Here is a 67,446-nt window from a genome sequence, read left to right as displayed (position 1 = left end):
CTTTATTACATTAATGGTTTTATGGGGTGTAGTCTGTTGGTTAAGAAACAATTACACGAGCAGTTTGTTGTTTATTAACTACAGTATAGACCCACATTTCATTACCTGCTTTTGCTACTCTGCTGCCCCACTTTATTTCAGTTCAATATTGTTATCTTCTTTTTTTCAATTTCTCATAGGAAAGTGGTTAAGAAGTTAGATAGGATCGGCCTGACCGGTTTAATCTGAAATCGAAAGGTGATTCAGTTCGAAAGTAAAAAAGACGTAAAAATCAATCAGACCGAATTTAATCGATCTTTTGACTAGTCCGATTAGTGGTTCGGCCACTGATGCGTATGAAACAAAACTCGAACCTTGATTTTTAAAATAAAATTATAAACCTATGTTTTGAGAGTGAATAAGACAGATGAGGGCACATGCAAAGAAAGTTAGCATGCATCACTAAAATGTGGTAACTAGAGTCATTGTTTGGCTTTTAATGGATAGATATTGTATTATAGTTATTTATGAGCTCATTTTAGGGTTTTTATTTGTTTCTTTTTCCTTGCCTTTCATGTTCAATAACTGCCTACATCACATAATTTAACTACTTTCTGCACCTTTTATTATTATTATCAATACTCAATAGTCTATGAACTATATCAAGTGTCACCGGGTACATTCAACTAGCAAATTAATTCAGCAATTATTTTAAACTCATCCTAGTGGTAATCAAATCAATTGTTGAGTTTAAATTCGAACTACTCAAATCAATTAGCGAGTCAAATTTGAGTATAAAGTTACTTGAGTCGATTGTTGAGTCGAGTTCAAGCATCCCAACATGCTCGCAAGTCGAATGAAATTATAATTAATTTACTTTTGTTACTCTTTCTAACTATATATTTATATATATTGAATACTACTTTTACTTTTATATTAAAATATAATTTTTAAATATTTATACATTTATTTGACTCGAGTTAAACTTGATTCTTAATTATTTTACCGAATTCAAACTCCTACAAAAAAAATAATCATTCAAATTGCGGTCAATTTTCGAATTGTATACTTGAGCCAAGTTTAAATTCGATAATTTTTCCACTTGATACACTCTTAAAATACGCAATAAAAATGGGTCAGTTTGTTATATTTATAATAAAGAAATATAAATCCTATCTAAATATACGATCGTGTGAAAGATCGAACTTGAAATCTTCATATATTTGCATAAGACTAATCCTCCACTCTCTCAATTGACAATTTCTATCTTATAAATTTGTTTAATTGCAGTTGCTAATGGATGCAAAGCACAAGGAGCATACTCAAATACTAAAACAATACCAATCAAAAGCTGAATACTACATTTGTTCATGCCTTAACAAAAACAATGGTACCAATAATGTGGACCGTACTCCGGCCGGACTTTTACACATCCGGCAATGGAATAACATGCAGTACGTATCAACCGCCGCGTTTCTTCTTACTATATACTCCGATTTCCTCCGTGGCTCGAATCAAAAGCTCGAGTGTCATGGAGGATCAGTTGATCATGAAGAAATGCTCAACTTTGCGAAGTCACAAGTTGATTACATCTTAGGTGCAAATCCAATGAACATGAGTTATTTAGTGGGTTATGGTCCAAAATACCCTTCAAAAGTGCACCATAGAGGAGCATCAATTGTGTCATATAGGGAGAATAAAGGGTTTATTGGGTGCACACAAGGGTATGATAATTGGTATAGTAAGGAAGAGCAAAACCCAAATGTTTTAGTTGGGGCATTGGTAGGAGGACCAGATTGTCATGATAACTTCAGGGACCAAAGAGATAATTATATGCAGACTGAGGCTTGTACTTATAATACAGCACCATTAGTGGGGATTTTTGCAAAGTTTTCGGAAATGGAGGACCAAAAAGAAAGAAGTAAGACTTTGGTTGCTTCTTATTAGAAGAAGTAAATAGCATATGAAAATTGGAATACAGAAGAAGAAATTTGTTATACATGATGGTTTGGGTGACTGAATAGGTACACTAAGGGTGTTCAAAGTTACCTAAATTTCTATATTTTTTCTTTTTTGGTATAATGTAATATAAAGTATAAAAGTCCAATTTAATTGTCCTAATTAGCAACAATTGGAAATTACTACATTTTTAATGGTTTTTTTTCTTGTAAATTGTGATATAAGGTAAAATTGTAGTGTTTGGTTGAAACGAATTTCACCAAATTTTGTAGAATTTATTAGTAAATGAATATAATTGTATTTAAATAGTTAGTAACTCTGTATATTTTATTTGTACAAAATTTATGATATATCTATATCAAATGAATTTATTTACAAATAAGATGAATTATAGAGTAGAAGTGAATTGAACCAAGGTGTAAGAGTATAAATGTTGTATTTCTTTAGGGTTAATGTAAAAATAAAACACAAATTTTACATGTTTTTTCATTTTAATCATGCAGTTTAAATTTCGTTATTTTCATACACAAACTATCATTTTTTTCTAAATTTATATACGGCGCTGAGTTGACACTAATTCATAGGTTTAAAGTAACCTCCACCTCAGGGACTAATAGAATCGTGACACCTCAGCACCGTGTATGAATTTGAAAGAAGGTGATAGTTTGTACATGAAAATGACAAAATTAAAATTACAGAATTAAAATGGAAAGATATATAAAATTTGTAATTTTATTTTAATATTATCTCTTCTTTTTAAAATAGACATGCAAAACAATTTAAAGTGAGTGATTCACTAAACTATAAGAGATAATGAGAATGTGATTATTATTTTCAGTGAGGCTCGTTCCTCTTATTCTCCTGAATTGTTTATGTCAATCAAACTTTAGTCAAACATATTTAAAAGATAAATGAAATTAAAATAAATAATGAATAATATAATAATAATTAACTAATATAATATGTATTTGTATTAAAAAAAATGAAGTTCTTATATTATTTTTATAGTTTTTCTACTATTATATCTATTAAATCATCAAAGAATTATTTAGTCACACTTTCTTTAAATATATCTAATATTATATATTAATAGTAAATATAATAGTTAAATTGATTCTTACTATCATTATCCACTATTTTATTAAACTAAATAATATATAAATAGTTAGTCAAGTTCATTTTTTTTCATTCTGACTTTTATATTTACTTTCATTTGTAATTTTGAACGAAACACGCGCATCACTAAAAAATACAACATTTTGTATAATCAATTTTACTCTACTAGATCACACTGCATCAAAATGTAAAAATGGCTTGACACCGTTAAATTTTACGAAAACAATATTTTATAAAAAAAAAATATATTTTATACGTAATCTTTATTTATTTTTTACCTAAAAATTTTCACTTAATATGCTTCATGTCATAGGTGTATCTTATACATAAATCTCCGCTATATTGTTTATAAGTAGAAATAAAAATATTTATATTTTTGAAGGAAAAATAAATTCTTAGACTTAAATATATTTTCTGAAATTAAATGTTTTTTTTTGGAATAGTTTTCTAAGTTTTTCATGAGTTAATTAAAAAATAACAGTAATTACTTAAAATATTTAGTTAAATACGCTGCTATGTTTCTGTTTAGCTATTTACGTTTTTTTTTTATGTTTTTGATAAATACGATCCTCGTCTCTAACCCTAATTTAATTCAGTTGATTATTGTTGGCATCGTTATTAAATTTCAGATGGCATCACTTCATTGCCAACAGAATTTAAATTTATTCGCCGAAAATCGCCCTCCGCCACCACTGAATTAGCCAAGCGGCAGCGGCAACCACTGAAGCAGCCACCTTTAAGGTCGCCTTCTCCCTGCAATTGCTTCACCGGAAATTGCAGTGATAACTCTGACGAAGAGTTCGACTGTTGCGGTGATTCTCCTATACCCATTATTCAGAGAATTCGAATTCCAATAACAATAAAAAGAACTTTCTAATTCAGCCTCTAAATTTGTTCTAGTGAAGCAATGGAAATTCTGAAGGTATTAGTGATTATAATTACATTTGATCAATTTTTGTTTTGAACTGTAGTGTTAATTGATTAAATGATTTACATTGAGCAGAGTTTGGTCCCGTGTTCAAGTGTTTTCGAGAGAAATTTGCTAGCCGACACTGCAAGAATCATCGATAAGAACAAGATCTGTAAGCATAAAGACGATTTTTGCAGAAACAATGTTATTGAAGGATTAATAAGTCTAGAAAACATCTCCGTTTGTTGATGGTTATCCAATAGTTAACTAATGGTCAACCAATAATTTTAGATTTAAAAAAAGAAGACGATTTAGGTTTATTTATGACGGTGGCAGTTGAGTGGTAAAGGCGGAGGTGTTTGTAATAGAATTTTCAACTAGTTTAATAGAAATGAAAGTTTGAATTTGTAATGGTTTGTTGTTGGTTAGCCAATGGTGTACTAATGGTACACTAATAACCTTGTTTTTAGTATATTGTTAGTAGACGATGTGTTAACCGTTGGTAAACTTATGCTAATTTTTATTTTGAATATATGGTCAATAAATTGGTGGTAAACCGTTTGATAAACTTGTATTGTGCATTTTAAACAAACTATACTTTTAAAAATTAATAATTTTGTTTTCATAATATCATGAGTAAACCGCTGATAAATTTATAATTAATTAATTTTTAGTATATCGTTAATAAATTTTTAATAAACTTGAATTGTCCATATAAAACATAAATTATTTTCTAGTATACCGTTAGTAATCTGTTAGTATACTGCTGGTTAACTATAATTATATTTTTCAGATTGAAAAAATATTTTTAAAAATAATAAAAATCATTTTTGTAAAGCAAGATATAAATTATATTTTTCAAAGACAAATTTTGAGGTAGTATTTTTGAGATTTTTGTTTTTAGTATTTATCTAAATATGCCTTTTTTCATCACACTTAGCTAACCTAAAGTCGTGGACGTAGATAAGGGGCTGGGATTGAACGTGGACATCTTCAACAGCCCAACAGGCGGAGTTTGAGATCAATTTGGCCCAATTCCAGGATTACCAGCTTGGCTTTTTTTTTTTTGTGAAAAGAAACAAAATAAATAAAAGATTCACAAAACACCCTAAAATATTACTTGCTTTACAAATATATCAACCAAGCTTATATAATACACTCCTACCAAAAAAAAAATGACATATTATATCCTACCAATTAAATAAGAAAAAAGGTCATTTATGCTCCTAAAATTTGACTCGAAGATCAAGTAAACTCTTAACGTCTGAAAAGGTTCAAATATGCCTCTATCGTCTCCGATTCTGACAACCAAGCGCCTAACGTCTCATTTATAAGTTAAAATCGGGCATGATTATTCATTTTTTAAGACGATTGGAACATATTTGAACCTTTCAGGATGTTAATGGCTCACTTACTCTGAGCCTCAGAGACTCCCCATATATTTTCTAATTTTGCAGGTAGGTCGTTTGACTCAGTTGACTAACATAAACAATGAACGGAAGGAATAAATCGTTGATAGAAATAAAAATGAATGACTAAATTGTTTGATTTTCAATCAGAGAATGTGAAAGTATGAATTATGATATATATAAAAGACCTCGGAATAATTTGCTCTTTATCATGACTAGCTATTTCATCCCTGTGAGAGCTATCATTAATAGAGTGAGTGTTTTATGTAATAAATGATACATTGATTGCCTTATTTACATGTTATTTGATCATTTTTGTGAGCGAAGAAAAACTGTTCTATTCTTCTCTACGTCTTAACACCTCTCCATGTTTAGGAGGTGATTTTTGATCATTTGTTAGCTAACAATTACTTCTCACCTCTCAAATTTCTTAATTTAAGTAAACAATAATGATTTTATGAGCAACAAATTTTTGTCATGTGTCATTAGTTTTAGTGTTATTTTTTTTTTCATTCTATAGGAATTTCCTCTCCTCTAAACTTGAAACTTCTACAAAAATAAATTTAAACAGTTGATAGGTTGTTGAATCTGAATTATTTTTGTATTTCTTTGAAAGATTAATTTACACATTGTTTTTGGATAAATGATGATCATTGAATTAGCTTAACCACAAAACAGTGAAAGGTAAAAGACTAAACATGAAAGAGAAGTCTAGATGTAATTACAAAAAAAAAAGATCAAATTCCTATAAACATCATTAGGCGAATAATCGAAACCTTTGTTAATATTCTTGTAAAAGATGACAGATTTGCAAATAATAGAATAGATCAAAGAATCGGTATCTACCAATTCTTGACTGAAAACTCTCTTATTTCTCGCTTTCCACAACTCCCAAACAAGAAGAACCAAATAATTTGCCAAAAAGAACGAAACCACCTATTTGATAAATTACTCCAGAAGTCAAATAAAAGATGAGAAGTATTCAGGGCAACTCATTTGATATTTTGACAACTTGATTCATATCCCTCTGATTTGTTATAGATCTGAAATTTTTTTAGATATGTAAATTATTAATACTCATTTGTCTACATGTAATTTTTATTTAGTTTTTTCGAATTTTATATAAATAGACAATTTTGGATGTCACCTTAACTAGTTAAAATGCCTACTTCGTTGTATTATCTAGTCCGATGTTAGGTTGAATTCGAGATTTTTATAGTCGATTTATCATCAATAATATATTAGCTTTTGAAAAAAAAAATTAATCATCTCTATCTCATGGTACTAGAGTCTATCTTTTTATGTCCACATTTTGATCTTAAGAATGACTGGTGCAGGGGGCAGATTCCCTCTTCAACCAACAACCCTTTCATTTTTTTGTTACCCCATCTTTTTTATTGTTTGCATTTATTAAGTAACACATGCACGGTCATAAATTTATGTATATAAAATCATATGGAACATGTGCATCAAGATCAGTAGATTTGAGACAAAATTTGAAGAGTTATGAGAATTTTGGACAGTTGCTGCAATTATTAAAGAGATGAGTTGGTTTCATTTAAAGTTCACACAAATAATATCTGCAAATATTTCTAAATATAATAATGATAATATCTACAAAATGTTATCTGTAAACTGCAGAAAGAATGAAAAAGGGCAAACTAAAAAGATTTGGCTCATGTTATTGCCGACCATAGTGATAAAAACATAGTGGGGGTGGTTATAGATGCTCCTACATGGTGGTAAGAAATTTCAATCCTATCTTGGTATAATACTTTTTTTTTAAAAATAAAATAAACCGAAAAAAATAAAAAAAATCTAATCGGTTCATTTTATTTTCGTTAAATATGTAAAACTAAGATTTTAAGTTCAATTTTAAAAGAAAAAAGCTGCACGATGTTGTTGGCTTGATTTATTTGCAATTGATGTTAGAGATTATAAACACATTTTTAAATTTTTTTTGAATCGGATGTTTAATTTTTTAAAACGAATTTTCCAAATATACTTTTTACAAAAGATGTACTTATCTATTCTTTTAAATAGTACTTCTCAAAATTTTAATAATAATTATTTCTTGATTAAGTATGATTATCTTATAATTTGATAATATTATAGTCAATTTTTAGAGGAATATTAAAGTTTTTAATCAAATTTGCAAATGCTTAATTATTATGGATCAATATTAGACCATATCAAACATTATTTTTCCTATGGCTATTTTCTTTTTAGGTGTTTTTTAATTAAACTAAAAGTTAAGTGTTGAATATAATAATTATTGAATTTCTTGAGTATCAAGTTAAATACATTTTTTTTTGAAAATCATAAAAAATAATTTATTTATTAAAATTATGAACATGAATTATTTTGAATTTAGATAATTAAATACATACAATAAATTATTTTAAGCCTCAAATTATAAATAAATAATATTTGAGAAAAAATTATCATAAATAAAATATTTATTACAATTATAAATAAACATAACAAACTTTAATTGCATATGATCGAGAGTTAGAACCTTACAAAATCTCCCGCGATCTATCTAATTGTTAAGAAATACCTTCCATAGTATTAGTTAATTTTATGAAAATAGTTGTATATAGAAACACAAACAATACCAATAATTCTTTGCATAGTAAATAAATACGGCGATATTGTTTTCAAAATATTATAATAACAACTTGAATAGCTAAAAAAAATCGCTCGGTGATATTTTTAATTTATCACACGTATGATTAAAATTGATTGAACTTGATAAATTACATTCAGTCAATCTAGACTACTACTCCTTATACAGCAAATACATAAATTAAGTCAGTTTAATTTAGAACATATCAATTTACATTATTATTTTACAAGAAAGAATTTGGATTAATTGAACATGATCTATTTGCTCAATCAAATCGAGCACTCATCCACATCCACTGGTATTTGATTCTATTCAAAAAGTTGAACTTATTGAATTCAATAATTGTACATAATCATTTCAATAGATATTTTGGCCAACAAATGTTGGAAAGCTTCTCATTGCAAAGCAAATAAGTACCAAATTGAAAAGATTTTTAAGTTTGACCTAACAAAAAACAGGGGAAATTCATATAATACCTACCTCTTAAAGTTTTGAGGGACTACAAATTAGTTAATTAAAGGTATTAGCAATTTGACTTGCAATTATTGATATGATTTGACACCCATAACAAAAAGAAATTTTAGATCCACTCTCTTTTGTGCATGATTATCTTCTACTATTTGATTACTATCACTTACAATCTACAAATAACATAGTTTCTCTTAATATAAATTGATTTGAAACCACTATTTAAGCATAGTATTTGTTTGCCTATCCTTGTCAAGATCCATGTTATTTACGTTTATGCATAATTATTAAACATAAAAAGAATGTTTTATTAGAAATCGTTATATATAATCTGAAATTATTTATACATTGCATATTAAAATTAACAAATTTAACTATAACTATATAAAAAAGGTTGTATAACATCACAAGTTTGGATGAACTCCTCTCTTCTTTATTTAACTCCTACACCACTTTATTCCATCACACTCTCTAACTATATTTTTCTAGTTAATATTTTATTTTATTTAAGCCCTAAATTTTAATAATTTTGTCCAGTGTGATGAAACGTTTGTATTTAAACGCTTTTAAAGCACGTGAAGGATAATAAACAATGTATAACTTGACCCCTAAACTATACTATTTTGACTTATAATATCCATAGACTATTTTTTTTCTATTTCAACTTTTAATGTTGTCCATTTAACCTCTAAAAAAATGCAATTATTTAATTTCCAACCATACTATGTTTTGTGTGAATATTCAAAAGCATGTAACTTATACACGATGACATGAATTTTTTAAAAAATATTTATTTCAAATTTTGAATTTTTTTTATAATTTATTCGCGATGATAGAAATTTAAAAAAAATAGTAGAAATAAATAAAACAGATTTACAGATAATAAAGTAAATGAATTGCTTTTTGTATATGCAATTTTTTTTATTTCAACAATAATAAAAGGAGTTTGTCTCTTTTTTAACAATGTCTAAAAAATATATAAATATACTTTGATGATATTAAATCAATTCTCAAGTTAAATAAGATAAAAGACATTGCTCTCAAGTTTATATATGAGAGTAATATTTATACATTTTCTAAAATTAATATATTATGTGAGAAGTTAAATAGGCAAAAAATAGAATTTTAGATATGCAATAGAAAAAAAAGTTAAATAATAAAATAGAAGAAAATAGTACAATTTAGAGGTCAAATTTTGATATATATTTTCATGTCAGTGCGCGTGTTATTCACGAACGGTTTTAAAAAATTAAGTAGATAAAAATCAGAAGTTAAAATGTTCAATAGAAATAAATAATAATTAATCAAAAAGTAAAATAGAACAAAATGGTATAATTTAAAAGTTAAGTATACATTAAGCCATCTTAAGAACATAACACACATTTAGACAAAGTACAAACAAAAATTGTTAATAGATTTACAAAATTACTAGTGTACGTTCTAATATTCGGTGGTAGGGCACGAATTTTGTGTGATTTTAAAGAATATTTTGATTCGCACTTTATACGTTTTACATAATATGCACACGTCTTGAGTTCTTTTTTCTTGTCACAACACAATTGGGATATCCACCTACTCCTAGATTGTGGGGTTAAAAGTTGAGCTATAAATCTATGTAATTAAGCTTATATTGGCTTCTATTTAATCAATCACAATTTTATGCTTTTTTTTTATATGTTATAACAAGAAAGGTGGTGAATCGATTCTATGGATTTTCATACTTCACTAATAAGTAATACACCTGTAACTCAAATGTTATAAACGTTATGCAGCACTTTGCTAGATCATGATTCATGAGTTCGATTCCTTTCACAAATGCCCCCCCTCCGTCTCTCCAATTCATCAAAAAAGAATAATATGTACTTATCATTATAATGCGACATTATAACTAAAAAACATGCAGAAATAATTTAAAACGATATTGCTAAAAGCAATAGAAAAATAGTCGATTACTAATGGCCAAAGAAGCCACCGTTCAATTTACCAATTATACCTCTTTATGTAGTTGTATGACGGTCTTTTAAAATTTGTAAATACATACGCCAATTATATTAGCTATTTGGTATACCAATTGTAGCTTCAATGACTATATACTGACGTGGAAGGCGAAACTGCATTTTATTGGCCATATCACTCACCTAAAACACAAGTAAAAGCCACATCAAAACTCATCGTTTTAGTGCTACAAATAGATAAAGAAATGGTTTTTTGCCATGACTTCACCAGCCCTCTCTCTCATATCCTCATCCATCTCTCACCAAAATCAAAATCAGTAAAATATGTCTTCTCATTTTAAAAAAAATTCAGCGTACAAGTTGCATTATATGTAAGATTATTTAGTGGCGGAACCAGAATTTTATTCATCTAGCGACTAATAGGGCTACTTTAATCCAACGTCGGCTCAATTTTTACAAAAATATAACGAGCCTGTCAAATTGCCAATAAATGTCATATAGTCATAAAAGATGATATAGTTAGTAATTTATAAGAAAAAAACCCTTATACATATTAGGTTATTCCTGTGAAAACAACTTTAGGTTTTTTATATGCCACAAAAATTGGAAAAAAATGGAGAGGAGATTAAAGACAAACATTCCACGTATATTTAGCCTAAAAATTGTACCAAATTCTAGTTTTGATTTTTCTTGCTAATTAACGAATTGGTTTCTCCTAGAATTTAATGACCTGCCAAATAAAAAGAAAGTTAAGCATATGGCTCACAATTTAGCATCTGTTTCAATCATTGCACTAACTATACAATATTGCAAATAATTGTTCAAATATTTTCAGTTTATAATTATGACAATAATAATGAAGATAAGAACCAAAAATAGAAGGAATGATTGTCATTTTCAATTGGTTGCTTGCTTGATTGATTAAGGCAGTGTGAACCAAAACCACAAACTTTTATAATAGACAAAACTCATCTCAAGGTTCCCGAACTACGCATTTTTTGTTTATCTAATCCTTAGAAATCAATTGAAATTCATCAAGTCCCTTTATTTATATTTTTTACTATTTTAATGTCCTTATCTTAACATTCATAGTATCAACTGCAAAAAAATAAATATACTTGATTATCTTAAAAATTGTGAACTTTAGTGTGTTCTGCAATTTTGACACGAACTTTCAATTTTGAAAATTTAATACATGAATTATCATTTTTTTACAATTCAAAATAATGTGCCCACGTCATTATTTTTTTATGGAATATTACTTGGTATTTTGAATGCAAAAATTCGAAAGTTGATCTCCAACATTACCAAAATTGAAAACTCGTATTAAAATTGTAAATTACGCTAAAATTTGTGATTTTTAAAACAATCAAGCCAATAATTAATAATTCATCGAAGATCAAGTCAAAGTATAATTTCTTAGAACCAAATAAACAAAAAAAAACATATAATATAAGGATTTTAAATGAATTTTGCCTTTATAATAATTCCAAAAGGTCACACCCACATGGTTATAGTAAGCAACAAAATGCAAACCAAGTGACTCCATACCACTCGTACTAGTTTGTGGTTAACTATTCTTACTCTACCCATTGCCCAACCCTTATCATATTTCCCTCCTAATCATGCACTTTTTCCCTATTTCTTCTTCTTCTGGTTCTCTTTTATAGACTCTTTCTATATATACCTAACTTATTGTGTTTCAGACCTGCACATTGTTATCTTTCTCTCTCTCAAAAGATGGTACCTACTTCTCTAACTAGCTCCGATACTAATTATCGCATTGTTTGTCGATTGAGTTACGGTTTTAACGGTTTTCGATTGTAACAGGTTTTAGTGACCAGTCATGATGATGCACATCAGGACACTGCGGTAGATTTTCGTGGAAATCCGGTGGACAAGTCAAAAACTGGAGGATGGCTTGGTGCAGGACTAATTCTAGGTGATTGTTTTCTTCTTTACAGAACTTATGTTAGTTTATTTCGGAGATGAAGCTCTATTGAACGGAGATTTTTCTGCAGGAACCGAGCTGTCGGAGAGGATATGTGTGATGGGTATATCGATGAATCTAGTGACATATTTAGTTGGAGATCTGCATATTCCAGCTGCAAAATCTGCAACCATAGTTACCAACTTCATGGGTACTCTCAACCTTCTTGGACTTCTTGGTGGTTTCTTGGCAGATGCTAAACTCGGTCGGTATTTGACAGTTGTAATCTTTGCATCCATAACCGCTGTGGTAAGCTCTCAAATTTCAGAATTTCAAAATTTTGGAACCTTTTGATAAAATAACACCCTTACGCTTAAGCACATTCCGTTCATCATGTTATCAGGGCGTAACTATGTTAACATTCGCTACAACCATCTCTGGCATGAGACCTCCATCGTGCGATGACTACAGAAAACAACATCATCAGTGCATTGAAGCCACTGGCCAGCAACTAGCGCTGCTCTATGCAGCACTGTACACCATAGCACTTGGTGGTGGTGGAATCAAGTCAAATGTATCAGGTTTCGGATCTGACCAATTCGACTCGGGAGATCCTAAAGAAGAGAAAGCTATGATTTTCTTCTTCAATAGATTTTACTTCTGCATTAGTCTCGGGTCATTGTTTGCGGTAATAGTGCTGGTATACATGCAAGATAACATAGGAAGAGGGTGGGGATATGGAATTTCAGCAGGGACAATGGTAATTGCCGTAGCTGTATTACTTTGTGGGACACCATGGTACCGTTTTAAGAAGCCTCAAGGAAGCCCTTTAACTGTGATGTGGAGGGTTTTGTTCTTGGCATGGAAGAAGAGGAGCCTTCCTTATCCTTCTCATCCCAGCTTTTTGAATGATTACCAAAATCCTAAGGTCCCTCACACAGACAAGTTTAAGTAAGTCTTTGTCTTAGCTATGCAATTATTAGTATTTTCAGGTGAAATCTACAAGATTTTCTAACTCTAACGCGTATGATGTCTCAGATGTATCGACAAGGCTGCAATTGTGGATGATCACGCCCCAGCTGGCGGTAATAAGAACAACCCTTGGATAGTTTCAACAGTAATGGAGGTTGAAGAAGTGAAGATGGTGCTTAAGTTAATGCCTATTTGGTCTACATGTATCCTATTTTGGACAGTTTACTCTCAAATGACTACTTTCACTATTGAGCAAGCAACCTTCATGGACCGAAAGGTCGGCTCCTTTGAAATTCCTGCAGGTTCAATGTCTACTTTTCTATTCATTTCTATTCTCCTCTTCACATCCCTCAATGAAAGACTCTTTGTCCCGTTGGGTCGAAAGATCACCCACAACCCCCAAGGACTAACAAGCCTTCAGAGGGTCGGTACGGGACTTATCTTCTCCATAATTGCCATGGTTGCTGCGGCTCTTGTAGAGAAAGAAAGGAGGGACATTGCGGTTCAAAATGGTACTAAGATGAGCGCTTTCTGGCTTGTACCACAGTACTTCCTAGTGGGTGCAGGCGAAGCGTTTGCTTATGTTGGACAACTTGAGTTTTTCATCAGAGAGGCACCAGCGAGGATGAAATCAATGAGCACAGGGCTGTTCCTAAGTACGCTCTCGATGGGTTTCTTTGTCAGTAGTTTGTTAGTGTCTTTAGTTGACAAAGTGACTAAGAAAATCTGGCTCAGAAGCAACTTGAACAAGGGAAAGTTAGCTAACTTCTACTGGGTGCTTGCTATCCTAGGAGTCTTGAATTTTTTTGCTTTTCTCGCAATTGCAACACGACATCAGTACAAAGTTCAGCAGTCTGCTGAACCCGAGGACTGTGATGAAAAAGAGCTTAAAACTACCAACGATTTGATGATTAAAGAAGTGGATAAGGAGGGAGCCCTAGTATAATGTTCGCAAGTGCATTTCTGTTATAACAGTCCAATATATTTGTATTTTCATTTGCAGCCAGTAGAAATAGAAAAACTATAGTTGTATTCTCATGTTAATTATTCAATTTTGAGGCTCATTGAAGTTAGTGAATATTAAGATAGAATGTTGTGTGAATATATTCAAACAATATATTAAAGTGTTATCAGGCTTGTATCTTGTGTATCGATTCTTTATCAAATAAAAATTCTAAGACTTTATTTAGTGCCAATCACTTATTTGAGATAAAATTAGACCAAAAAGTAGGATACGCGACTAAATCCATTGCATGAACTGAAAAATAACGTTCCAATAAACTCTATTCCCTTCCCTATATCAGTCATACTTTGAACAGATGTGATACTTGAAAATAGATTTTAGGAACAGTAGATGCAAATATAAGACCAGAAAGCAGAACATTGAAGAAGTACATAACACAACAACATAGTCTAAGAAGAACTGCTTGCCTGCGAAGGCAAGTGGTTTATGACCAAAGGAGGACGAAGAGCGCGGTGCTTTAACTCATTTTCTTTTCGAGCCTTGTACATCTCTTCTGTCTCAATTACAATTAACCTCTTAACCTAAAGAAGAACATAAAATATTATATTTATTTGAGCGACAAACTGGTATAAGCTACATGAAACTAAAGAATTGTACTGAGTTCCCAATCAAACCTGCTGGAGCATTCCCCTGAGAGACGGAGTATTCCGTTTTGTGACAGTCCGATTGCATTTTCCAAGATGCAACGCCTCTAAAGTACGTCTGTGAAGTTTCCGGGTTCCAGGCATGCCTCTCACCAAGGTTATGTATAAGTTAGGACTCCATGCAATTGGTACTTGAGCTTTGAAAGCCTTGAATGCATTCATTTTTTCACTTACGTAACTGCATTACCCACCAACACCTTTAGCTGTGTGACTTTCATTTGTAAAATCAAATCTCAAGTAAAAATGGAAGTGATAAAGAATGAAGAATTAAAAAAAAAGTGGAATTTGGAGGGTAACATTATCAGCTATCAACTTGAACAATAATGAAGACATTATAGGCCAATGATAACCGACCATAAACCTGGGAATTGGACTGCCAAAATACTTAGGAGACTGGGGAAAGTTTAGCATTGGCTGCATTATGGGCTTGCAAATTAAAATATAGTATCAGAAATCAATTCCTTCAACTCATAGACAGCAATGCATGTTGATAGAAGACAAAATGACATGTTACACAATAAAGTACATGAATTTAAGAATTTAATTCAAATACATTCTTGCACATGATTAATCCCAAGTGATGCCTAAAAGATATGCTATTCAATAATTGAAACGCTCATTGTTACAAACATCCAATTATTTTCCAAAAAAAAAAGGAGATGCAATTCATAAAATAAACACAGAATCTTGTGAAGAAAGTGGCATAATTGGGGTAAAATTCCAGTTAATTGAAGCTCTACAAATTCATAACAATTTTAATTTGAGCCACAAAAACATAAGAAAATGAAGTTGCTAGAGCATACAATTTTAATTATCATCGTCAATCTAAACACAGTTAGATACTCAAAACAGTAATTGAAAAGAGAAAAGGAAGTCCTAATCTCCCGACGACAGGCGGCGCCGCTGGGATAAGTATTGAGCCGACCGTCGAGGGTTTAAGGTTAGATTTTCTTATACTGATTTCTAGGGTTCGATAATAAATACGAATTCACGGTGATTGATTTAGAGATAAAAAAAAGAGAGAGAGACAGTGTTCACTGACCTCGATTTCAAGCTGCAGCCGCAAGCTCCTTTTTCACCGCTGAGAACGGCCGCGAGAACCAAACCAGTTGCGTGCTGCTAACTTCCGATCAAAGGGCAGGTTTAAGAGATATATGGGCCAACAGGCCCAACTCAGTAGGTTTTTTTTTCATATATTGCATTACAACCTATAAAATAAAATTATTTTCAAATACTAATTCACCAAAAATATTAATTTTTCTCTGGTTAATTAACTGCATAGTTAATAAATTAACAATGAACAGAGCTGTAATCTCTGTAGCTAAAAGAGTTGCTGCTGCTACGTCAACAACGCTTCACAACTCAGCTCCTTCAACTCCAAACAGTAAACTTTTTGTTGCAGGTTATATTTTTTCTTTCTCGCAGTCGCTTTGTAATTGAATTATTTGTCTACTTATATGTATCTTTTTTTGGTTTGTGATTGGGTTGATTGTCTCTGTGTTTCAGGTTTGTCATGGTCGGTTGACGAGAAGTCCCTGAAAGATGCCTTCTCTTCCTTTGGAGAGGTTAGTGAAGGTAGTAATATCATTTACAATGTACTTATTCAGTTGTTCAGCTACCTGTTCGACGAATTGCCTCAGAGAACATAAACTGTGGATTTTTCGTCTTTTTTTCACTCGGTGTGAAGTTTTATGGATTTGTATGTCAGTGAGGATTGCGTATGATAAGGAGACTGGTAGATCAAGAGGCTTCGGATTTATTAGTTTTTCAAATGAAAATGAGGCTGAATGTGCAAAAGATGCCATGGATGGCAAGGTGATGTTCATTCTCTTAGTTTATCTTTGTCAAAATTTATTTCTTCCGTTTTGGTCAAATAGGTTTAAACAGGTTTAATTTGCAGGCATTGTTAGGCCGACCATTGAGAGTAAATTTTGCTCTTGAAAAGGTTCGTGGTGGACCGGTTGTCGTCCCACGCATTTCTAATGCAGCAGATGACTTTAGTCGCAATGCTTGAACTCGCCGTCTTTAGAGTTGAGAGCTGCTGCTGTCTTGCTTACTCTAGTCTCTCTTAAACAAGTTAGAACTCGAGTTAAGTAGTAGCAGAATGTTAGGTTTGTAGTAGCAGAATTGAAGACATTTATGTGTTCGTTGCATCCCCGTTGGCGGATGGACTCGAAGCTCATAATGTTGCTGCCTGGTTGTATAATTCATGTACTTCCAAAGTGTTGAGCAAATAGTGTACTAAATGCATTTGGTTCAGTTTCTGTTTTAATGTGCTTCCAAATTTTGACTACAGTAATATTTCACGAATGTTATAATAGAATGTTTTATTTTGGAAACTCATCTAGTTTATTCTTCATTAGTTGTAACTATTTCTATCATATTTTCTTGATTGTCATGAATAGTCACTTTATTCAATAATATGAAAAAAATTGTAATAAGTGATTGGTTTTTTAAATATACAATTATAATGTTGAGAATATCTAAATATTTAAATTAAGGATATACCTAAAAGTTAACAAAAAAACAACAAATTTAGCAATTTATTTTTTAATTCTTGTGCAAAATAGTAATTTTTCTTTATCTTTCAACATAGTAGTAATTTTCATTTATCTTTATTTTTGACTTTTACTTTTTGTAATTTATGTTTCATCAATAAATCTATCTTAAATAAAGAAACAAAGAAAAAACCTGAGGTATATGTTTTCATTAACAATTTGGTGCTATTTTTAACATGATTCAGATACAGTTATAATAGAATTTCAATAGTATTTTGATGAAACTTAATTGAATGTTAATTACAAATAATATAATATTTATTAAAAGTTAGTATTTTTTTTGTATAATTTGCGTTATTTTATATTTATTTTATGGCTTAAATGCACAAAACCAACCACAAACTTTTGTGTGTGTTTAATATTTAATATAATTTTTTAATTTAAATATATATAACATGGAATTTTTAAAATTTTACAATTAAGACATGAAGTACCAGATTTAGAACTTATATGAAACTTTATTTGTAAGATTAGCTAAAATTAAGAATTAAAATCGGGTTTAGTCAAATAAAAGGTCAATAGTAGAACCCCAATTTCCACCTCTACTCAGACATCCAACCGGAGACGGCACCGTCGTCTCTCAAAACATATATAAATACGCCAACCAATCACCAACGAACAAAATAAAAAGAAAAAAACTCAACAATGGAGAGCACTACAGAAGCAGAAGCAAACTCAGCAGCCCTAATTAATTCATTCACCGAAATTACCTCTTCATCCAAAGAAGAAGCTCTCTTCTACCTCGAGAGTCACCAATGGAATCTAGACGCCGCCGTTTCAACTTTTTTCGACAGCAACAGCAATACTATTACTAACATTAACGCCGTCGACGTCGACGATGCTGTTCCGCTTCCTTTGGCGGCAGCCGCTACTAATTCTTCATCTTCTTCACAACAATCCGACTCTCCTAATTACAATCCTTCGCTCTCTCCGTCAAGGTCGCGGTCTCGCTCTCCTTCTCCTGCGCCTCCGTCTCGCGTTCCTTACCGGTTGCGATCCCGCGGGAAAAAACCGGCTAAGTCCGGCGGTGGTGGAAGTAAGGTGAGTGGTGGAATCCGTACTCTTGCTGATCTGAATCGTGCTCCGGATTTGGGGTCTGGTAGTGATGATGATGACGAGGATGGAGATTATCAGCCTGAGCAGTATTACACCGGCGGTGAGAAGAGGTATTTTTGTTATTTAAGCTATATTATTAGTTTAATTCGAGTTTATTTAGTTAATTGCCGTATTTTTAATTTAGGCGTTTAGAAAATTATGCTAGAATTCAGTTGAACTGGAATTTTATTTTTCTCCCTGCCTGAGGCTGCCCTGATGCCTGTGTTTGTTTATAGGTGCAATTTAGGACAAATGTAGTTTCTTACTTGCGTTGCTAGGGTTTCGTTTTGATCTTTTATCTCAGGGTAGCCTGCTCGCTTATACAAATTCTTGGTTACTTGTTAGCTTTGTAGTTTACATGTGTTTAGCAATTCACTATCAAATGATTCAAGAGCTGGATAAGGATCCACACACACACAAATCTCCATGCTCTTTAGCGTGAAAATTTGAGTTTCACGTCTATCACTTAACGACCAACATCTGATTTGATGTCTATTTTGTGCGTAAGAAAAGATATTCGTCTATATTTCTTTAAGAAAAACTAGAAAATAAAAGAATGTTTTGAATTATTAATATTAGAATCTAGGTGCGTTTTATGGTTATTTTGTTTTTTACAAAGTAAACGTTACTTTGTCGGATTATCACTACTGGATGAAAAGTAATTTTTCTACTTATGTCTATAAATTTGAATGATATTTGAGCATATCTTACTTGCTATCATTAGGTTTCCTCAAACTAAGGCTAGGCCTAGAGACATGTTAACAAAACCTCTAATGCTAGATATGTGCTAGATATGTTACAAAACCTCTGAAGTCTAAACTTTATGATATGAATACAGTAACTTGACTATAAACTGTCTTTTAACATTAAATAACTGTCTGCTAATTTTTATGAATTTGAATGATATTGTGCATAGCTTACTTGCTATCATTATTATCTAAACACTAAACCCTAAAACCTAAACAATGATCAGGATATAGAGAGAAACAACGTCTACACTCAAAGAACAAGCGTGAAAAGAATAGACACAAAAAAAGAGGCTTTCTCACTTAATTAGCGTTTTATTTTATGAATTTTTATAATGCTAAATAACTTTCTACTACTGTCTATAAATATGAATCATGTTTGTGCTTATCTTACATGCAATCTATTATTAATGTCTTGATGCTATATATTTCTATCGTTGGCTTGCAGTGGAATGGTGGTCCAAGACCCTAATAAGAAACCTTATGATGCGGATGCAATTTTCGTTCAAGCTAAAACTTCAGGAGTGGAAAGACCTATCGAGTCTTCCTCAACTTCTAGAAGTTTCGCAGGAGTTGGGAGATTACTCTCTGGTGAGACTGCTCCATCTGCTGCTCCTCAACCACCTGAAGCTGTCCTTCACAATGTGACTCTTTGGAGGAATGGCTTTACTATTGATGATGGCCCTTTGCGAAGGTTTGATGATCCTGCTAATGCATCTTTCTTGGAGGTATAATTTTAAATATTTTGTAATTAGAAGATATTATTATATTAGTGCTTCATCGAATTTGCTGATTAGTCAATTAGTCAAGTGTGATAGCTTATGGACTTCTTATTTAAATATGCCGGTTTAACTTACTTTAAAGTAAATGTTAGCTTCCTGATTGATGAAAGTTTTCCATCGTAAAGTTCAATTGTTGATGAATTGGTTTACCTTAATTTTATGAGTAGGGTGAACATTAACTTTCATAGTTTTTTCTGCTATCTTTAACTGTGATTCTTACACGTCTGAACTACGTAAACATACTTATGACTTATTGCATCTCAACGCAGAGTATCAAGAAGTCCGAGTGTCCTTCGGAGCTTCAACCTGCAGATAGGAGGTCTCAGGTCCATCTTGATCTCATGAGACGGGAGGAAAATTACTTGGTAAGTGCTTTGTTCCTGCTCTTTTCTTTTCTTTTTTCATCTGTTTTGTAATCATCTATGTTGCGCGGAAACTTATCAAGTCGTACATTTTAATGTTTATTTTTATTTCAAGAACCGCTACTAAAACTCCAAAACTTTATATTTGTAACGTATTCGTATGAACAATATTGTTTCGCTATATCCGTTTTCAACATATTCGGTTTTAGCATTTCTGTTTATTGTCTTCCTGTCCTATTGCAGGAACCAAAGAAACGCCAGACTTCATTCCAAGGAACGGGAAGAACTTTAGGTAACAACAGTGACACAGCCACTGGTTCAACTTCCCCCGCTGCTTCTTTGATGGCCGCTCCATTGCCATCAGTAGGTCTAGTTGTAGATTCTTCACAGCCAACTACTTCAGTTCAGCTTAGGTTAGCAGATGGAACACGAATGGTATCTCGATTCAACTTGCATCATACTATTAGAGATATACGTGGCTTCATCGATGCATCAAGACCTGGAGGAGAGGGAAATTACCAACTGCAAGTGATGGGATTTCCTCCAAAACAGCTCACCGATTCGGAGCAGACGATAGAAGCGGCTGGCATTGCAAATTCTGTTGTTATTCAGAAATTTTAAACAAATTCATGATGGGATTTAAACTATCCTTTTATTTGTTACTATGGAGATTTTGGAAAATATAATTTAGTTATTCCAATTGCATACTGCTCTAACTTTAAGTTGACAGAGTGCTTCATGAAATCCACAACTTCTAGGTACTGCTATGGTAGTTAGTATGGATCACGGCATTATAAGCCAATTTGCTCAGTGGTAAAACCATGATCTTATTTTCAAGTCCGGACTAAATTTTATCTGATAATTTACTTTATTTTTATTCTTTTGTCAGACTCGCCTAATTTTCGTTTAGCTTCAATTTTGTTATAAATTTAGGGGTAATGTTAAATAAATTCATAAATTATATTTTTTTTTTCAATTTAATTATGAATTTTAAAACGTCTTAATCGTATGCATGAGCTGATGTGTCACTCATTTATTGATATGATTTTGCTGAGTTGGACATCATTTTTAACAGTCATGTTATTATATTATAACCTCGAATTAAAAAAATGAAACTTTTGACATACAATTGAAAATTTGTGATGTGATCAAAAACATATATAGTTATGAATTTTTATAGCATTATCTCTAAAATTTATCTTGTTTTCTTAAAAAAAATTAAAAAAATCAACAGTAGTCCATATTAATATGGATGTTCTAAGAAGGTGTTCTTTTTTTAAAAATGTCTGACTTTTTATAATTATATTGGAAATAACGTTTAATCACCATAGTTGGTGATAAAGGGTTGCTCACCAAATGACCGGAGAGCACCATAAAGATTAGCACACCGCTCGCAAAATTATTTTGCTTGCAAGCATAAAGGTAAATAGCACAAACTGAGAAATACAGAAATACGGCATAAATAGGGAAATACTCTCCCTATATATGCTATAATTGAAAAATAATCCGAGTTGCGTGACTGCGCCACTTGACCGGAGAAAGTCCTCAGGGGACCGGTTACTCCGATCGTTTGTGCCCCATTTCCCCAGCTGCCGCACCGTGCCAACTGCAAACTTAAACTCTAAAATAACGAGGAAGGTGATATTTTGGCTTTATTTTTCTTTATAACCAAAACGACACCGTTTTGGCTACCTTTTATAAATCAGCAGACGCGAAGTTAGAGGTTTTAGTAGGGTGTGGCTGCCAACTTAAGCCAAGAGTCGTTTTGGCTTAAGCTGACGGCCCCACCAGACCGAAACCTCTAGCTCCGCCTTTGAATAAAAGGAGTTTTGCCGATTATCAAACTGAAACTAAACGAGTTTACATGTCGAAAATGAAATTTAAGAAGTTGGTGATAAAAGGCTCAAATCTTAGGAAGTACTCGTAAAAATAAGTCAAATCTAGCCGAGAAAGAGCTAGAAAGATTCGGTCTTGGCAATACTATATTAAACTTCTTAAACATTAGTAAGTTTTCTCGATCTAATATTTTGTTGTGATAGAAAATTTAATATTTATAAACCTAAAAATATAAAGACTCAATATATATATAAATTGCAGCAAAAATACTCAATTAACATAAAATCCAAATATGCATTTTTGCAAAAATCATTAAAAACTTGTACTGTTTTGTCAAATTTTATTTGCTGTCTCAGATTCAGACAAAAAAAAGAAAAAACAGTAGCTAGACTCTACACTGTATATAGCAACAGTTTCCTCCTCCTCCTTTGAAAACATTTCCTCCAATAAAATACACAGAATGGACAGTGACGTGTCCTCCATCTTTCTTCTGCTCGCATAGCAACAAAACCCACCTTCACTTCTCTCTCTAACTCTCTCTCTCTAAAACTCAGAGCTTCAAAATAAAGCTGCTCTCTTTTTCTTTAGGGTTTCTTCTAAACCCATCTAAAACCTCCTCAAATCTTCCAAATTTTGCTTCTCATTCTTCACATTTCACCCCCGTATTTATAATTTTTCTCAAATTTGACCCTATTCTTATTTATTCAGACTCTCTTCTTACTCATTCATGGCTAAGACCAAACCTGGAAAAAAAGACCTTGATTCTTACAATATCAAAGGCACCAACAAAGTTGTTCGACGTAATTTACTCTTTTACCCCTCTTTTTCCCCTTAATTTTTGCTTACTTTTTCAATGCCAACCCATGAATTTCTCAGGAAAGTTTTAGTCTTTTTTACTATTCAGATTTCAAAGTCTTTCCTTTTTTATACTTTGAGTATTGGGGAGCTTTTTGTTTTTCATTTTCATAATTGGGTCTCTTTGTATTTTTTTTGTTTTTTTTTTAAAAAAATTTCTTGAAAGTTCTTAATTATGCAGGTTTTGTGTTTGTGTTAATGTTCTGTTGTTATTTGCAGCTGGTGATTGTGTTTTGATGCGGCCATCAGACTCTGATAAGCCTCCTTATGTGGCTCGTGTTGAGAAACTTGAAGCTGATCATAGGAATAACATTAAAGTTCGTGTCAGGTGGTATTACAGACCTGAGGAATCTATCGGTGGCCGCCGCCAGTTCCATGGGGCGAAAGAGCTTTTTTTATCGGACCATTATGATGTGCAAAGTGCTCACACTATTGAAGGGAAGTGCATTGTGCACTCCTTTAAGAACTATACTAAGCTTGAAAATGTTGGAGCTGAGGATTACTTTTGTAGGTTTGAGTATAAAGCTTCCACTGGCGGCTTTACGCCTGATCGTGTAGCTGTGTGAGTATTCTTATGCATTTGTTTCATTGTTTGTGTTAGGTTGGTGTTGGATTGGTTTATTGTTTTGGTTGTAATGTTGAGTTGATTGGTGCTCCATTGTTTGTTTTTGGTTCTCCAAGGTACTGCAAATGTGAAATGCCATACAATCCGGATGATCTAATGGTGCAGTGCGAGGGATGCAAAGATTGGTAACTTTGTTTGACACTCTCACTTTGTTTTAAGAATTTCATATGGTTAATTAGTCAAATTACAGGGATTAAATCCACTTGTTTTGATATTTCTTGAACCTACATTGAATATGAAGCACTGTGGCTTAGCATTATTATCGCTGTTTATTATTTCTTGTGATTAATTTTGACATTTGTTTTGTGGAAATTAATTCATTTGCGTTACTAGTGAGAGCTATATGGTCACTTCTCACTTTATTTTTTTAGTTGGTTCATTTGATGTTAGACCTGAAAGCCCTTGAGAACTGTTTCTGTTTTCCAATGTTTTCCAATTTATTTAAAATTTTGGAATGAGACCATAAACAACTATCAGGATGTATTTGTAGATAAATGGTCATTCAACTATATAGTAGTTTACTAAGACTCGTGTGATACTCACTAGATTTTCAGATTAACAACTTTGAGGCATGCTGCCATTTTCATTATATTTTGGAGAAAGTTTTGTTGATGAAAGAAATGTATTTTATCTGCTTGTATTTTTTCAATTTAAACAAGTATTTTTTATTTCACCTGCAATGTATAGGCCTATCAGCTTGTTTCAGTTAAGGCTCATTTCTGCCAAGTCTTTAAAATTGACGAGCCAAGTTTTGGGAGTATTTAAAAGGCTGTAGCTTGAACTAAGTGAGATTCTTGCTTAAGCTAATGAGTGAGGTTATGCAAGCTCATCGGTCAGTTGAATTTATGTACATACATAAGAATATGCATAATGATACTAATTGGAAATGTAAGATGCAGTAGCAGTTAAGTTTTGTTAATGCCAAATACTTATAGCATGCTCCCTGTTTAGGATTTTATTTTATTAATAGTTCTTATAATAGTAAATTTGATTAGAAATTCATCGAGGCTTGTCTTTGTTCATTAATTTCAAGTGACACATTTACATGTTGCAAATGTTGTAAAACTAAAAGCCATCCTTTCCGAAAACTTTCCCATGGACAGGAGCCAGGCCCTTCAACTCGCCAATTTTTATGGGGGCCAACTTCTTGTATGAAGAATACAGTTGTTTGAATTGTAAAGTTGTTCATATTAGGGATAAATTTTGACATTAGGGAGCTTCAGCAACCTGTAAGACATGCTAGTAAGATTTTTTAATTTTTTAGTTTCATTCAGTTTTTCCCTTTTCCCTCCTCCAGATAAATTATCATGATCATGTTAGAATTACTTGTAGTATGATGTCCTGTAGCCCTGGCGTAGTTGCTCCATTATGGGCTTGTAGTGCCATAAGTAAATGTTTTGGATCCTCGCCGTTATTTACGCAGTGGACTTAAGTAAAGTATCTTCTTGAAATATTTGTTTGGAAAAATTTGGAAATCTGAGTGTATTTTTTGTTCATACTTCATATAACGAGGATTCGTCTTATGAGACTTGCTCTAAATGGACCAGAAGAAGGTGGGACATATTAAAGGGAAATTAGATGTGCTAGTGTGGAAATATACAAGTTACAAGAATAGAGCAACTTCCTAAATTTCCTTCTCTTACCAGTCAAAATATCCCTCCAACTGGTATGTCGTAAGACTTTATAGTTTCTAATATAACTTCTGTGAATGGGTAGATAAGACATTACCATGTTCTTTCCATCAATTTTCTTCTTACAAATTACAATGAAAGCGCAAATTACGAATCTATTTTCCTTGTTTCTCACTCATGTAATCCAGCAATGGAAATTTTGTTTTCCTCCCTATATAATATGAATGGAACCATTCAAATAACCCTGGTAGAAATTCAACTTCTTTACTTTTTTCTTGTTTTCCTCCTACAATCTTGATCCTCTCTGCTTGTGACCTTAGATATGATTGCGCTTACCAATCTGTTATGTCAATCCTTTGAATTGGTTGGCAATTCACATTATAATATTATGATTATATTTCATGCATCCATTTTCTTGTTTCATCTACCATATTCTGTCTAGATTTATTACTGCTTTATGGTTGAGCATATTCTCAGTGGCTAGAGGCACAGGCAAAATTATTGAATGATAAATGAGTATCTAAAGACTGACTATTGACTGAGAAATGTTGGATGCTGAATAAATGGAATCTGTGCAAATGAAAAGGGAACGGCTATTAGAAACTAATGGAATCAGAATATCTTAATTTTTTGAACTGTGAAATCATTTCAATAATGCTTGTTGGTCACTTCATATTATTCTATAGGCCTTGATCCTTGCTTTTCTGTTAGCCTTTTGTGCTAATAAACAACAATTCTAGAACTAAAAGGCTGTAGGGTCTTAATGCAACTTGAAATTTGTGTCTCTTGTAACAATGTTTGTTTGCAAATCACAACATAATCTGAGAAAAGTAAGATGACTATCATCCCTAGGTTGAATTTATACCATTTTTACCTGTCTTTGTATTATGCTTGAAGCAAACAGATCATGCTTGTAGGTTGGTCGGCCTAGTTTCTGTTGAGCTAATGTATAAAATCAAATGCTTGAACTCTGATTTGCAGTCTTGCATAAACAATTTGATTGCATATTGTTAAGATAATAAAACTATTGTTGAAGCCTCACCCAACAACTTTTGCTTTGGGGTGAATTGGTTATTTGACACATCAACATATAATTATAAGAAGTAAAGGCAGTATTTCTAACATATATAGGGGCTTAAAATATGAAATTAAACATTCAATTGAGATTATTTTTGGTGATGCTCAATATCTGCTTTCAAACAATGGGTGATTAAAGAGAATTGTACACTCATTATAAGCTTATGTTATTAAAAATGTGCTGTAGGTGCTTTCAGTATCTAAAATGTAATTACTATGATGGTGCTTTGATATGTTTTAATGTCATGTGCTATTAGTGAACGTCAACAACAATCTCATCATAGTGTACTGTAAAATATTTTCTTGAGTTTCTTTGATTTATTTTCTTTTAATTAAGAATCATCTTGTGTTGAGTGTCGAATTTTATTCAACACTGTAGATATAGCTGTGATATACCATCAGAAAATTACATTTTAATATTTGTTTAAGCAATGGCAATGATGTCTTCTAGAATATATTATGCAAGAGGCTGCTCAATTTAGTTGACTGGCTGTTTGAACATTGTTTTGAATATTAACTTAAACATTTAGGTAAAGTGCACATCTATAGAAGATATACTGGAAAGAGAGAACTTGACATAGTTTGAACTCGTGTTTCTAGATTAGCATGGCATGTTCAGCACAAGATGACCTAGTATGTCCTTGATGTTGGTTTTACTTGCGCTAGGTAATGTTTCGATAGTTATAGCCCTAATTTGGTTCAAATGTAAGAGAAAGATTCCTAGAGCCAACCTAGTTTTGTGATACTATTTTATATAAATATGAAATGTCTGTATGAGATTGGGCTGCATCTAAGCATTGTGAGATTGTCTTGTTTTGCGGGCAACTAGAATCTTGAAGGGGAACTTTATGATATTGTCCTACATCGAATTAAAATAGAGTAGAGAGCACATTAGATGACGAAAAAATAGATTAGAACTGAAGCTTGATGGATACTACGAGCCTTGGCGCATTGGTAAATCTGCTCATTTGATCACCTGTAGGTCACTGGCTTGTGTACAATTGTACCCTCTTTCTACCACGATGATAGCCGGGGAGCACTTTATGCACGTGGGAAGCCCTTTTAAACTTAATGCAGTTGAATTTAAAATTTTGGAAATAGATGACATACTAGCTTTGATGATTTAGTGATTAGGATGCACCTCTTTATGTGTTAAAGCTTGATATTATAATCTTGATTGGATTGCTACTTTAAACTTGAAGAAATGTGTGTCGGTGGTACCATAAGTAAGAACCATGCTTTTTTGACATGCTTGTATCTTACAGGTTTCATCCTTCTTGTATGGGAATGACAATTGAAGAAGCCAAAAAGTTGGAACACTTTCTTTGTTCGGACTGCTCCTCTGATGATGATGCAAAAAGATCTTTAAATGCATTCCCAGTATCACCGTCTATTGAGGCCAAGGTGAGATTTGTGATCCTTGTTAGACTCTGATTGTGGGTGGAGAGATGATCCTCATTTATTTTTACTGTTGTCTTTGTAGTATGAGGAACATTGGACAAGTTATTGATTTGGATGCGTGATGATTGATGCCATACTCTTTTTCTCTCTGCCAATTCAAGTTGTAGTGTTTCTCGAGCATTCTTTTAATCAGTCATTTGAATCAAGCATCATTCTCGTTAATAGGATTGTAACCTCGTAAGAATGCTCAGTCTGTTCACTTTGATCACATGACCGGTTTTCTTAAAAACAATCGTCTACCTTCTCTGTAATCTTAACCAGATAGAACTTCTGTAGCTGTCCTCTTTAGTGACTTATTATGGCCAATTGGCCATTCCTTATATTACCATGACAAGTGATATTACTTCTGTAAAATCAGTAAATTTCTGTTAAAGAAATTGTTTTTTATTTGTTTTCTACCCTGGTTATATGGAGAGCATCAGTATTGCATGGTTGGAGTTCAGTTCCTGAGTTCCTGTATCAATTTGATATAGGTGCAATATTTTAAGGCCTAAGTAATGGATTTGGGGATTTGCTTAATCAATCAATAAATAACATTTGATAAAAGAACAAAATATTTTTCTTGCTGATATTGTAGTTCTATGGAGTTCTATCGAGTCTATCATGGGCTGACAGTGTGATTATTTAGTATTTGCAAAATCCAGTTTTGTGTTTCCTGTTCTATGCCTGTGATTGCCTTATAAAAATCAAATTCTGTTTTTATAATATTTAAAATAGATTCTGGCATTGCCATTTGGTTGCACTGTCTTGCTTTTTCTGATATCCTGAAAGTCTCTAGGCTGCCGAGTAGGACTAAATGCGGAAATTTAGTAAATGTAGAAATTTAATTTCGTTCCAACTATGGATTGTGGAGCTGAGAATGATTGATTTCACTTGATGGATATAAAATTTATTGCACTTAACATGGAAGCCTATGAAAAGGCATTTTGCCGAATCAGTTCTGCACAGTGTAGGCCTTTTCTTTTATGGACCACTACAGTATTTTAATGCTGACCACAGAGTTCAACCACGTACTATTCGTCCAACACGGCTTCTAGTTGAGCTAAATGCATGTAGATTGGTGTATATCACCTTGGCTTTCGTATTTAGTTTCAGAACAATGACGCCAGCTGAGTTAGATGAAAATTATGTAGGTTTAGTATTTCATGTATTAAAAAAAACCGAGATGTTAAATAACACAGGCAGTTTTTAGTTGCAATTTGAAAAAGATGGGAATCATTGCTCATGCATAGATGACGTATTTCATTTACGAGTAAAAGCTGTTTTTTGATCTCGGATTGTATTCTTTTTTATCTTCTAATGTAGTTTGATTTGTTTTAAATTATTTTGCTAGGTGGAGTCGAAGAGAAGGAAGAGGTAATATATGACTTAGTCTTGTAATTGTTGGGAAGGTACTTTTCTTGCACATTAGCTCCAGTATGTTGTTGAATTGTACAGTGCTGAGAAGATGCTGTGTTTGCACAAACCAGAGGCTTTCTATTATTCATCATTTTCGTAGTGTTTGTATGTGTTAATGGACTTTTAGGTGATCAACTTTGTGCCTGTCGATGTCATCTTGGGTACTGTTCTCCTTTGATAACAAATCAAACTGAACACATTGGAAAACCATGGGATTTTCTTTGTTAAGTATCGCTATAAGTGTGTGCCTGAAAGCCCTTTTTGAGGGAGTTGTGGTTGAAAAAGAGTTGTCGTCTGAGTTGAACATTGTCGAGTGGTGCTTATGTTTCATCAATGGACAACCTTCTTAAGTAGAACCTAGGCGAATCCTACTTCATCTAATCGTTATTTTAGATGAGTGTCGGTGTGTAGGAAGGTTCTATGTCTTTCGTAGCTTATCGGATTGGTTATAGGTTTCGTCTGCCTGAGTAGACCTGAGAATGGCATCTTTCCAGTTGAGAACCATGTCTGCATTCAAGTGTAAGATTATTGCAAGCATTTTGAATGCAAATTTTGCATGTAACAATTTTCAGCTGAAAATGTGTAGTTGTAGTTTTTGCCAACTCAAAATCACTCCTAATGGGCAACTGCAAGGAGTCATGCCATGGAATCATGTAAGCAATTTTAGCGATCTAAGATGAAGAGAAGCGTGCTTCAAAATTCAATGCGGTTGGAATTCTTATTTCAATCATTCTTTATGTTGTGTTGTGATTCTCTCATAATTATATCAATCAAATGAGAGTTGAGAAAGGAAAATAAAGGGCAAGGAGATTAACACTGGTATTTTGAAAGGAAGTCTCGTCAAAAATCAGGGTATGCGATTTCTTGGAATTCACGTAAGAAAGCTCGAACTGTAAGGTAAAGCAGATTAGCAATGGATGGATGGGATTTCATTGCTTAATTTGCAAAATCAATTCCAACCTAGTAAAACTCATTAGAGTTGCTATTAAGAAAATAAAATATTCTTGTCTAAAGATAGTTGAATTCTTGTGAGGAAGATCCATAAAATATTATGTGCAACTAAGAAATTTTTTATAATATCATGTTAATCTTACACTTCGTTTATCTTTAAATGTTGCAATGGAGCAACTATTTTCATGCTAAACTACAATGAATCGTAATTTAATATTGTTTAGTGAACAGTAATATCAAATTCAAATAATCAATTTACTTTAACTTTCATCGGATAATACACAACACCTATTGTCAAAAAAAGAAAAAAAGAAATTGAGAAAATTTAAATAAAAATAAGTCCAATATTTTTATCTAAAGATACGGTTTGAACTATGTATGCAACCATTTAAAATTTAGAAAAAGAATCTGCCTCTTGCAAAAGACGTACACTATTTAGGTGTGAATTAGTTTTAATGTAGAATGTTTGAAGGTATTTCATACTTTTATAGTTGAGATCCGTTTAAAAAATATTCATGGACTTTGTACAAAAAAAGAAAAGAAATTATCCGGTCTATTTTTTTTTTATCACACAGTTTAAAAAAGGCTTAATTACTTAAAAATCACCCACCTTGTAACTTTTTTTCATTTATAGCATGACCTAGGAAAATTTTCAATTGTATCCTATTTTTGATTTTTATGTTTCATCTCTACCCTAATGAGTTGAATTGACCTATTTTCTTTTAAAAAAAAGTTTAAATTAGTCCTTCATTTTTAACCTATATTCTAATAAAACGTTAATGTTAATCATTTATATATCTTATTTTTAATATTTTTATCTTTAAATTAATTAAATTATCAAAAAAATTACTCTTGGGGTACAAACGAAACATAAAAATCAAAAATAGGGTACACTTGAAAATTTTCCTAGGTCGTGGTATAAATAAAAAAAAGTTACAAGGTGAGTGGTTTTTAATTAATTAAGCCTTTAAAAAACACAATTAATAGTATGAATTTCTACTGTCCTTATTTAAAAGTCACCAAATGTTATTTTCTTGGCTTAATGGCAAAAAAAACCCAAACCTTTACGACTTGTTGCAATTATATCCAAACCTTTTAATTTTTGCAATAATATCCAAATTGCATTATTTTGTTGCAATAATATCCAAATTGCATTATTTTGTTGCAATAATATCCAAATTGCACTTTTTATATGATTTTTTTTGAGTTTTTTGTCATTGTTTGGGACTTTTACTATATTATTATACATCAAAACATAATAATAACCTAATATCTTAATTGAAAACAACAAGTTTGGCCATCAATTTGACTATTATTACTACAAAAAATGCAATTTGGATATTATTGCAACAACAAAAATGCAATTTGGATATTATTGCAAAAAATAAAAGGTTTGGATATAATTGCAACAAATCATAAAGATTTGGGTTTTTTTACCATTAGGCCTATTTTCTTATATATTTCAATGGGCTCCTTACAAATTTACCTCAAAAACAAGAATAATAGGATAATATATCTCAACACTGAAAAGTTATGAGAATTACATCACAACTTTTTAGATATTGTATTTTTACTCTACATGGCAAAAAGTTAATGATTTTACTCTAAGATATGAAATGTATGACCTGACACTTTTTTTCTTTTCTATCTTTTTTTCTCTTTCCAGTTTTTGTCTTTTTTTCTCTCTTCCATTTTTCTTCTTTTTCTTTCTTCCTTTTTTCCCTCTTCTTCCACTTCCTGCATTTTTCACTTTCACTTTTTTTTAATTTTCCGTCATCTTCAATCTTATAATTTTATTTTAAAAACTTTCAATTATTTATGTATCATTATTTTTTATCTCGCAATTTGATATTTCAGATCTAGATCTAAAAAAGCAGCAGTGATATTATCATATCGGTATCACAAATTTTTTCATAATATTATCATAAAAGCAGCAGTGACATTATCGTCTCGGTATCATAATGTTTCTGTAAAAAAATTATTTTTCGTACTTTATCATATTATTATCGTTAACTTTGTCATACTATTATCATCTGTTTTTATAAAAATTATCATAACATTATCATAATATACTTTATCATAACAGTATCATAAAAATATTATCATAGTATTATCATGACGTACTTTATCATAGATGTATCGTAACCTTTTATCATTAACCTTATCATATTATTATCATAACATTATCATAATAAACTGTATCATAAGAATATCATAAAATATTATCATAACACTATCACAACGTACTTTATCATTACTATATCATAACATTATCATACTATTATCATAAACCTTATCATACTACTATCATAATCGTATAATATTATGATACTGATATGATAACGTTATGATAAAGACATGCTAACGTTAATGATACCGATATGATAATCAAATATATTTTTTGACAGAAAATCGTTTTTCTCTACAGTGTTATGATAATGATATGATAACGTCATAGTGATAACGATATGATAATCAGGCGCTGTTTTCAGTAAAAAAATCGTTTTTTTGCAGAAAATCGTTTTTTCATCTGAAAATCGTTTTTAATGCAGATTTTCAGATCTCAAACTGAAAAAATTCAAGAACAATTTTTTTAGATCTGAGAGTTAAAATAAATCGTAATAATCACCAAGAGTTAAGAAAAAAATCGCTAAAATATGGAAGAACGATGAATCGACGGCGGAGCGAAGATAAAGCGAAGGCGGAACAACAGCGGAATGATGGCGGATCGTTGAAGGAACGACGACGGCGTGATAAAGAAAGAAAAAAATGAAGAAAAAGAAAAAATGGAGAAGAAGAAGAAGAAACAGAGAGAGAAAGAGAGAAGTAGATCTGAACAAAAAAAAGATATATATGTTAAAGTAAATTTAGAATAAATAATAATAAGAAATAAGTATTATTATAATAAAAAAAGACTATAGAGTAAAAAAATAAAAGTGCTAAAAAGGTGAGGTATTTTCTCTCTGTTTTTCTTGTTGAGGTATAATTTACTATTATTTTAAAAAATAGAGTGTTTTACCTAATTTTCTCTATTTCAATAGGGTGAGATTTTACTCCTTTGTCTGATCAAGTGCATTGTGTAATGGGGGAAGTATATAGAAAAACCCAATTATTTTCTATTCTATTGGCATTTTGAAAAGAAGGACAAAATAAAAGCCAACCTAGATAATAAAAATTGTTTCATCGGTAAACTTTAAATAAAAATAAGATTTAAGTGCATCAAAAATCACTATTTTGTGTGTGTTTTATATATTTAACGTAAATTTTTAATTTTAACAATAAAATATACGAATCTTTCAATTTTTGCAATTAAGACTAGGTTTTTGAAAGCTAATTATCTGCCAAAACATCAGTATAATGGAGCATCCTCCATCAGTTGCCACCTATTATACCTCATTTCCATGCCCTTTGCAGCAACAGCAACAAAAGAATGGGTTAATCACTCTTGACCCATGAATTTAGATATGAATTATTGTTTTTCTCATTTCAGATCAATGTAACTATTTCCCCCTAACAATTTAGTTTCCATTAACTAGAACCCCTTTGATAAAGAGGTTTCAGTTATATAAAATATAAAAATCAAAGGGAAATAGTGATTTTCTAAAATTGAGGGGAAAAACAATAATTCAGACCTAAACTCGGAGATTCTCTATGTATATATACACTTCCTCCACTGAATATACTTGAATTTCAAGTCATGATATAACCTAACCTATAAACAACACAACACCAAAGTGTGTAGTATATTCATATCTCATATTCTCAGGAACATCTTGTGCAACTTGCTCGTGCATTCAACTGAAAACATGTATAGCACTTCAACGACTCACAAGAAAATACATGACCGCGAGTGTAATGAGCATTCCCATATATTTGATCCATTTGTCAACACGGTTCCGCCTCTCAATAAGCCTCAATACAGAGTTGGAGAGCCCCACTGTGTTGAGAACATCCAGAGCCTTACGTTGCGCGTTCTGTAGCAAGATGCAAATTGGTCAAAACTCCGAAATAGTTCATTCTTAGAATCAAAGATCCTCAAATCACATTTTCCCTAAAACATAGAATTTGAGCTGTCTTTAACTATTTTAAGTTTAACTAATCAAGCAGTTTAAATGCATAATTTTCTCTTTGCTTTTTCATTGTTAAACTACAAAGCCTAGGCGAAAGACTTCATGTGATAAAACCTATCCACAAGCCATTCAACCAAACAAATTAAACCTAACACCTCCTCTTACTGAAGATCAAGATGTATACCACTACGATGCTGCTAAATGCAATTTCAATGTTGTGCTCATAAAATATACAAACTCAGTGAACAGCCTTGCCCATCAACCTATATTCCCTGATACAAATTATTTAGCATTCAATCCTAAGGATATTACTATATTTTTCAGGCAACTGCGGTTCTGCCTGACAATACTAAAGCATGCATATTATGTTGAAGACTTGGTGTGAACGTCAAGGTCAGCCAGAGGGAGACTCCCCCAAGGTTTTGTTAGGTTCTTGAAAGAGATCCAAATAAATCCAATTTTCCGCCTTCTTAAACATACAAAAATCGTATAGTTATGCATAATTGTTTCAATTCCACAATTTTTTTATAAGAGCGTGCCTCGTAAATCAAATTAACCAGAAGCATTAATTATGTGCAAATTAGTAAGCAAGACTTAATTACAGACCTTCAAGCGCTCCCGTTGTTCAGAATATTTAGCCAGAATGGCTGATCCTGTCGATAAAGAATCTTCCAACATCCTTTTAGAACTACGAACTGACTGCCTTGCTTGTTCTTCCTCATCAAATATTCTCAAAACATGAGACGATTCACCATTCTGGAAAGTAATACTAAATTAATCATGCAGCGCATTAGAGCTAGCTAGTTTAACAAACTTCAAAAACAAGAAATACATAGACTAAATCTGATTCACCGCGTAGGATTATAAATAATCCATTAATCACATGACACATAACATTATTGAATACAATTAACCGATCAATAAATATCACATTAATAATGACACGTAACAGACACGTGTTACGCGATTAATAGAAAAGTAAAATGAAACTTACAGCTCTATGAAGCAATTCAGCTCGCTCTTGAACTTCCTTCAACCGCCGTTGATTCCTCATAGAATATCTATCCAAACTTTGTTTCAACGACTCCGCCTCTTCCGCTACTTGCTCAACCTTCCTGTTCAACCGCTTACAAATTTATTGATCTTAAACAAAATTAAAATCAAAATTAGTAAAAAATTAAGTGAGATTAGTGCGTTTTACCTTTTCCAGAGATCACGTTGAGGTTTAGAGGAAATAGAATGCCAGAGACGATACATTTCAGCGCAAAGAGATTGGATCTGATTTATATCTTTTTTCACCGTAAAAGATAATTCCGGTGAGTCTAATCCGCCGCTTGATGTTGAGTTTTCTAGACGCTCTAGTCTCTCGATTCCGTCTCTAGCGATCAGTAGTGTCTTCTTCGAGGTTTGGTATAATTCTGATAATGTTCCTCCGCCTCCTGTTGTCATTGACATTCTTCAGATTTTTTTCTTCGCCGAGAAAATTGAAATTTATATGCAAATTGATGGAGTATGGTGCCGTCGCCGGAGCTCAGAGACGAGCCGGAGAGAACTGAAATTGAAAGATCAAAATATGTTTTGATTGAAAGACAAAAGGCTAATATCTCAAAAAATCCAAACATTTAATGGAAGAGGTTAATTTTAACAAAAACCTTTAAAGTTCTCTAATTTACCCAATTTTAATATTTATTGTGTTAATTGTAGTTTTTTAAGGGTTAAGGTATAAAAAAACGACCCTAATGTTTACTCTATAACTCACCCGACCCTCTAATATTTTTCGAGTCTTAAAAATGATCATAACATTACTAAATTGGAATAAATATACCCTCTGTTTAATGGTAGCGTGTTGAACGTTAACTCGGCTGATCTACTAAAAGGGTACAAATGTAACCCTAATGTTATTAAAGTGGAACAAATATATCCTCCGTCTAACGCTACGCTGGAAAGTATATTTGTTTCATTTTGACAAGATTAATTTTATTTTTTAGATTCAAAAAATATTAAGAGAATAGTAGCTGGAAAGTATATTTGTTTCATTTTGACAAGATTAATTTCATTTTTTAGATTCAAAAAATATTAAGAGAATGAGTCACAGAAAAAATATTATTGTTATTTTTGTACCTTGTCCCCTTTATAGAAACAAATAATTCTTTTATGGCTTAATACATAGTTTGACCCCTGAACTTGTACCCTTTTACCCATCTAACCTCTAAACTTAACGTCTCACCTATCGAACCTCTGAACTTGTTAAATAATCCGATTTGACCCCTGAACTTGATAAATATGTAAATATTGAACCCTTCGTGTCCACCTGTCACTTGAAACATTCTAGAAGAAATTGTGTACGGAGGGGTTCAATGTTTACATATTTATCATGTTCGAGGGTCAAATCGGGTTATTTAACAAGTTCAGGGGTTCAATAGGTGAGACGTTAAGTTTGGGGGTTAGATGGGTAAAAGGGTACAAGTTCAGGGGTCAAACTATGTATTAAGCCATTCTTTTATCGTATATACGAGTCAAGTCATAGATGACCAACCATTATTTAAACAAGGGAAAAGGGTCAAATAAGCCCCTAACGTCTAACGTATGTATCAAGTAGGCCCTCAACGTTTAGAAAGGTGCAATGAGGACCCTAACGTTTTTAAATTGTATCATCTAAGCCCTCCGTAGGGGTCCTCGTTGATACGATTTAACAAACGTTAGGGTCCTCGGTGATCCCTAATAAGGGTTTAGATGATACAATTTAAAAACGTTAGGGGCTTATTTGACCCTTTCTGAACGTTGGGGGCCTACTTGATCTATAGGCTAAACGTTAGGGGCTTATTTGACCCTTTTCCCTTTAAACAAACAAACTTGTTGATATCACTTAAACTAAATTGAACCATTTCTGACTCCAACCATGATTTAAACAAACAAACTTGTTGATATCACTTAAACTAAATTGAACCATTTCTGACTCTAAATCCTGATACAAATTTATCAAAGCAGTCATTTCTTCGCAATTCATAGAACACCTGGCCATAGCATGTCAATATATTTGATTAAAATATGCTTAATGAAATGACGTGCATATGACAAGAATCAAATTATTTCTAAAAATAGTTATAATTTGCCCAACATATCTTAAAATTGACTAATCAGGACAATTATTGTATTAGGCTAAGCCTCTTATATGTACATCCGAGATTAGAGTTCGATCCCAATTCTCGCACAGGTCGTGTTTGCCTGATTTAAAATTTAGTTAATTTTTCTGTTAATTCCGCTAACAATTAACTCGCATGTATATCATTTGAAGTTGATTAAAAAAACGATTTTTAAAAAAGATATATAATTAGAATTAATTTTACTTAGAAATACTTAACTTTTTATAACATCAAGTCGAGAAAAAAAAAACAGAAGGTAGAAAATAAAACCCTAATAGTGGAGTGGTATCAATTAAGGTTGCCAATTTTCGACATGATCCGATTACACAGTTCGACACTCGAGAGTTTGGGTTGAGTTTATATGAATTTAGGTCATAAATTGGTCAATTCATTTATAACATTGTTAAATAGCATATTAAATAGGTTAAATCCACCTAACCCGTCTGAGACACGTTTACGCTTTACTACTTATATTAATTAATTAAATTATTACATGTGACTAAATATATTCATATAATATATTTAATTTATTAATTACTGCTTGTCGTATTGAGATTTATAATTGTTTTGGAATTTTGTTATTTGATCGTATATATTTAATTAAAAAGTATTTTAAAAAGATTAAGCATTTTTTTTTATAATATATTAAGCATATTATCAATAAACATGTTAAACAAGTTAAATATGCTATCTATTGACAAAAACAAAAGTTGGGGGACCATATTGTTTGATTTTCAAATAGAAAAAACTAAAATGTGAATTAAACAATTATGGAGGTCTCATAGTATTTTGCTTTAATTTTTTATTATATATGAAAAGCAAATAAATTATGAATATATGATAAATTGTAGCTATTTTTTCGGTTTTTAAAATATTTTTATAGATACGATGATTTGAAATTATAATAAATAAATAAATATTTCTTAAATTATTTAATATTTAATATTTTGATTATTTATCAGTACTAATAATTATTAAATTATTATAAGATTTAAAAATTATCAAATAATATTAAAGCTTACAAAAATAAACAATTTAACTCTTTAAGACTTTAATTTGTAATTATTATTTTATTATTTGAATTGAATTTAGCAAATCTTCTTAACCTTCTACGAGAGTAGGCTATTAATCGCCCATGGCCCATCACCTTTAGGGCTACGGGCACAAAATCTCCTGAAGTTTAAAAACGGGCACAAAACCCTCTGATTTTTGTGGCGGCGCTCAAAACCCCCTGAGACCAAAATATCGGCGATTTTTATAAAAAAGGGTGATGTGGCAGAGATTTTTAAATGACAGACCCAACAAATTTTGACCCATGTCAGCCCATTGTAGAGGTCAGGTGACACCTCATTAAAAAATTCAAAAACTTTAAAATACCAAAAAAAATTCAATTAAAAAACAACAAAATACCCAACCAATCCAAACCCAATTAAACCAAATCTAATTAAATTCAACCCAATCACTACACCCCTAACCACCGGGCATCGCCGCCTTAATGACCGGAATTTTTTTTCCGGCCATCTTCTTTTTTCCATCTGTTCTTCATCAATAAGAACAGACCCGATTTGGGTTTGTTCTTCTTTGATGAAGAACAATGGATCTTTATCTAGATGGGTTGTTCTTCGTCAAAGAAGAACAATTGATCTTCATCCAGATGGGTCTGTTCATGGTGAAGAATAGGTGGAAAAAGAAGACGGCGGCCGTTGGCCGTGGCGGTGACCAGAAATCGTGAGGTTGTGGGTGGTGGTTAGAGGTGAAGTGGTTTGGTTAAGTTTAATTGGTTTTGATTTAAATGATTGGGTTGTTTTAGTTTGTAATTTTTTTAATTGAATTTTTAGGGGTATTTTGAATTTTTTGATGAGGTGTCAAGTGGGCTGACCTGGGGTCAGAATTTGTTGGGTCTGATATTTGAAAATCGCTGCCACATTACTTTTTTTTTATAAAGTTTGCCGATTTTTAGTTTCAGGAGATTTTGTGAACGCCACAAAAATTAATTTTATGCCCATTTTTAAACTTTAGGAGATTTTGAGTCCGTAGCTCTAAAAATCGGGACCATGGGTGATTAATAGACATGAAAGTATAATGTTAATAAAAAGAGAAACAAAGAAAAGTAGTGGGTTAGGAGAATTTGGTCAATTGTCAAGTCAACCAATCCACACTGCCATACCCAAATCAACTGTACATCTTATTTTGTGTGATGAACTTTGGGTCCATTTGCATCATTTTCATTGGTTACAAAAACAATTCTTATAAACTAGTAATAAAATTAAAAAAATATTAAACGATTTTATGATAAGAATTTAACCTCAATATTTTGTATGTAACAATATATTTTTTTAGAAAAACTAACAACTAATTGTGTCCATCTACGATTATAATAATAAAAAAACTTAACTCTCATTTTTTTTATAATTAAAAAAAAATGTTTGTGAAAAATGTAATGAATTTTATTTTCTATTCAATACTTATATCATTTCAATTCTCTTTTTATTTTTAACCCAAATAGCCAAAGCTTTGTGTATATTTTTGTAATTTCAATTTCAAACCTTGTTACGCCAATTGTTTGAGTTCATTTAATATTGAAAAGCTAGAACTAATTGATTATATTTTTAAAGAAAATAAAAACAAAAATGAATTAAATTATTTTTATGATTTTATTAAAAATATTTATTTTTTCTTAAAAAAAAATTATTTTATTTTCTCTAATTTATGGACCATCTATCTAGAAATAAAGAGACATAATCATAAGATAAAATCCAAAGCAAAGAGGGAGATTTTTAGTTTTAACAGAGACCTTCTTTTCCTATTTTTGTAAAGTTAACATTTTTCCCATTTTCTCTTCGCTTTTTCTCAATTTTATTTTCCCTATCTCTCTTCAAAATCAATTCACAAAAGCCATCATTTTTTAGGGTTTATCAAAACTTGAAGATCAGCCCTTTAATTTCTAGGGTTTTCTATTACATTCCCAGATCTTTCATTTTTTCAATGTAAGTTTTGTTTCTTCGTTTCAATTCAAAATAGTTATGGAACTGTACATGCATAGACCCGTCAATTTAGCCCTTTAGGGATATTTATTAATCAACTGTGAATATGCCTTCGTTTTGAAGTGTTTCATTAATTTAAAAGTTGGAGGTTTAATTCATTATTTTAGGGGTTTTCTTCTTCTTTTGAGTTGGGGTTAGGGTTAGGGATTGTTTTTTTAAGTAGATATGATCAAGCAGATACTTGGTAAGTTACCTCGAAAGCCTTCAAAATCGTCTAATAACGACTCGAATAATGATGGTGGGGTCAATGCCTACTCTTCTCATGGAACAAATTCTGTGAACAATTATAAGTCATCAACTGCCTCTTCCAAGTCTTCGAATTCGGGTTTGGTGGGGGGTTCCCGTACGAACAATGGGAGTATTGCCCCGCAGAATAAAGCTAATCAGGGTAAAAAATTAGCTCCTGGGGCTGGCCAAGTTGGGCCTATGTTGGCTTCTGGAGCTTATGAGGCATTGCCTAGTTTCAGGGATGTTCCGAATTCGGAAAAGCAGAATTTGTTTCTTAAGAAGTTGAATATGTGTTGTGTCGTGTTTGAGTTTGACTATAGTGATCCTTCCAAAAATCTCAAGGAGAAGGACATTAAGAGACAAACGTTGCTTGAGCTTGTTGATTATATTTCTTCAGCGACATCAAAGTTCAATGAGGTGACAATGCAAGAAATTACAAAGATGGTGGCTATTAACTTGTTTAGAGCACTTCCTTCTGCAAATCTTGATAACAAGAATCTAGAAATGTTTGACCCTGAAGAGGATGAACCGACTATGGAGCCAGCTTGGCCTCATCTTCAAGTTGTTTATGAATTTCTTCTTAGATTCGTGGCTTCTACAGAGACAGATGCAAAGCTTGCAAAGAGATACGTTGACCATTCCTTTGTGTTGAGATTGCTTGATTTGTTTGATTCTGAGGATCAGAGGGAGAGGGAGTATCTGAAGACTATATTGCATCGCATTTACGGAAAGTTTATGGTACATCGGCCATTTATTAGGAAAGCTATAAACAATATCTTTTATCGGTTCATATTTGAGACGGAGAGGCATAATGGAATTGCAGAGTTGCTTGAGATTTTGGGCAGCATAATTAATGGGTTTGCTTTGCCATTAAAGGAAGAGCACAAGCTCTTTCTTGTCCGTGCGCTGATTCCTCTTCACAAGCCCAAGTGCGTGTCAATGTATCATCAGCAACTTTCTTACTGTATCACTCAGTTTGTGGAAAAAGATTTTAAGCTTGCCGATACTGTAATCCGGGGTCTTTTAAAATATTGGCCCATAACAAATAGTTCCAAGGAGGTCATGTTCCTTGGTGAGTTGGAGGAAGTTTTAGAAGCCACTCAGACAGCAGAGTTTCAGCGCTGCATGGTCCCATTATTCCGTCAAATTAAACGCTGTCTCAACAGTTCACATTTTCAGGTACTGAATTTAGAATGGTTATATTTTATGCTACAGTAAATTATATCGCTATTGATGAATGGTTGGATAATTGGATTTATTACCATCATTAACAATGTTATCCAAGTTAGTTCATAGATAGGTTATCCTTTAATTTAAATTCAATTACAAAACTAGGGCTGATTTGAATTGGGGGAAATAAAGGAAAATTATCCATTTAGCCAATCTCAACTAATTGAGGCCAAGTCTTGTGGAAATTCAAGTTCTCATAAGTGTTACTGGGAAATGGATTGCGATGGGGCAATTTCTGCATGTTATTGACACCTTTTTAACTTAATTATATTATATACATCTCTGATTTGGTGGGAGACTTAGCTAGTCAGTTACTTGGTTCCTGCTGATGCTATTAGTTGTATATTTGCAGTTTTAGGAAAATAATTTTCCACAAAACTTCTGAACCAAAGCTCCTATTTTCATGTTTGCTAATACCACCCCTACATGTTATAGAGTTAAAGTGTTTATTAAAAAATATTTTTTGTTTCTCTAAGGGTTATAGGTGTGGTTCTTAAATTTGACAGTTTGGCAGACATTCATGAATCATGTCGATGAATGCATGATTTCAGTCTGACTCCAAAACACACACTCCTAATTATACATTTTTGTGACTTGAGCACTGAATACATCACATGGAGATTTGTGAAATACTTGATAATGAGTAACCAATTTCATTCTTTGACCTTAAAGTACATGCTCCTGACCGTACGTGTTTCTGACTTGAGCACTAAGTACAAACTCATGGAAAGTTATTCTTGTTGAGCACCAACCAATACGTTCTTTTGGTTGTCTATTTTAACTTTGAATTCTTCTTTATTATAATAAGCTTGGATTATACTCCTGCCATTTTTTTCTCCAACGGTTGGCTAGAGAAATTAAACTCCATTAGGTTGGGAAAAACTCTTGTTGGAGCTAGAAATGTAGAACCTGCATATTAAAACATTGGTAGTATATGATGCAATTGTGTAACAAAATTGGGGATTAGGCATCACTAATTTATTTTGAAAAGTATAACTTTAATTTTCAAATAGTGGAAGAAGTCTTTTTGTTGGATTGATATAGCTAGATATCTCTGTCTTTTTCCATTATCATTCTCTCATATTCTATTTCTCTTTGTGAAATTTAAATTATCTTAGAAAGATCATAATGTGTGCCCAAGTAAATTAAATTGCAGAACACGCAAAGGCAACCCAAAAGGCTAAGTAGAAAGAATAGCAAGACATAATGTAAACTTTCTACAAAATGAGCAACTAGCAGTGTAAGCCTTTATGCTATTATCAAAAAGTGCAACTGTATTGTTCATAATACTCGGCCTGAGCTTCATATTGTTCCTAGCTTACTCCTTAGAAGTTATCTGGATATGCCCCTTTAAACTGAAGCCTCATGTCGTTAGCAACCATAACTTTCTAACCTTTTTTGCAAACGTTGATGCTCTACTCATCATATCTCTTTGATGTAATCAATAGTCAATATCCAATAGTGGTATGCTTCCATGTAATCGACTGTGTTGATCTTTCCAAAACAGCACCAGTCTTCCCATGTAGGTGCTCGTTGCCTTGTGTAATAAGCTAGGCCTCATGCTGCTTCTTATGGATGGTGGAAAACCATAACTAGAGATACTTGTGTGGTGTCTATGAATATGTTTGAACTTGCAGCAAGCTGTTAGCGATGCAACTGTAAACATTCTGGCTCTTGCAATAAGCTTTTGTATTAAGTTATGCAATGAACAATAGTGCTTAATGATGTCGACGTACTATCTGCTTGAAGTTTTTGTTGAGGATTTATCAATCACTGATTTTTTGATGTGTTCAAAATGAGAATTTTTATAGGTGCGTAATGTCTTCTGGTGATATTGCAGAGAAGGCCATTTTAAAGGCATACGAGCATAGCTAAACACAAACTAATGTTTGCTGTGTTTTGAAAATGGACGTTATGGTGAATTATAGTTTGAGAAGAGTGAACCAAGTTATGGATCGAGTCTTCTTTTATTTTAGCTATATAGAAGTGTAATTCAACATGTAGCATGTTGGAGGGAGGTCTATCATTTAGTTCTATTCACTTGTATCCATCATTAGAAGAAAGTCATAAATATAGTTTTAAATGATAACAGTAAACAAATCTATCGGCATCACATGTATTTATGTTTTAGATTACTAATACTGATCTTTTTTTTTCTTGGCAGGTTGCTGAGCGCGCATTATTTCTGTGGAACAATGATCATATACGAAATTTGATCACCCAAAATAGGAAAGTAATACTGCCGATTATCTTCCCAGCCTTGGAGAGAAACACTAGGGGTCATTGGAACCAAGCTGTTCAGAGTTTGACTCTGAATGTGAGGAAGATATTTTCAGATGCGGATCAAGAACTTTTTGACGAGTGCTTGGTTAAGTTTCAAGAAGATGAAGTCAAGGAGAGAGAAGTACAAGAGAAGAGGGAATCGATATGGAAAAGACTGGAAGACGTGGCAGCCTCTAAGGCCATAAGCAATGAGGCTGTTCTCGTCTCGAGATTTGCCTCCTCCGTAGCGATTAACTCTGCAACAAGTCCACGTGCCACTACTCCTAGTTGAGAGCCTCAGAGGGTGTAAAGCATCAGAGTTCACTCATTGAATGACGCCAAGATTACTTTGGCTTGATATGAACACCGATTTGCCCTCTTCCTCTTGGCTGGACGGGTGCTATTCGATTTCTGGGCGGAACTGGCTAATATTTTTGGGTTTCGGGCTCATTCTGTTTTATTTTTTATTTTCCGCCATGAAAGTGTAAGTGTGTATTATAAGGGATATGATTTATAGAGACAGTGCTTCAGATATTTATTGACCTGTAATGATACAAAGAAGATTGATTCTTCTGTGTTTTAGTATAGATGGCTCATTCATGTTTTTAGCTTAAGAATCTGTATCCTTTAAGCAAACCGGGTGGCAATCCTTTTGCAGCAGATTTTCTTGAAAATATAGTTTCCACATATTGGCGTATAGATATGTATTGTAGTACTAAAAGTTGGTTCTTATTGGTTCTTGATGTGTTATTTCAGCGCCTTTAGTTTCGACATATGTAGCACGGGTATGGAAAGACGGGATATTTACACATGATATGGCAAAATATTGTTATTTTAAAGGTGTTTTAAAAAAGGAGTGTTTGAAATATAAGTTTCAGACACGTTCTTGAAACGAAAAATGTTGATCGAAGTTTCCGTGCTGCTTAAATTTCGGCATTGCAGGTGGACATCTTCAATATTTTGAAAGAACGAGTTGATTTAGAAGTCAAAGGATTTCTTCTTATCCCAGGTATATCAATTGGATTTCTTCTTACAAAATGTCAATTTACCTTTTTGAGCTCGCATCTTCTTTTTTATCAATTAGTATACGAACCAGCATGAGATTAACAATTAATATCAAAATTGATTTTTTTTTATATCAATTCGTTCTTGAATTTATTAATTTTAAATTTCATCAATTAGTCTATTCTTAAATTAAATATATTTAATCTCATTGATAAAAATTGGTAAATTCCAATATATTAATGAACCAAAAAGTTTACATTAGTGTTAATTCTCCATTGCCCCCTAATTTGAAAGGAAAATTAATATTCAAGTCAGAATTCACTTGATGACAAACAGCTAATGGTTTTATCATTTGTTTGCATTCAAGCTCAAGTAGTACATTAATTATGAGTCAAGTACCTATGTTTACAATAGAAAACGTTCATGACTGTCTAGTTATCATAGATACTGTAACTCAAAACTAACAACTTATCCAGTTCAACATGCATAGAACAGTAGTTGCTGGGTTAAACAGCTTCAGTTTTTGAAAGACAGCTGAAATGTAGGATCAATAATCATCACCATATGCTCGAAAACTATACCGCTCCTGATACGGACCATTGAAAAAAAGATCCGCTTCCAACCATTTAGGATAACGAACCAAGTCGCCAGCTACAAACCGCATGTAACGTTCGCTTCCTTCAGGGACTACTCTCACCTCCCCTTCTTCGACATAAACTAACTGGTCCGTCTGCCAATCCCACGGCAACTTGCACTTCCCGGTCTTCCACACCGACCATTTTGACACCCCGAGCTCTGCCAATCGGTCTGCTGTTACTTCTCGTTCTACCTTCACATTGTATAATTCTTCTAAAGACTTCTCTACTCGCATCGCCTTTATACCGCAACGTTGCACATTGCCGCTTCTGAAGTTGATACAAGCTCTGCTACTAGTTGTTCTTACAGGCAACAAGCCACAGGCGGGGGCAGTTATCATGCTTGTTGCAGCCATCTAGTTCACCTGCTAAAAATGGCAAAAATTGATGAATTGTCAAACAAATATATCATCAGAACACAGTGTAGATTCCGAAGATCAACACCTGAAGGAAAATTCACACCAGAAACCAGGAAAGTTCAAGCAAATCATTCTGAAGGAAGTTTTGGAATATCATCTATGTTGCCCGGAAACGAAAAAACATTCACATAATTTATTACGAGCATACTCCACGGCCTATCATACTTGGGGATAAAGCAGTCAGTGACCGGCTGACCGCCCCACCCCGGTTCTGAAAATTTTCAAGACCAATGAGTATCTAATAATTTTTCTAAAAAAATTGGGGTAAAGCAGTTGGGGTTTGATATTATTAATATTACTCAAACAAATTGCATCTATTCAGCTAAACCTAATTCAATTTCTTAGTCATGATTTGTTGACTTCAGGGTTGAATTTAGGTTTTCTCATTTAGAAATGTAATTTTTTAGCAAATTTAACAGCAAAATATTTTATTATCTTGAATCCTAACACAGAATTTTTAGTCTTTCCTATTCATGCAAAATGTTACTCCATTTAGTTTCCTCCCTCTTTTCCCTCAGTTTCTCAGTAACCAAACAGAAAATAGAAAAAGAATGCAGAGAGAGCTTGCCTGGTTTATCCAAGCTCTGAACAGAGCAGGCTTGAAGAAGAAAGTTTTTTTTTTTTTTGGTTGTAAAACCTTGTAGAACTCGAGAGGTTTATTATCTGAATGATTTAGCTTCATATTAAAGTCACAACTGGGTCAAGAGTTTATATGTCACCCGCAGGTACAGTTACCGGGTACCGGGCCTTTCGGTCACTGTCTTTTCCTGTTTTTTTGAGCAAGTTAACAAAACGGAGGCAAATTCAAAGGACATAACGTGTCAAGTTGTGTGACACATGAGCTACATTAATATGGAGTGGTAGCTTGTTGGTGATAAATTGAGAATCTTTCAGTTTGGTTTGGGAGATGGGGATGATTCAGTGTGATGGGCTGCTTCAATACACAAAGATGACTCCATTAATGCACATAAGGAAGATGAGAACTCAGAGGAGCATGTCCCTGAAAGCACAAGCTGTTCCTTCTAGAACCCAGGTACAAAATGTTGCTGAACTTTTTGTTTCTTCCTAAGAAAAATTTGAGGGTATGCTTTGTTTCAAGTATCCAAATGAAGTAGGTGGCTATAGTTTCACAAGGAAATGGTTATAGTATTGGGCATAAGTTGGCTTGTGTGTTGTTATTATAAAATATTCTTATTGAATCTTTGAGGTAATTGGTTATACTCATTTTCTATGCTTGCAAGGTCTTTTCTTTTAAACTGAGAGGTTTGTTTTGGGAGTATTAGCTTGTAATTAAATGTAAGAAATACTAAACTCCAACAATAGTTATCATTATCTCTAACACCCCCCGGACACGAATTGTCCCATTAAGCTTGAAATGAGAACAAGCATAGATCCAATTTATCTTGTGTATTTAATTAATCAAAAGGGGTTTGCCAAATCGAACTCTAGACCTTTCAATAACAGAGGTTTCGATGACTTGTCAAATAATCATCTATCCAGAAGGTCGAGAACAATAGCGTTAGTTATCTCTAACAGTTTTAAGTGTCACTTGAATTGAATGTCTAAAAGCTGAGATATAAAGGGACAACGAATTAGTTGTAATACGGATTCCTTAGGTGTCATACTGTGTTCTTTCTTTTATAGAATTGCAAGTTTGCAACGCGCTGAAATATAACCATGGGGAAGGAAAAAAGAAAGAGCAGAACCAAATAATGCATGTTTCAGTCATTGGTAAAATTGAAGTTGTTAGGTGGAAACCAAGTTTATGAAATTTGCTTTGGAGCATTCTCAATTCTCAACATTATTCTTCTTTTTAAAAATCAGACATCGATACAAATCTATGAAGTGTACTTTGGTTCCAAGTATATGTATCTGCCACGAAAGACGCGTAACCATAATTCGTAGTGGTAGGTGATCTTTGGAATGGATTAAGAGACTACACTTATGCTGGCATTATAATTTTATCTGATCTAATTGCTTCTTCCACACATATTAATGTGCCATATTCTTCTTTTAATCTGTAGAGAATAATGGAGAACATTTCAGTAAGTAGTGAAGTTGGTGGTGCTGGTGGGGCATACTCTTACGATGCTCTAAAGAGATTGGACCGCGTTTGGTCTAGCATCTGCTCTCAAACTGGTAAAATTCATGCTACTCCCATCTGCTATAACCTTTAACATGAATTTCCAGGAGTGCTTTAAAACTTTAGTATTTTTTACATTTATTTTGAAGATTTCCGAGAACCTCAGCGAATAGTTTCAAGTATGCCATCTGTGTCAAGCAGTTCCGATGTGACAGATGAAGACAAATTTGATGTGGTTGTATGTGGAGGTACTTTGGGAATCTTTATTGCTACAGCATTGAGTGCTAAAGGTCTTCGAGTAGGCATTGTGGAAAGGAACTTACTGAAAGGGGTATAGTGTACTGTGGAGTTCTTTCTTGAGATAATATAGAGCATAAAGAATTGCTTCTGAAAGATGAATTATTCTAAATGATTAGAGGGAACAAGAATGGAATATCTCAAGGAAAGAGCTTTTGGAGCTCGTAGAAGTTGGAATTTTATCAGAGGATGAAATTGAAAAAGCTACAGCAGCAAAATTCAACCCTGTAAGTTTTTGAACTTCACGAGCTGATCAATATTTCTTAGCCTTTACTGAATAATTACAATTTTTGTCAAAGATCTCCAGTTGCAAATAAATCAAATAAGCACATTTATGTAAAGTTTCCTTGAAGTTCAAAGTTTCTATATGTGTGTTTGTTTATCATGTGCACTATGGTGTTAAGAGCTTCATTTAAATGTTTTAGGAAGCATGAGCAAAATAACTGAGACCTTTAGAACATCTAAGGCTCAAAGGTGTAGTGGAAATGAAAGAAAATACACTATTGTGTATGAAATGAATTTTGCATCTTTTCAAAAACTAAGCGAGGGAGCCTCCTCCTCCACCATACTAAACTTTATCTGTTGAAGTCATTCTCCTGAATGCTATCCAATTTCTGATTCTCCTTTTGTTGGTTCCAATTCTATGCAACTTATGATATGTGCAGAACAGATGTGGATTTGAAGATAAAGGCGAAGTCTGGGTTGAAGATATTCTTAATCTTGGTGTTTCGTGAGTTTCATCTTTTTAATTCACGCTTCTTATATAGCTGATCAAAACAAAACAGCAGTTGTTTGTTGACATCATCCCTATAACAGATTTTAACTTCAATGCCATGCAACTATTCAGATTGAAATCTGTTTGTTTCATTTCCTTGCCTCGTGGCTCTGTGTGTTATACCAAGATATGTTTAATTTTAGGTGTGTTATTTAGCATAGACAACTAACATGTGGAAAGTATGGTGGTAATTGCCAATAAGTAGTATCATTTTTAATTTTCTATGGTACTTGAAAGCTATTACTGATGATTTATGTGGAAATCATGTTATCACCTACTTCATCAAGTATTGGGGTTAAAAAGTACTCTCTGTCAATATCTTACAAACTGCGCTCTACAGTTATTTATCGCGTGTCTGTGAATTGAATTATTACGCAGTGAATATTCCTCCCCAAACTTTCAAAAGCTTGAATTAATTTTTAAATTTAACTATATCTTAGAAGAATTTGTTTCCACTCTTATTTTAGTTTTGCTGTCACACAAAATGTCTTCAAGATATGGTGACATTTAATTTTAATTTTCTATTATTACAGGCCTGCAAAGCTTATAGAGATTATGAAGAAACGCTTTATATCCCTCGGTGGAGTTCTCTTTGAAGAATACAGTGTCTCAAGCATTTGCATATATGAGGATGCTGCAGTGAGTCCACCAACTCTTCTATAATTACACTTTATTATTTTACGTATTGTTCATTAACCTTGCTGCGCTTACAATTTGTTCCACAGGTTTTGGAACTTGTAGAAGGAAAAAAATTGTCAACCCGTCTAATCATTGATGCAATGGGGAACTTTTCACCTGTGGTTAGACAGGTCAAGTTCCTTTTATTCATTAGCTTTTGAAGTCCTATGAATACTGGGGAACCAACAATTGGCTGATACACGATTGATTACATGCGCATTTATTACTTCTAATTTTGATGTTTCCTTTCCGTTTCTGCAAGCGATTCTGAAACTCTGAAACTTTATTTTTATAATCAATTCTTGAAAAAAGAAGTTGCTTCGTTGTTTCCAGTTTCAACATTTTGCATTTTTGTTTCCGTTTCCGTTTCCCGTGCAACATAGATGCAATATCTACCCAAACTGATTGGTGAAATGTGCTTACCAGATTAGAGGAGGAAGGAAGCCTGATGGGGTTTGTCTTGTTGTGGGGTCTTGTGCTCGTGGTTTTAGAGATAATTCTACAAGTGATGTCATATATAGTAGCGCGTCTGTGAAGAAGATAAAAGAGTCAGAAGTACAACTATTTTGGGAGGTAATTTAACTTTCAAGTACAATGCAAATTCATTTTGCAATTCATATGCTTTAGGGTGTGAAGCTCATTTATCAACATTCTCACAGGCATTTCCAGCCGGTTCAGGTTCTACGGATCGCACTACTTACATGTTCACCTATGTTAGTCCTCAACCTGGATCACCAAAATTAGAAGATCTATTAGAAGCCTATTGGGACTTGATGCCAAAATATCAGGTAAGTTCTTAGATCTAGTTTTATTTGCATATATGTGTAGGTATTTTGCTTAACATTCATGCATGAAGTAAGATGTAACTCTGTTTATTAAATTCTTTTGTTTATTTTTCATTTACTATATATCGAGTCAGAAAATGCAGTTTCTGATGTTACTTTTATTTCTCCATCATTAACTAGTTCTTGAGAGATGTGTAGTTTCGTCTCTGCCCTTCTTTTTTTCTTATGTACATAGCTGATTAGTTGGTGATGGTCTGTATTTTTCACTTCGCAGGGAGTCGTTCTTGACAATCTAGAGATAATGAGAGTTATTTATGGAATCTTTCCTACATATCGTGACAGGTATTAACGCAAGTATTGTAGATGCAATGTCTGCTTGTATACTTTTAAGATCATTTTAAGTATTATTCATTTGCTACAAAGCGATATTCGTACTTTCTAATGATTTGAATGTGCCGCGTATATTTTATCTTCAAACTTAACATATGATCAACTTTTTCAGTCCACTGCCGGCAGCATTTAGTCGTGTCTTACAGGTATTCTTCACTGCAACTCTGTTATGCTTCAACTATATCCGTACATATAATTTTTTTTCTGCAGTTTGGTGATGCAAGTGGCATACAGTCACCTGTTTCGTTTGGAGGGTTTGGAAGCTTGACAAGGCATCTCGGAAGATTGTCAACCGGTATATTCTCTGAGTATGTTGTTTTTATTTTCTGATCACTAGGTCAATGAACTATTTCGGAAATGGTCCTCGTATTATGGAGGAAAATAATTTGTATGGTGTCAAATAGGGTGTGCATTCTTTTCAAACCAATCTGATCCTAACCAAACCGAGATTTTAAAATTTTCAAAATCAAACCGAAATAAATTTATAAAGATTGAAAATATTTCAAACCGGAAAGAACAGAACCAATTTGTACCAAAAGTGAACTGAACCTAAGAAACTGAATTTATGCAACCGGAGTAACATGTAGAAACGTTGAAGCGGAAAACTTACAAGTATAGTGCTTATTTTTGTCTGAAGGAATCTATGAAGCAATCAGCGGGGATTTTCTTGATGCGTACAGCTTGTCTCTGCTAAATCCATACATGGTTGGTAACTTATATTCATTCATGTGTATAAAAGCAGCAAGTTGTAGCAAATCATGAATGAAATCTCGATATTGCAGCCCAACTTGAGCGCTTCATGGTTATTTCAAAGAGCAATGTCAGCCCAGCAAAAATCCAATGTTTATCCAGAGTTCACTAATGATCTTCTTCATGTAAATTTTCAGAGTATGCAGGTAAAGTCTATGATCATTTTATGCGGCATAACAAAGTTTTGAATTTTCTTTCACATGCCTAACAGAATGTGTTTGTTCTTCTCTAGAGGCTAGGTGATCCAGTTCTAAGACCATTCCTGCAGGTTATTTCTCTTTCTATTGTTCTAAGTTCATTCTATTGGTTAGTTGAATGTAGCACGGATATATGGACAAGGTGAAACAGTGTTATTTTAAGGTTTCCTATGTTAAAAATGTAGTTGTGTCCTAAACATCAAGTTTTCGACATGTTCCCGAAATGAAAAACGTTGATTGAATGAACTAAAATAGAATACTAAAACTGATTTTGTTTACTTTGCAGGACGTTATACAGTTAGAGCCTCTTGCCAAGACATTGGGCCTTGTTATGCTAACTAAACCTCAAATTATCCCATCTATATTCAACCAGGTGAGTTTTTTTTCATGAAATTGTTCTTTGAGCAAAGGATCATTGCAGCCTCTGCTCTTGTGTCACATGGTCAATTAATCCACACTTAGCTATTTTAATCAATTAAAGATAATATTTTCTATTTTAGGTCGATAAGGTGTACGTTCAGAGACCGCAATAAAGTGTACGGTCAGGGACCGCAATGACTCAATTAAGGAGTTAATTGACCTAATGATAGAGAATATTGTCCCTTATTGACCTATAAATAGAGAGTATTGTCTCTAATTTATTAAAATATCCGAGCATGACCGTGACACACAAGTTTAGAGATCGTGGTGATCCTTTATTCACTGTTCTTTACATTTACCTACAATATGATTTCTGTCAAATATGAAGATAACTTCCATCTATAACAGGTGAGATTTTCTCTGTCAATTCTTCTTATCTATTGTCCTGCTATGTTTACTTTATACTTGCATAATATGTCGATGTTTAATATATAGTTTCATAAAATGATGAACTAGAACATAGCGTTATATTTATATGGTTTGGTTCTGGTTCTGTTTCTGTTTCGCTTCCATTAGGTATCGATTCTCTCATCAGGTTCTTGATTTGAAAATTTTATTTACCGGTTCCTATTTAGGTTCTAGATAAGGAACTTGTAACAAACCAAAATATCTATACGGTTCTGAGCCAAATGGGAACCAAAATGAAAATCTGGTTTTGGTTTCCAGTTCAAAACTGAACCGTGGCTAGGGCTAATCATATCTATCCAAGAATATGGTGGGAAAATAGATATTCTCACTTACTAGCGAAGAAGATATGATTGTAAGTACTCATGTGGCGAAATGAATCTGTTGGCTTTCAGGTCGGTATTCAAGTGCTTCTTGACTGGTCTGGCCATTTTTTCATGCTGAGTTCCTATACTTTTCTCTCCAGCTTTGCTGACCCTCTGATCAGGTAATCAAAATCATGATTTCCTAGTTAGATGTATTTGGACTCGAGAGTATCTCATCATTTTGTCTAATGTGTGCATTCGGTTCAAAACGAACCTAACCCAACCAAAATTTTGATTTTTTTAAAACCAAATAGAACCATTTTTATAATTTTTTTACTTATTTCTTGTAAGGCCATTGCTGGATGGGGTTCCAACGAAGGTGAAGTACGAGTGGAAGAGGCGTCTCGATGCTTGGAAATATGGATCGGGTTTAGATTACGAGTTATGAAATGGAGAACGAGAGTGTCATTGGAATCAACTGAAATACTACATGTAAGTTCTGAAGCTCTTCTGCATCTAATCTCATTCTATCACGCTGTGCAGATCAACTTGCTAATCAATAATTCAATATGTAAATGATTGTCGGACTGCAATCTTATATAATCGTGACGTGTCTAAAATTGTATATATATTTTTATTTATTTTTAAGACAATGGAAATCATTTATACAATATTTACTTTGAGTCAACACCACACACTAATATACAGTTTATGAGAAATTACATAGAAATCAATGGGAGGTTTTAGCACCAAAAATTTTGGATAACTCCTTTACCATAGGCTTCTCTTTGATATTTTCCTCCTTGCTCGCATGCCATTTCTTTGTTGTATCTTCGGTCTGAAGGTTAAATTAAATCAGACATTTAAATAACCAAAATCCCGTTATACCGAATTAAAAGATTAAAGTTTTAAAATAAAAATAATTTTAATCTAACTTCAGTTTGTATAAATTTATCAAGTCATGCAATTATAAGTAGCACAAACTTGTAAATTTGCTTACCCATCTTCTCAAAGGCGCCAATTTTCCTCTAATCATGTCAAATTTTGGTTGAACAAGATCGTTCACATTGCTTTTAATATCATCACTCTGCAACAATATAAAAAAAGTACAAAAAGAAAGAACATTAAATATCTGTATATTAAACTGATCATCAATTTCAGTGGCTATTTTGCAAAATGTCATAAAAAAGAAGCACAATTGCACACTTACATTGTTCATCTTTAGCTTAGAAACTGCACAACTGAACACCAAAGTAGCTCCACCAAACACTACTGCAGTAGCAACTGCAAAGGCCTTTCCAACTGCAAATTTTTATTCTGTTATCTTATTGCTTATAAGTTATAATTACGGTTGTGCGTTCAATTTATTCAGTTCGATTAGATTAGAAATCGATCAAAACCAACCAATTAGAGTTTGTTGAATTTCCAAACTGAACCAAATCGAATTATATATAAGTTCGGATTACATCAAACGATTGTTCGGTTAAAAATCCAAATTTTTAATACATTTATTTTTTAATTTTAAAATTAATTTCAACATTAAAAAATTATGGTCTAATAATTTTTCATATATGCTTATTAGCATATTTATATATTGTATGAAATTTACTAATTTATATGGCAAACTTAAGGAATAAAGACTCAAAATGTATAAATATATGTATTTATATTAATTCTAAAAAAAATATTCGTCTTTTCAGTTATTTTGGTTTTTAAAACGTCCATACCAAACACCAACCTTTATATACATACAAACCGAACTAAATCATATTCATTAAATAACCGAACCAAAATTATAATTCCGGTTCGGTTTGATTTGGTTACGCCCCTGCTTATAAATACATTACAAGCAACACTGTATAATTTTATTGAGTATGATAAGGACTCAAGTGCTTCTATAATCTAACCTCAAGGATGTTTTTGAACTTATCCAAAGAAAGAATGAGAAATTAACAAAAACACACCTTGAGTAAGCCCTTCAGCAGCAGCCTTCAATTTCTCAGGATTAATAGGGGCATATCTGTCTTTTCTCAATTCATTCGCCGTCGAAGCCGACACCGAATTCTCCTGCGACGGCAATTCCCATCTGATATCGCCGATCCACAAAAAAAAAATCAACAAACACCGAACAGAACAAAATAGAAAAAAAAAATTAATTTTAATTATTACCTTTTGGGTCCAAAAGTGACCTGAGGAAGAGAAACGTAAGCTCGAAGAGGATTGATTAAATCGGGCGAAACAAACGGTTTATTAGGATCGTTCGATTGAAGAACCCATTTTGAAGCGGTAGAAAGTGAAGATGAATCGGACGGTTTACCGTAAATATAGGACGGTAAAGAATGTTTGAGAATTTCGGGAAGCACGTCGGCTTGGGATTCTTGATTATTATTATTAGCGGCGGAGGAGATCGGATTCGGAGGAGTTTTAGCAGAGGCGGATAGTTTATCGGTGAGACGGTTAACGGCTTGTTTGGATTCCTGGAAAAAGAAAGCGGCTTCTTTTCCTGCTAATCTTCCTCCTGCTAGAAAACTCATTTTTGGATATTTTTTGATTTTGATTTGCAAGGTATTTATAGTTTAACTGTGTTATTAACTTATTTTATTTTATGTCTTTTTCTAATTTCCTTAAAGAGCAAATTTTTGACTTTCTATTTCTTGGCAAAGGATGATTTTTTTTAAATTTAATTGGAAAAAGAATATTTCAAATTAATAAAATAAAAGAAAAGAAAAGGAAATAATTTATATCTACTTAATTCTAGCCGAATTTCTATAAATATCAGTTTTAACAGGTTATCACCATTTTGTTAATTATTTTGAATTTTAAAAAGTATTTATTAAATGAAAAATGGTTAGAATCCATAAGCTCTTTCATAGTATTTCACTATTTCTTCATTGTCGTCGTTGCATGGCCTTTTCATGAAAGTATTTTGTGTGAAAAATTATACAACACAAAAAATTCTTTATCGTAAATGCTCATTCGTTTACAGTAAAAATGATGTGGCGCAACGGTTGTACAACATAAACACTCTGTTTATGTTCTTATCTCCACTCTTTAGTCAAATCTATCTAGATTTTTCAGTCCAAAATTGTTCCTCTTAAAGACGAGCTTGATATAAACTATTTTTAATTGTCAGATCAGATGGTGTTCCAATCAATTAGATAATCTAGTTGAGCATTTGAATGAACCTTTCACAGTCTGCAATTCCTAAACTGCCAATGGAATCCTCAACTCTTGACAATGTGAAATATTGTTATCAAATATGCCTTTTCTTCGTCAAGTATCTTGCGTTGTTCGTCGATCAGTGTATATATTGAAGAAAGATGAAGAGAACTGCTGTATCTAGAGCATGGTCTTGTTTTTTTTCCAGCATTGTCTCTCTGGCAATAGTAAAGCTCTGCAGATTTTGTTTTTCCTATTGTCATTCATTCATGGTGCTTTTGAGCTATGGCTAAAGTTGCTTTTTACGCTCAATTACTAAAAAAAAGAATGGCTGTACATCACGCGTTTTATTTCTTTGACGGGGAGACCTAATATCTACAAAATTAAAAATACAGAGACCTAATATTGACAAATAAAAGTGTAGGAATTTAATGCCAGAAATTGAACAATTGCATGAATTCAAATATGCATTTTGCCCAGCATAATAATTATCCCTAAAAATTATTTCTATTCTCATCCCCATAAAAAATTAATGAACAAGACGATCACTTCATCAATTACCGAAAGATCTGCCTGCATTGTCAATAGTCACACAGGAGCTGACTTTGCTATAACCTAAACATGAATATCCAAAACAAAAAAAGAATCGAACCGAATAATCAGTTTTTTTTTTAATTTCTCATAAAATCAGATAGGCTCCACTAAAAAATCGACTGCATTCAATTCAACTTGAACCGAATGCGCACGCCTAATTAAATCGAGTAGGAGCCGAGCGGTGCTATCACCAAAATACGTATACCCCCAATAAATTAAACAGCAGTCAATTTCAAGCGTCAGCTTAAAGAAAGCTTATGAACATTAACCATGCTCATCTGTAAATAAATTATAGTCACATTTTATAACCATTTATAAACTTTTGTTAGCTTTTCCATTTTCTAGCCAAAATTTCATCTGTATCAGACAACATAATTTGTTGACACCTTACAATTCCAGCTGCTCCTCCGGAGCACAACCATCTCTCACTACCTTTATTCATATTCCATCTAACTCTATGCATTGCTATAATCTTTGGTGGCGTAACTTCAGCTTCAGTCGCGGCTTCTCCTTTTCCTGTTTCTTTATGCAGTCTGTCATCTTGATTCTCTCCTCTCGTTTTCTTACTGACATTTTTAGATTTTTTTTTGTTTCGACTTCTAAAAGCTCCTAGTGTTTCGTCCCATTCGCATTGCATTCGCTCGTCATTTCCATAGGATTTGGCTGCCACGGGTTCAACAAAATGATCTTAATGGAAGAGAGGAAATTACAGCATGTAGTAATGAAATGAAACTGCTTTAACATACCGAGTAATCGGTTTCTTTTTTTTTCCAGACACAACTTTGCTAAAGCCTTCATTGTTCTTGGTTTTTCCCCAACAACTGGCTTCTTAAAAACCAAAGGGATGTCTGGTGATGGAATGTTAACAGTAATAGCCGCCACGTCTTTACTCATGAATCCGATCATAAAATGTGGAGTTCGATTCCTTGATGGGTCTACTGATTTTGTTATGAGCTGATTATAGATAGAATACAGATAAGTTTTACTCTTGGCAATGCTAAATGAAGCAAATTGGATATATTTTCTAACTTTTATTCAGAATATTAATTATGAGTGATTTAACTAGTAATGCTGAATGAGCTCCATTCTGTGTTATGTTTCGACGTAATAAGATTATAAAATGTAGAATTTTTTTGACAGATGGACTCAAAGAGTACCTTTTCTATCGTAAACATGCATAAAAAGAGAAAATGTCAACCACGAAAAAGTTGGAAGAGTTCAAATTTTTGAAAGTATAATAAAATACTGCATAAATAGTCCCAACTCACAATATGAATTCATAGAAATAGGTTCTTTTACGGACGAGTTACTGATATTGTGTCGGATGAGTTGCATTTAGAGGGGTAAATAAGTTAAAAAGAAAATAAAAATCAACTAACCTGGAAGCGGCGAACTGTACCATCTGCACTGCAATATGCAACCAAGCCTATAGAAATTCATAAAAAAAATATAGATGATGACCAAACTTATAAACAATAAAAACTAAGCATGTTCAACTATTTTACCTCACTTACATTGAAAAGGAACCGTATATATAAGTTTCAATAAAATGTTCCAACTCCACAACTATTTTCAGCAGAAAACTTATCTTACATGCAAGCAAAATGCTGCTTACAGAATTATAGCTGGAGATATAGTGGTGTAACTGGTGTTGGCCATTGAATGGATCAAATTAGAAAAAAGATGGTAAATTAAAAGGATTGATGAAAGCATTTATAGATAGAAGCATCCTTTTCTGAGCCAATTCAAAAACCTAGGAGGCCAGGACAAATATATATATCTTGTGCAGCTATGTTGCACATAAACTTCTCGAGTCCTACGTTTAATATTTCATTTCTATTTTCAAAAACGCTTCTGAAACTGCAAAACTCAATATTTATAACTTATTCTTATAAAATATATTGTTTCCAAAATAAACTATGGGCACTCTCCCATTCCCTCAAAATTCCATGCTCTATAAGTATGAAAAAATAGAATTGGAAGCACATGGGACATACCCGTTTTTCTCGACACTTGAACGCTCCAAATAGCATGGGATGGAATATCTAAAATATTATGAATTCCTGGTTGTTTAGGCTCAACGGAAAGCTGTACATGAGCATCATTTGCAGCCTTCGCCAAGCTAAGGAGTCTCATTGTTCCATCATGAAATGATAGGATAATAACTCTGAAAGTGTGAGCAATGAACAACTTAATTGCAATAAGAAGTATAATAAACAAGAAAAATCCAATCAAAGTAAACAAAAAAGAAAAAGATCGATAATACACTTTGGATCTGGCAGCCAATCGAGACTATAAATGATTTTTGGTGCTGAATGGAGATCCCATAAAGGTCGGAATGGATCACTGAATAAGCCCGAAATTATGTCCTTAGTGTGGCATGTAATAAAACCATACATAAAATTTTAAAATGAATCTCAGAGTCTCTGAACTCCCTATGCTCTGTACAAGATGAATACATAATACAAACTAGAGACAACAAAAATAAACAAATTCCACGACAAATTTAAAGAATCCAAATTAGGCAAGCTTTGAATGCCTCGTTTGGAAAAACAAAGTGATTACTAGCTTTTCTTTCGAAAAGTTCAATTAAGTCCCGCAACTAAAAGAAAAAAATCCAATCGCAATAAGATGAAAATAATAACATGAATCTTTTATCAAAAGGAAAATTATATAGTTAAGAACAGCAGCATCAGAAAGCACACAATCAAGAACCTCAAAAAAACAAACAACATATATACCGTAAGTCCCAAAACTTCAGACCTCCGTGTCCACCTGTGAGTATAATATTTCTGCTCTCTTGATCACTGAAAATTTCCAAAATAAAAATTTAGCCAAAAGCTGGATATATTTTAATGGCCTTTCTATATATAGCGCGTCAAGCTAAATATATTTTAATCACTCATTTGCAACAAAATAAAAAGAAACTAAATACTATATACAATTGAGAACATTAGAAAACTTTAATATTCAAATCCCTGACCTTCCATTTGGACCCCATGCGACCGCTCTAATAGCATCTGTACCTGTGCTGAAACACATAAAAGGCCTTGTATCTGAAAAGTAAAAATATTAGTATAATGAAATAATAAATACAATTTCCGCAAAAAGTATGAGACTTGACATAAAACATATCTTGACAATATAAGCACTAAAATATTCAACTCATTACCTCCAGATGTACCATTTGCAGAAAACTTCCATAAAGCAACCTGGAAGTTGAAAAAATTGCTTTAAGTCTCTGATAGTTTTAACCAAGTTACTAGAATCTTCAACTTCATTAGAAAGTTCAAATTTTGATCATTCACATTGGTCTTTATAGTACTTAATAAAGAAGCTTTATCGTAACTTTAATTAATTCAATAGTTGATGTTTTTAGTGCTATCATTCATTAATTTAAAAGTTTTTGAGGCTGCAGATAGTATTTGCTGGCGGTAAAGTTTGTTGCTTTGCATAATATTCAATTCCAAACTACATGCAAAATTATGATAGCAACCAACAACAGTCTTAAGATGCAGACCAAAGCATGATATTATTAAATATGACAACAAAAATAAATAATGAACAAATTACCGTTCCATCATCGCATCCAACAAGTAAGTAATCTTGGGGGTTTGAAGTTGACCACTCTACTGTCAGTGGGATGCTGCATAGAAAGTAGTGTTCAGAAATTACAACAAAACAGATAAACATTGCCACATTATGGTTAAAGAATATATGGTTTGGTAGCTCATCAATTAAGGCAAAAAAAACATTTGGTAGATAAACTTTTGAGTTGATTGATTATCTGATAAAGAAAATAAAATTACTTAGATATGCAAGTAAGTTACCTCTGTATATGCCCGTGGTTGCTGATTAAGCCTTTAAATACAGGCTCCAATTTAACAAATCGAGGATCAGTACCTTCTCTATGAGAAGAAGAATAAATAACTTTTGTTACATGAGGAAGAGGAACATCCCATCTGCAAATTAAAAGGGAGACCATGAGCTACTAGCAAGTAAAATAAAATGGAAACCAACTAATAAGGACTGGCATACCTAAACCAAGGCTTACATTTATGAAAAAGTCAATAATAATGATAATAAAAAGAAATATAATAAATGCAGTCATACAGTTTGATGCATATTCCAAATACCACTTTTCAGATCCATCATATTTATCATGTAAATTCATTCCGAACATTACACTATTGAAGTAATATATTAGTCTCGACATTTGCCAAGTTCTATAAAACTTCATGCTAAATGCATTAAATCCGATAAATTTGCAGCCTGCAAGTTAGGACATATAAATATCCTTATTTTCTATTATCCTTATTCCTTAATGATTCATATTAGAAAATTAAATAAAAACTCACATTATAAATCATAACTTAAACATAGACTTACACTTCTAGAAATCCATTTCCTAGCAAGACCGCAAGATAACCCATTCGATGCTTGCATTGGGAGTCGGATCCATTACATGGCCGCCATTTTACATCCCATACAACTTTTCCATCATGAGCCAGGCATAACACAGCTCTTGGCAAAGCAACATCCGCTGGAATAATACAAGAATCCGAGTTGATATCCCCAGAAACATTATCTAAACCACAGTCAAGCACTACAGCATCCTTTAATGTGTTCTCCTGTATTTGGTGGTTTATAGAAAAAGATTGATCATCTTCACTTTGAGCCAATAATGGTGAAGATGAAAAACCAGAACATTTACCACCAGCCTTTGCTTTACTTTCCCCTCCTCTGATTTGACCAACAGGTTTAGCAGTTAAACTACATGCAAGGGCTTGAAGAGATTCATCATTTGGCTTCTTTCTGGGTCGTCCTCTTGGCTTCTTAAATTGAGTTGAATTGTCCTGTGTGGTTTCATCGTTAAGAGATTCTTCTATTGGCTTCTTCCTTGGTCTACCTCTTGGCCTCTTGATCTGAGTGCAGTTCTGGTTTGTAGCCTTTCCATCAGAATCTTCTTCTAGTTGTGTCTTTCTAGGTCGTCCTCGGGGCCGCTTTACAATAATAGACTTGTCATTGCTCTTTTCAGTCACCTGTTTTGACCTTTGTAGCTGAACTGATGTCTTTTCATCATCTCCACTGACATTTAAAATGCACCATATCTGAACAACACCTCTTCCAGCAACCGCCGCGCCTATCTTGTTATAACAAGAGTCGGGAGGATGAGCAGCAACAGCAACAAACTAAAAGAGTATATGACATAGATAAGAGTGATATTAAGACAAACCCGAATTTCTGAAGAGTTTCTGAAAGTTTCCGAAACAGGAAAACTCATCCTATATAAGGTTTTCGTGCAACCTAGTAGTTGCCATAAGTTGTCCGGTATGGCAGCTTAAGTACTTTACAAGAAATCACATCCACCGGAAAAATGAGAGAGCAGAAAATTAATACCTCACAATTTACATGACCAGAAGACCTTTCTTGATCCCTAGGACACCAATCTAATCCCCAAACAGGCCCTCCAACGTGCATAACAAAGTCTTTGCTATAGTAAGAAGGAAATAAATAAGTTTGAAAGAGCACATTGCAAAGCTTGCCGCACCTCATTGACAAAAAAAGTTTGACTACATGATTAAATTAAATTGAAAAGGCTTAGTGTCTTAAAAAAGCCAAAACGTTGCGGCTGAGGTCAATAATAACCAATACTTTCAAAATTGTCTGATTTAACCCAATTTGGTATTTGCTGCGTCAATTATAGCAATTTTAAAATATATTTTAAAATTTTACCTCACGTCATAGATGACTCAGCGTTTTCAATCAAAAATGCTGACATGCCACTTAAACCGAACCAAACCATCTCTCACTCTTAGCCCAAAAAAATGTCCAAACCGAATCTTTCTTCACGTACTCGTTATTAAAACATAGAAAAAATTAAGTGGCATATCAACACTTTTGATTAAGAAATACTGAATCATCTATGACATGAGTCATGACTGGTAAAATTTCAAATTATTTTCAAAAATTGCAATAATCGACACGACAAATAACAAATTAAGCTAAACGAGACGATTATAAAAGTATTGGTTAGAATTAAAATTGATCCTCATACGCAAAGTCATAAAATTAAAACCTGGATTTCGAAGCACCGTTGCCTCCATATAGCTCCTCTTTCTGTAACAAGAACACCAAACTAAAAAAACACAAACTCGAATCGAAAAAAATAACTTTTTCTTTACATTACCTCAGGAACAGTAGCTGATGAAAAATGAGGCAGATTAACTTGTCCAAGAATTTCTCTATCTTTTTTCCCACAGCTTTCAACTTCACAAGCAAACCTAACTGTTTTTGCTTCGTAATTATAAGGTTTCCATTCTCTGATTATTAAACAAAAAATTAAAAACCAAACAGCTACGAATAAATTGAGTTAATCTATACAGTGTTACCTTAAGAACGTAATCGATGAAGATAATTGTTGAAGTTCAGGAGAATCAGCAATTATTTCTGATTCTCCGCATAGCTTAGAAACTGTGTCGATTGCCGCGAGGTGATTCTCAATTGAATTATCAAACTCTGAAACCCTAATTTTTTGTTCTCCATCTCCCTCCATTGAATTCGTTTAATTTGGTGGGAATTCGCACCAATTTGAAAAATCTAACGGTAATTTGAAAAATCAAAAGCAACTGCCGGTTTATGGTGATTTTTTGTTTTTGCTTTTGAGTTCAGTAACCTGAGTTCGAACCCTAGGCCAGTATATTATAGAGAAAAAGAAATATATCGGGCACAAAACGGCAACTAAGGTGATGGAGAATGTTGTCGTTTTAATTTTTAGAAGTTGGTGGTAATTTAACGGTTAAAGGTACAAAAACACTATGTATGTTTGAGAATGAAACAAATATTGCCCTCAAACTTAAAAGGAGTACATATAAATAACTTTAAACTGATTGAGGATCGAATACTTCCCAGATTACTAAACTTTCAAATTATTTCAAAAGAAATACGATTTATTTAAAAAAAAATACCGAACTTTACTTGGAAGTGCGGCAAATTTAAAAGGGATTATTTTCCAAATACCTGTTTTGGTAAAATATTTACAACATTTTGGCCAATCTTTTTCTTATTTCCTACGTTACCTATTTTTTCTAACTTATTTACAAAAGTACCCACTATATATAGAAGTCTGATCTCATTTTAGGTTATACATAGCCATTCTTTCTCTCTCTCTTCTCTCTCAAAATTTTCTTTTCTTTTCTTCTTCTTTTATTCTTCTTTTCTTTTTCGTTTGATTTTCAGTTGTCTCCTTCGGTTACTTTTCTGTTCGTCTTTTCCGTTCGTTTTTCCGTTCGCGCTTTTATTCTTCTACTTCCGATAAATTTCTCGTCGTTTTTCCATTCATATTTTTCGTTCGCGCTAGTCCGTTCGTCTCTTCTGTTCGCGCTACGGATTTCTCAACTCGTTTTTAGATTTGTGTATTTTTTTAGCTTTTTTGTAATAATTTAAACATTTTGTGAATAAATTATTTTAGATCTATAACTTTTTATTTATATAATTGTTCTATTATTCATTTAATTATTTATTTTGTCTTTCTCTTATTCATAGATTTGTTTATTGATATTGATTTTGTAAATAACGAATTGATTTATGGTGCATTTGCAGTAATTTTATAATATATTTACGTTTTAGTGTATTTTTGGTGTATTTATAGTGTATTTCTGGATATTTATACTTTTTTGGTGTATTTCTGCCGTTTTTTTAGTATATCTACGGTGCATTTACAGTGTTTATGGTGTATTTGCAGTGTTTTCATGGTATAAACTATAAAAACACTATAAAATGCCATAAATATACTATAAATACACTATATATACACAATACACTCGATCTTACTTTATAACAACATCATAAAAACACTATATATACACTATAAAACAAAATACAGGAAAAAATCTATAAAAAATGAATAAATTATGAAAAACTGAAAATAGGATTGTACAATCGGTCGGTTCGATCGATTCGGTCAACCGAATCGAAAAACTAAAAATCAAAATTGGAAACCGAAAAAGGTATTTGTGAAATTAAAAAAAGGGTTAATTTTATATAAAATCACCACCTTTACACGTTTTTTCATTTTAATCACGTCCTTTAAAAAGTGTCAAATAAAATCACCACCTTTCATTTTTTTGCAAATCTATCACGAATGTGAAAATTTGGTGTATCTTTATTAACTCGTCAACCGGAATTCACAAGAAAAGAGTAAGAGAAATGTATTTTGTGTGTTAATAGGGCATTAGTCAGATTAAAACATTTATTTGACATATTTTTAATCATAAATGGAGCTTATGTGGCAAAAAATGATTTAAAATTTACTACATAGGATTTTAATGAACGGAAATCATTAAAGAACCTCCCGTTAAAAACAAAATAAAAAATTTGATATTTTTTTTAAAATAAATTAAAATTTGATATTTTTTTGAGATAATGTGATAGTTTGATATATAACCTAAAAAATATTTAACCCGAATGTTAACCTTTTTATACGGCGATCATGCGCTGCCGCTTGTAGATTTTTTTTTAACATTTTATATTTATTTTTGACAGCTCCAATCAAATCAATCCAGTATTCCAAAAATTAAACATATAAGAGGATCTTTTTTTTTTGAAAGAATATAAGAGGATCTTAGTATAATTTCTTTTCACAATCCGGCGATGATGTATGTATGGCTATGGAAAGAAAACAGTAATGAAAAACTTGAAAAGGGAATAAAAAGTTGTTGCTGCCTTTATTGGTGCGCATGGGGTTACCATTAAATTCCATAATAATTTGTATACATTCAACTGCTTAATAATTTGTTCAACTAAGTCCAGATTTTACATGCCAATGTACAACAAGCCAACACTAACACCACCTTAAACAAAACCAGTGTATGCACCTACAAACATTATTGGACCACACCCAATTCCATAAACACATTGCTATTGTTTTAACAATCGGACCGGACTGAACGATTTAATTGATTCAATTGCAAATCAAAAACCAATTAAGTTCAGTCCCTCTTACAAATTAAAAACGTGTTCAACCGTTTTAAATCAAAAAGTTCATACGAGTTGGTGAATCATTGAACTGGTCGAACTATAAAAATTTGTCGACTTTCATAAATTTTATTATTATTTATTTATTTATCTTTTTAAAGCTATAAAACACATATTAAAGTTAATTTAATTTTTTTTATTGTTCTAAAAGAGCCTTAAATATCTAAATATGTATACATTTTAAAGTATATATATTACTGTATTATATAAAATTTTAAATATTCAAGCGGCTCGACCGGTGATTAAATTGATTGAACCGTGAACCGTGGCCATATTGGTTAGGTCACCCTTCGGTTTTTAAACACTGCCATGGTATTGCATTTCTTAAGTGCATGCATGGTTGGAGATGAGTGGACTGGCTAAGTCACTGCATCTAGCTAGCTCAGTAGCTCTAATGATTTTGAAGATAAAAAAGAAAAGGATAGGGTTCAAATTTGCAAGTTGCAATCTGCCTTTTATATCTTCAGTTGGTTTAGTAGAGTTAATCTACTAATTTAAGTGATTCAATTTTATATTCTAATAATTTAAGTGAATTTTAATTAAATCAGCCGGTTTTTAACCGAAACGGCCATTTCTCACCCATAGTCTAATAATCGATCTCTAGCATAACTCTCTCAAAAGAAAAGTGATATCTATGATAAGACATCACTTGATTCGTTTTATAATAATTTTTAAAATTCAAAAAGTATAGTTTCTGAGAAATTTAAGTTCCTTAAAAGTTTGATAAATATTGTTTGTTTTGATTTTTACTTCGCATGAAGTACGAAATTGATTTTAGTATGATATACTATATTTTTAATTAAAAGATATAAATGTCTTTTGATAATTTTTATATTGTTAAATAAATAAATATTTTTTTAAATAGAGCAATAGATAATTTAATTATCGTTTATTAACTCTTATCTTACAATTCAAATACCATTTGAGAGATTTTTTAAATACTAAAATTAAAAAATTAAAATTTTATAGTTTAATTTTACATGACATATATAAAAATTATAGATAATAATATCAAATAAAAATATTTAATTTTATTATAGATAATAATTAAAAAATAAAATAAGTATATTTCATGAAACAAATAAAAATATTTTTTATATGAGTTTTAAAAAAAATTGGTTAAGGATAAATTAAAAGAATATCATAAAAATGTTAGGAAAGTTC

At 32.5% G+C, this 67,446-nt stretch overlaps 12 protein-coding genes across 17 annotated transcripts in view; 7 read left to right on the top strand and 5 right to left on the bottom strand.

Moving 5' to 3' along the window:
- LOC126654642 (endoglucanase 11) overlaps positions 1–2,132 on the top strand; it is a 5,742-nt gene extending 3,610 nt beyond the window's left edge. The window contains exon 5 of the mRNA XM_050348572.2: positions 1,270–2,132. Coding sequence (XP_050204529.1) covers positions 1,270–1,926 — 657 coding nt within the window. The 3' untranslated portion in view covers positions 1,927–2,132. The remainder of the gene's footprint in view (positions 1–1,269) is intronic.
- Positions 2,133–11,985: 9,853 nt separating this feature from the next.
- On the top strand, positions 11,986–14,466 carry LOC126655381 (protein NRT1/ PTR FAMILY 6.4). The gene is made up of 5 exons (XM_050349544.2): positions 11,986–12,168; positions 12,256–12,367; positions 12,447–12,664; positions 12,759–13,306; positions 13,394–14,466. Exons 1-5 carry the CDS (start codon positions 12,166–12,168, stop codon positions 14,271–14,273), a joined length of 1,761 nt encoding a protein of 586 aa, XP_050205501.1. The 5' UTR covers positions 11,986–12,165; the 3' UTR covers positions 14,274–14,466.
- Positions 14,467–14,542: 76 nt separating this feature from the next.
- LOC126655383 (uncharacterized) lies at positions 14,543–16,163 on the bottom strand. Its single transcript, XM_050349548.2, has 3 exons — positions 16,038–16,163; positions 14,966–15,173; positions 14,543–14,872 (listed from the first exon to the last, which is right to left on the bottom strand). Exons 2-3 carry the CDS (start codon positions 15,155–15,157, stop codon positions 14,741–14,743), a joined length of 324 nt encoding a protein of 107 aa, XP_050205505.1. The 5' UTR covers positions 15,158–15,173; positions 16,038–16,163; the 3' UTR covers positions 14,543–14,740.
- On the top strand, positions 16,066–17,373 carry LOC126655382 (glycine-rich RNA-binding protein 4, mitochondrial). 2 transcript variants are annotated; one of them, XM_050349547.2, is made up of 5 exons: positions 16,066–16,171; positions 16,317–16,397; positions 16,502–16,570; positions 16,704–16,810; positions 16,896–17,373. In XM_050349547.2, the coding sequence occupies exons 1-5, from the start codon at positions 16,150–16,152 to the stop codon at positions 17,007–17,009; spliced, it is 393 nt and encodes a 130-aa protein (XP_050205504.1). In that variant the 5' UTR covers positions 16,066–16,149; the 3' UTR covers positions 17,010–17,373. The 2 variants fall into 2 exon arrangements, with proteins under 2 accessions (XP_050205504.1, XP_050205503.1); XM_050349546.2 differs by lacking the exon at positions 16,066–16,171 and having other exon boundaries at positions 16,206–16,397.
- Positions 17,374–18,095: 722 nt separating this feature from the next.
- Positions 18,096–21,243, top strand: LOC126657534 (plant UBX domain-containing protein 4-like). Its single transcript, XM_050352238.2, has 4 exons — positions 18,096–18,719; positions 19,843–20,122; positions 20,446–20,541; positions 20,782–21,243. Exons 1-4 carry the CDS (start codon positions 18,199–18,201, stop codon positions 21,157–21,159), a joined length of 1,275 nt encoding a protein of 424 aa, XP_050208195.1. The 5' UTR covers positions 18,096–18,198; the 3' UTR covers positions 21,160–21,243.
- A 1,482-nt stretch (positions 21,244–22,725) lies between these two features.
- On the top strand, positions 22,726–29,649 carry LOC126655850 (chromatin remodeling protein EBS). Of its 2 annotated transcripts, XM_050350185.2 has the most exons (6): positions 22,726–23,174; positions 23,449–23,791; positions 23,911–23,979; positions 27,828–27,966; positions 28,046–28,200; positions 29,357–29,649. In XM_050350185.2, exons 1-5 carry the CDS (start codon positions 23,102–23,104, stop codon positions 28,070–28,072), a joined length of 651 nt encoding a protein of 216 aa, XP_050206142.1. In that variant the 5' UTR covers positions 22,726–23,101; the 3' UTR covers positions 28,073–28,200; positions 29,357–29,649. The 2 variants fall into 2 exon arrangements, with proteins under 2 accessions (XP_050206142.1, XP_050206140.1); XM_050350183.2 differs by lacking the exon at positions 28,046–28,200 and having other exon boundaries at positions 22,730–23,174.
- A 3,938-nt stretch (positions 29,650–33,587) lies between these two features.
- On the bottom strand, positions 33,588–36,065 carry LOC126654627 (membrin-11-like). The gene is made up of 4 exons (XM_050348552.1): positions 35,644–36,065; positions 35,437–35,557; positions 35,049–35,198; positions 33,588–34,346 (listed from the first exon to the last, which is right to left on the bottom strand). The coding sequence occupies exons 1-4, from the start codon at positions 35,895–35,897 to the stop codon at positions 34,191–34,193; spliced, it is 681 nt and encodes a 226-aa protein (XP_050204509.1). The 5' UTR covers positions 35,898–36,065; the 3' UTR covers positions 33,588–34,190.
- Positions 36,066–40,354: 4,289 nt separating this feature from the next.
- Positions 40,355–44,957, top strand: LOC126656651 (serine/threonine protein phosphatase 2A 59 kDa regulatory subunit B' gamma isoform). The gene is made up of 2 exons (XM_050351261.2): positions 40,355–42,036; positions 44,252–44,957. The coding sequence occupies exons 1-2, from the start codon at positions 40,795–40,797 to the stop codon at positions 44,639–44,641; spliced, it is 1,632 nt and encodes a 543-aa protein (XP_050207218.1). The 5' UTR covers positions 40,355–40,794; the 3' UTR covers positions 44,642–44,957.
- A 719-nt stretch (positions 44,958–45,676) lies between these two features.
- Positions 45,677–47,089, bottom strand: LOC126656653 (uncharacterized). Of its 2 annotated transcripts, none has more exons than XM_050351263.2 (2): positions 46,977–47,089; positions 45,677–46,354 (listed from the first exon to the last, which is right to left on the bottom strand). In XM_050351263.2, the coding sequence occupies exon 2, from the start codon at positions 46,343–46,345 to the stop codon at positions 45,902–45,904; it is 444 nt and encodes a 147-aa protein (XP_050207220.1). In that variant the 5' UTR covers positions 46,346–46,354; positions 46,977–47,089; the 3' UTR covers positions 45,677–45,901. The 2 variants fall into 2 exon arrangements, with proteins under 2 accessions (XP_050207220.1, XP_050207221.1); XM_050351264.2 differs by having other exon boundaries at positions 45,677–46,357; positions 46,977–47,088.
- Positions 47,090–47,216: 127 nt separating this feature from the next.
- Positions 47,217–54,166, top strand: LOC126656650 (uncharacterized). Of its 2 annotated transcripts, none has more exons than XR_008791138.1 (18): positions 47,217–47,441; positions 48,433–48,547; positions 48,641–48,822; positions 48,908–49,015; positions 49,454–49,518; positions 50,097–50,202; positions 50,289–50,372; positions 50,668–50,814; positions 50,901–51,029; positions 51,301–51,368; positions 51,529–51,562; positions 51,627–51,711; positions 52,054–52,121; positions 52,199–52,312; positions 52,399–52,434; positions 52,650–52,736; positions 52,864–53,131; positions 53,584–53,675. XR_008791138.1 is itself a non-coding variant. In XM_050351260.2 (18 exons), the coding sequence occupies exons 1-18, from the start codon at positions 47,316–47,318 to the stop codon at positions 53,939–53,941; spliced, it is 1,743 nt and encodes a 580-aa protein (XP_050207217.1). In that variant the 5' UTR covers positions 47,217–47,315; the 3' UTR covers positions 53,942–54,166. The 2 variants fall into 2 exon arrangements, 1 of the variants encoding a protein (XP_050207217.1); XM_050351260.2 differs by lacking the exon at positions 52,864–53,131 and adding an exon at positions 53,845–54,166.
- Positions 54,105–56,058, bottom strand: LOC126656652 (uncharacterized). The gene is made up of 5 exons (XM_050351262.2): positions 55,663–56,058; positions 55,458–55,579; positions 54,704–54,795; positions 54,494–54,580; positions 54,105–54,331 (listed from the first exon to the last, which is right to left on the bottom strand). Exons 1-5 carry the CDS (start codon positions 56,025–56,027, stop codon positions 54,224–54,226), a joined length of 774 nt encoding a protein of 257 aa, XP_050207219.1. The 5' UTR covers positions 56,028–56,058; the 3' UTR covers positions 54,105–54,223.
- A 1,467-nt stretch (positions 56,059–57,525) lies between these two features.
- Positions 57,526–63,910, bottom strand: LOC126654951 (uncharacterized). Of its 2 annotated transcripts, none has more exons than XM_050348954.2 (15): positions 63,639–63,910; positions 63,437–63,569; positions 63,326–63,366; positions 62,647–62,740; positions 61,636–62,438; positions 61,077–61,208; positions 60,820–60,892; positions 60,419–60,458; positions 60,230–60,302; positions 59,988–60,053; positions 59,515–59,592; positions 59,244–59,413; positions 58,626–58,672; positions 57,993–58,200; positions 57,526–57,909 (listed from the first exon to the last, which is right to left on the bottom strand). In XM_050348954.2, the coding sequence occupies exons 1-15, from the start codon at positions 63,800–63,802 to the stop codon at positions 57,572–57,574; spliced, it is 2,460 nt and encodes an 819-aa protein (XP_050204911.1). In that variant the 5' UTR covers positions 63,803–63,910; the 3' UTR covers positions 57,526–57,571. The 2 variants fall into 2 exon arrangements, with proteins under 2 accessions (XP_050204911.1, XP_055962449.1); XM_056106474.1 differs by having other exon boundaries at positions 63,437–63,534; positions 63,639–63,724.
- Positions 63,911–67,446: the final 3,536 nt, after the last annotated feature.

This window comes from Mercurialis annua, linkage group LG7 (genome assembly GCF_937616625.2).
Source record: "Mercurialis annua linkage group LG7, ddMerAnnu1.2, whole genome shotgun sequence".
In the NCBI taxonomy this organism is placed as follows: Eukaryota; Viridiplantae; Streptophyta; class Magnoliopsida; order Malpighiales; family Euphorbiaceae; genus Mercurialis; species Mercurialis annua.
The sequence above is the reverse complement of the archived record's forward strand: the minus strand, read 5'-3'. Positions and strand labels throughout refer to the sequence as shown.

What these genes read in the sequence shown, in the direction of transcription:
- LOC126657534 (XM_050352238.2), top strand. Translation starts at nt 18,199, where the DNA reads ATGGAGAGCACTACAGAAGCAGAAGCAAACTCAGCAGCCCTAATTAAT. An exon ending in TACACCGGCGGTGAGAAGAG is followed by an intron (nt 18,720 to 19,842) that starts GTATTTTTGTTA and finishes GTTGGCTTGCAG; the next exon opens with TGGAATGGTGGTCCAAGACC. An exon ending in GACGGGAGGAAAATTACTTG is followed by an intron (nt 20,542 to 20,781) that starts GTAAGTGCTTTG and finishes GTCCTATTGCAG; the next exon opens with GAACCAAAGAAACGCCAGAC.
- LOC126656652 (XM_050351262.2), bottom strand. Translation starts at nt 56,027, where the DNA reads ATGAGTTTTCTAGCAGGAGGAAGATTAGCAGGAAAAGAAGCCGCTTTC. An exon ending in GTCACTTTTGGACCCAAAAG is followed by an intron (nt 55,580 to 55,662) that starts GTAATAATTAAA and finishes CGGCGATATCAG; the next exon opens with ATGGGAATTGCCGTCGCAGG. An exon ending in TGCTGAAGGGCTTACTCAAG is followed by an intron (nt 54,796 to 55,457) that starts GTGTGTTTTTGT and finishes AAAAATTTGCAG; the next exon opens with TTGGAAAGGCCTTTGCAGTT.
- LOC126655382 (XM_050349546.2), top strand. Translation starts at nt 16,292, where the DNA reads ATGAACAGAGCTGTAATCTCTGTAGCTAAAAGAGTTGCTGCTGCTACG. An exon ending in CAGTAAACTTTTTGTTGCAG is followed by an intron (nt 16,398 to 16,501) that starts GTTATATTTTTT and finishes TCTGTGTTTCAG; the next exon opens with GTTTGTCATGGTCGGTTGAC. An exon ending in CTTTGGAGAGGTTAGTGAAG is followed by an intron (nt 16,571 to 16,703) that starts GTAGTAATATCA and finishes TTTGTATGTCAG; the next exon opens with TGAGGATTGCGTATGATAAG.
- LOC126656650 (XM_050351260.2), top strand. Translation starts at nt 47,316, where the DNA reads ATGGGGATGATTCAGTGTGATGGGCTGCTTCAATACACAAAGATGACT. An exon ending in TAGCATCTGCTCTCAAACTG is followed by an intron (nt 48,548 to 48,640) that starts GTAAAATTCATG and finishes TTTATTTTGAAG; the next exon opens with ATTTCCGAGAACCTCAGCGA. An exon ending in TTTCCTACATATCGTGACAG is followed by an intron (nt 51,369 to 51,528) that starts GTATTAACGCAA and finishes CAACTTTTTCAG; the next exon opens with TCCACTGCCGGCAGCATTTA.
- LOC126654627 (XM_050348552.1), bottom strand. Translation starts at nt 35,897, where the DNA reads ATGTCAATGACAACAGGAGGCGGAGGAACATTATCAGAATTATACCAA. An exon ending in CTGAATTGCTTCATAGAGCT is followed by an intron (nt 35,199 to 35,436) that starts GTAAGTTTCATT and finishes ATTACTTTCCAG; the next exon opens with AATGGTGAATCGTCTCATGT. An exon ending in AACAACGGGAGCGCTTGAAG is followed by an intron (nt 34,347 to 35,048) that starts GTCTGTAATTAA and finishes ATCTTGCTACAG; the next exon opens with AACGCGCAACGTAAGGCTCT.
- LOC126655381 (XM_050349544.2), top strand. An exon ending in TGGTGCAGGACTAATTCTAG is followed by an intron (nt 12,368 to 12,446) that starts GTGATTGTTTTC and finishes ATTTTTCTGCAG; the next exon opens with GAACCGAGCTGTCGGAGAGG. An exon ending in TTGCATCCATAACCGCTGTG is followed by an intron (nt 12,665 to 12,758) that starts GTAAGCTCTCAA and finishes TCATGTTATCAG; the next exon opens with GGCGTAACTATGTTAACATT.
- LOC126655383 (XM_050349548.2), bottom strand. Translation starts at nt 15,157, where the DNA reads ATGAATGCATTCAAGGCTTTCAAAGCTCAAGTACCAATTGCATGGAGT. An exon ending in TCAGGGGAATGCTCCAGCAG is followed by an intron (nt 14,873 to 14,965) that starts GTTTGATTGGGA and finishes GTTCTTCTTTAG; the next exon opens with GTTAAGAGGTTAATTGTAAT.
- LOC126656653 (XM_050351263.2), bottom strand. Translation starts at nt 46,345, where the DNA reads ATGGCTGCAACAAGCATGATAACTGCCCCCGCCTGTGGCTTGTTGCCT.
- LOC126654951 (XM_050348954.2), bottom strand. Translation starts at nt 63,802, where the DNA reads ATGGAGGGAGATGGAGAACAAAAAATTAGGGTTTCAGAGTTTGATAAT. An exon ending in GGAAATGGATTTCTAGAAGT is followed by an intron (nt 61,209 to 61,635) that starts GTAAGTCTATGT and finishes TTTAATTTGCAG; the next exon opens with ATGGGATGTTCCTCTTCCTC. An exon ending in GTACAGTTCGCCGCTTCCAG is followed by an intron (nt 58,201 to 58,625) that starts GTTAGTTGATTT and finishes ATCTATAATCAG; the next exon opens with CTCATAACAAAATCAGTAGA.
- LOC126655850 (XM_050350185.2), top strand. Translation starts at nt 23,102, where the DNA reads ATGGCTAAGACCAAACCTGGAAAAAAAGACCTTGATTCTTACAATATC. An exon ending in TGCGAGGGATGCAAAGATTG is followed by an intron (nt 23,980 to 27,827) that starts GTAACTTTGTTT and finishes TGTATCTTACAG; the next exon opens with GTTTCATCCTTCTTGTATGG. An exon ending in CACCGTCTATTGAGGCCAAG is followed by an intron (nt 27,967 to 28,045) that starts GTGAGATTTGTG and finishes TTGTCTTTGTAG; the next exon opens with TATGAGGAACATTGGACAAG.
- LOC126656651 (XM_050351261.2), top strand. Translation starts at nt 40,795, where the DNA reads ATGATCAAGCAGATACTTGGTAAGTTACCTCGAAAGCCTTCAAAATCG. An exon ending in TCAACAGTTCACATTTTCAG is followed by an intron (nt 42,037 to 44,251) that starts GTACTGAATTTA and finishes TTTTCTTGGCAG; the next exon opens with GTTGCTGAGCGCGCATTATT.